The sequence below is a fragment of the Phyllobates terribilis genome, unplaced genomic scaffold (genome assembly GCF_046119375.1).
Source record: "Phyllobates terribilis strain yellow unplaced genomic scaffold, ASM4611937v1 Scaffold_5__5_contigs__length_657084704, whole genome shotgun sequence".
NCBI lineage: Eukaryota > Metazoa > Chordata > Amphibia > Anura > Dendrobatidae > Phyllobates > Phyllobates terribilis.
The window spans coordinates 164111041-164183129 of record NW_027362765.1 but is presented as its reverse complement, the minus strand read 5'-3'; the positions used below and the strand labels follow the sequence as shown (position 1 = coordinate 164183129).

At 43.1% G+C, this 72089-nt stretch overlaps 1 protein-coding gene across 4 annotated transcripts; it reads right to left on the bottom strand.

Annotated features, from left to right (window-relative positions):
- Positions 1-35549: 35549 nt before the first annotated feature.
- Positions 35550-69443, bottom strand: LOC141270996 (keratin, type I cytoskeletal 13-like). Of its 4 annotated transcripts, none has more exons than XM_073681095.1 (9): positions 69242-69443; positions 68535-68811; positions 56360-56442; positions 52662-52818; positions 49379-49543; positions 45838-45963; positions 44541-44761; positions 37800-37852; positions 35551-35841 (listed from the first exon to the last, which is right to left on the bottom strand). In XM_073681095.1, exons 2-9 carry the CDS (start codon positions 68739-68741, stop codon positions 35735-35737), a joined length of 1119 nt encoding a protein of 372 aa, XP_073537196.1. In that variant the 5' UTR covers positions 68742-68811; positions 69242-69443; the 3' UTR covers positions 35551-35734. The 4 variants fall into 4 exon arrangements, with proteins under 4 accessions (XP_073537193.1, XP_073537196.1, XP_073537197.1 ...); XM_073681096.1 differs by lacking the exon at positions 69242-69443 and adding an exon at positions 69019-69100; XM_073681092.1 differs by lacking the exon at positions 69242-69443 and having other exon boundaries at positions 35550-35841; positions 68535-68923.
- Between the last annotated feature and the right edge of the window lie 2646 nt (positions 69444-72089).

Here is a 72089-nt window from a genome sequence, read left to right as displayed (position 1 = left end):
CTTGAACGCGGTTGGTACGGATAAGTGGTGCCTGGCAATTCAAGAAGGCATAGAAAAAGGTTTAAGAGTGTGGAGGGACACAAATATTTGAGGCGTCAGAATATTTGTGCTTATGGCATCGGGGGATCCTCGAAGTTGGTGTTCATGGTTAATGGTGGATCAGTGGGGGGGGGACCTCGGGAAGTTCTGGATCCCCCTACATGGTATTCAGCGATTTCAGGTGGTTGATCCCATGGGGAATGGATCAGAGGACCCGTGATTTGGGCATGTTTCATTGGCCAGGCTGTTTGAATTGGTGCCTCTGAGCTGGTGCTTAGCGGCTAGAGGTAATACGCAATCTGGCCTGAGACATAAGGACACAATTGGTTTCTTGGTTTAAAATAGTTTGGGGCTTCGAGGATCACCCCTTTAGGATATGCTTTATAATGTTTGTATTTATATGTTAATAAACGGCTGCTGTGGCCAATTTAATCCAATATATAATGTGTGGCGTGATTATTTGAAAAGGGGTCAGTTAGCTATGGGTGAGTTATATTGAACCCCATGACTCGCAGATACCCGCTGTCATGTAAAGTGTATGTGTGCAGCGTATTGTACAGCGTATGTGTGCAGCGTATTGTACAGCGTATGTGTGCAGCGTATTGTACAGCGTATGTGTGCAGCGCATTGTACAGCGTATGTGTGCAGCGCATTGTACAGCGTATGTGTGCAGCGCATTGTACAGCGTATGTGTGCAGCGCATTGTACAGCGTATGTGTGCAGCGCATTGTACAGCGTATGTGTGCAGCGCACTGTACAGCGTATGTGTGCAGCGCACTGTACAGCGTATGTGTGCAGCGCACTGTACAGCGTATGTGTGCAGCGCATTGTACAGCGTATGTGTGCAGCGCATTGTACAGCGTATGTGTGCAGCGCATTGTACACTGTATGTGTGCAGCGCATTGTACAGCGTATGTGTGCAGCGCATTGTACAGTGTATGTGTGCAGCGTATGTGTTCAGCGCATGTGTACAGCGTATGTGTGCAGTGTATGTGTACAGCGTATGTGTGCAGCGCATTGTACAGTGTATGTGTGCAGCGCATGTGTAAAGCGTATGTGTGCAGCGCATTGTACAGTGTATGTGTGCAGCGCATTGTACAGCGTATGTGTGCAGCGCATTGTACAGCGTATGTGTGCAGCGCATTGTACAGCGTATGTGTGCAGCGCATGTGTAAAGCGCATGTGTGCAGCGCATTGTACAGCGTATGTGTGCCGCGCATTGTACAGCGTATGTGTGCAGCGCATTGTACAGCGTATGTGTGCAGCGCATTGTACAGCGTATGTGTGCAGCGCATGTGTAAAGCGCATGTGTGCAGCGCATTGTACAGCGTATGTGTGCCGCGCATTGTACAGCGTATGTGTGCAGCGCATTGTACAGCGTATGTGTGCAGCGCATTGTACAGCGTATGTGTGCAGCGCATTGTACAGCGTATGTGTGCAGCGCATTGTACAGCGTATGTGTGCAGCGCATTGTACAGCGTATGTGTGCAGCGCATTGTACAGCGTATGTGTGCAGCGCATTGTACAGTGTATGTGTGCAGCGCATTGTACAGCGTATGTGTGCAGCGCATTGTACAGCGTATGTGTGCAGCGCATTGTACAGCGTATGTGTGCAGCGCATTGTACAGCGTATGTGTGCAGCGCATTGTACAGCGTATGTGTGCAGCGCATTGTACAGGGGATGTGTGCAGCGCATTGTACAGTGTATGTGTGCAGCGCACTGTACAGTGTATGTGTGTAGCGCATTGTACAGCGTATGTGTGCAGCGCATTGTACAGCGTATGTATGTGTGCAGCGCATGTGTAAAGCGTATGTGTGCAGCGCATTGTACAGTGTATGTGTGCAGCGCATTGTACAGTGTATGTGTGCAGCGCATTGTACAGCGTATGTGTGCAGCGCATTGTACAGTGTATGTGTGCAGCGCATTGTACAGTGTATGTGTGCAGCGCATTGCACAGTGTATGCGTGCAGCGCATTGTACAGTGTATGTGTGCAGCGCATTGTACACTGTATGTGTGCAGCGCATTGTACAGCGTATGTGTGCAGCGCATTGTACAGCGTATGTGTGCAGCGCATTGTACAGTGTATGTGTGCAGCGCATTGTACAGCGTATGTGTGCAGCGCATTGTACAGTGTATGTGTGCAGCGCATTGTACAGTGTATGTGTGCAGCGCATGTGTAAAGCGTATATGTGCAGCGCATTGTACAGCGTATGTGTGCAGCGCGTTGTACAGTGTATGTGTGCAGCGCATTGTACAGCGTATGTGTGCAGCGCATTGTACAGTGTATGTGTGCAGCGCATTGTACAGTGTATGTGTGCAGCGCATGTGTAAAGCGTATATGTGCAGCGCATTGTACAGCGTATGTGTGCAGCGCGTTGTACAGTGTATGTGTGCAGCGCATGTTTAAAGCGTATGTGTGCAGCGCATGTGTAAAGCGTATGTGTGCAGCGCATTGTACAGTGTATGTGTGCAGCGCATTGTACAGCGCATGTGTGCAGCACATTGTACAGCGTATGTGTGCAGCGCATTGTACAGCGTATGTGTGCAGCGCATTGTACAGCGTATGTGTGCAGCGCATTGTACAGTGTATGTGTGCAGCGCATGTGTAAAGCGTATATGTGCAGCGCATTGTACAGCGTATGTGTGCAGCGCGTTGTACAGTGTATGTGTGCAGCGCATTGTACAGCGTATGTGTGGAGCGCATTGTACAGCGTATGTGTGCAGCGCATTGTACAGCGTATGTGTGCAGCGCATTGTACAGTGTATGTGTGCAGCGCATGTGTAAAGCGTATATGTGCAGCGCATTGTACAGCGTATGTGTGCAGCGCGTTGTACAGTGTATGTGTGCAGCACATTGTACAGCGTATGTGTGCAGCGCATTGTACAGTGTATGTGTGCAGCGCATTGTACAGTGTATGTGTGCAGCGCATGTGTAAAGCGTATATGTGCAGCGCATTGTACAGCGTATGTGTGCAGCGCGTTGTACAGTGTATGTGTGCAGCGCATGTTTAAAGCGTATGTGTGCAGCGCATGTGTAAAGCGTATGTGTGCAGCGCATTGTACAGTGTATGTGTGCAGCGCATTGTACAGCGCATGTGTGCAGCGCATGTGTAAAGCGCATGTGTGCAGCGCATTGTACAGCGTATGTGTGCAGCGCATTGTACAGCGTATGTGTGCAGCGCATTGTACAGTGTATGTGTGCAGCACATTGTACAGTGTATGTGTGCAGCGCATTGTACAGTGTATGTGTGCAGCACATTGTACAGTGTATGTGTGCAGCGCATGTGTAAAGCGTATGTGTGCAGCGCGTTGTACAGTGTATGTGTGCAGCGCGTTGTACAGTGTATGTGTGCAGCGCATTGTACAGTGTATGTGTGCAGCGCATTGTACAGTGTATGTGTGCAGCGCATTGCACAGTGTATGTGTGCAGCGCATTGCACAGTGTATGTGTGCAGCGCATTGTACAGCGTATGTGTGCAGCGCATTGCACAGTGTATGTGTGCAGCGCATTGTACAGTGTATGTGTGCAGCGCATTGTACAGCGTATGTGTGCAGCGCATTGTACAGCGTATGTGTGCAGCGCATTGCACAGTGTATGTGTGCAGCGCATTGTACAGTGTATGTGTGCAGCGCGTTGTACAGCGTATGTGTGCAGCGCATTGCACAGTGTATGTGTGCAGCGCATTGTACAGTGTATGTGTGCAGCGCGTTGTACAGCGTATGTGTGCAGCGCATTGCACAGTGTATGTGTGCAGCGCATTGTACAGTGTATGTGTGCAGCGCGTTGTACAGCGTATGTGTGCAGCGCATTGCACAGTGTATGTGTGCAGCGCATTGTACAGGGTATGTGTGCAGCGCATTGTACAGCGTATGTGTGCAGCGCATTGTACAGTGTATGTGTGCAGCGCATGTGTAAAGCGTATATGTGCAGCGCATTGTACAGCGTATGTGTGCAGCGCGTTGTACAGTGTATGTGTGCAGCGCATTGTACAGCGTATGTGTGGAGCGCATTGTACAGCGTATGTGTGCAGCGCATTGTACAGCGTATGTGTGCAGCGCATTGTACAGTGTATGTGTGCAGCGCATGTGTAAAGCGTATATGTGCAGCGCATTGTACAGCGTATGTGTGCAGCGCGTTGTACAGTGTATGTGTGCAGCACATTGTACAGCGTATGTGTGCAGCGCATTGTACAGTGTATGTGTGCAGCGCATTGTACAGTGTATGTGTGCAGCGCATGTGTAAAGCGTATATGTGCAGCGCATTGTACAGCGTATGTGTGCAGCGCGTTGTACAGTGTATGTGTGCAGCGCATGTTTAAAGCGTATGTGTGCAGCGCATGTGTAAAGCGTATGTGTGCAGCGCATTGTACAGTGTATGTGTGCAGCGCATTGTACAGCGCATGTGTGCAGCGCATGTGTAAAGCGCATGTGTGCAGCGCATTGTACAGCGTATGTGTGCAGCGCATTGTACAGCGTATGTGTGCAGCGCATTGTACAGTGTATGTGTGCAGCACATTGTACAGTGTATGTGTGCAGCGCATTGTACAGTGTATGTGTGCAGCACATTGTACAGTGTATGTGTGCAGCGCATGTGTAAAGCGTATGTGTGCAGCGCGTTGTACAGTGTATGTGTGCAGCGCGTTGTACAGTGTATGTGTGCAGCGCATTGTACAGTGTATGTGTGCAGCGCATTGTACAGTGTATGTGTGCAGCGCATTGCACAGTGTATGTGTGCAGCGCATTGCACAGTGTATGTGTGCAGCGCATTGTACAGCGTATGTGTGCAGCGCATTGCACAGTGTATGTGTGCAGCGCATTGTACAGTGTATGTGTGCAGCGCATTGTACAGCGTATGTGTGCAGCGCATTGTACAGCGTATGTGTGCAGCGCATTGCACAGTGTATGTGTGCAGCGCATTGTACAGTGTATGTGTGCAGCGCGTTGTACAGCGTATGTGTGCAGCGCATTGCACAGTGTATGTGTGCAGCGCATTGTACAGTGTATGTGTGCAGCGCGTTGTACAGCGTATGTGTGCAGCGCATTGCACAGTGTATGTGTGCAGCGCATTGTACAGTGTATGTGTGCAGCGCGTTGTACAGCGTATGTGTGCAGCGCATTGCACAGTGTATGTGTGCAGCGCATTGTACAGGGTATGTGTGCAGCGCATTGTACAGCGCGTTGTACAGTGTATGTGTGCAGCGCATTGTACACTGTATGTGTGCAGCGCATTGTACAGTGTATGTGTGCAGCGCATTGTACAGCGTATGTGTGCAGCGCATTGTACAGCGTATGTGTGCAGCGCATTGCACAGTGTATGTGTGCAGCGCATTGTACAGTGTATGTGTGCAGCGCGTTGTACAGCGTATGTGTGCAGCGCATTGCACAGTGTATGTGTGCAGCGCATTGTACAGTGTATGTGTGCAGCGCGTTGTACAGCGTATGTGTGCAGCGCATTGCACAGTGTATGTGTGCAGCGCATTGTACAGTGTATGTGTGCAGCGCGTTGTACAGCGTATGTGTGCAGCGCGTTGTACAGCGTATGTGTGCAGCGCATTGTACAGCGTATGTGTGCAGCGCATTGTACAGCGTATGTGTGCAGCGCATTGTACAGTGTATGTGTGCAGCGCATTGTACAGTGTATGTGTGCAGCGCATTGTACAGCGTATGTGTGCAGCGCATTGTACAGTGTATGTGTGCAGCGCATTGTACAGTGTATGTGTGCAGCGCGTTGTACAGCGTATGTGTGCAGCGCATTGTACAGTGTATGTGTGCAGCGCATTGTACAGTGTATGTGTGCAGCGCATTGTACAGCGTATGTGTGCAGCGCAGGCTGTCAATCAATGTGCTGAAGAATGATTAAAGCTGCACTCATTGTATAGTAAGCGGTGACTGTAGCCGCTCCCTGCACCGCCTCTATGTCTGAAAGTGAACGGCTCCCGGGAGGATATAAGTTCATTTTCCCTCAGCAGCCAAATGTTCAGTAAAGCGGCCAGGCAGCATTTTAACACTATGTAACACTATGTACCTGTGTATTAACCCTATATCTGCAGGTGAATCGCGGTTCCCTGTAAACATCCATACATAAGGCCGCTGTGTTGCCCATAGCAACCAGAGCTCAGCTCCCATTTTAAACATACTATGAAAAAACAAAGGCCGAGCTCTGAAAGCTGTTATTTTTGGTCAGCTTTTAAAAACAATGTCTGATCTGGTGTCTTTGTTATGCGGTCTTGCAAATGTCTGATGTGGTCTCCAAAATGCTATCATGGATGATCACCATGCAAATATCTTTACCCATACAATAATCTGACGAATTCCTTCCGAGAAATCATCCGACCACTTTACCACTAGGATGATATAGGTTACCATGGATTTTTGACCTTTAGCTATAAAATGGTAAATCATCTACTGGTGTTGCTAAGTAACAGGTGTAAATACTGCGAAACTCTGATATACGTTTGATCTGATGACAGGGTCTGATATAGGAGAAACGAACTTCTATATATAGCAGTGTGTAGCATTATTAGGAGGTGAATCTGAGCAGTTATTAGCATCCTAGTGATATACGCTTAATAGAGCGCACAATTGTCACCAGGAAATGCACCTGACATATATGACAATCCACGGCCGTCACCAGGAAATGCACCTGACATATAGGACAATCCCTGTCTGTCACCAGGAAATGCACCTGACATATAGGACAATCCCTGTCCGTCACCAGGAAATGCACCTGACATATAGGACAATCCCTGTCCGTCACCAGGAAATGCACCTGACATATAGGACAATCCCTGTCCGTCACCAGGAAATGCACCTGACATATAGGACAATCCCTGTCCGTCACCAGGAAATGCACCTGACATATAGGACAATCCCTGTCCGTCACCAGGAAATGCACCTGACATATAGGACAATCCCTGTCCGTCACCAGGAAATGCACCTGACATATAGGACAATCCCTGTCCGTCACCAGGAAATGCACCTGATATATAGGACAATCCCTGTCCGTCACCAGGAAATGCACCTGACATATAGGACAATCCCTGTCCGTCACCAGGAAATGCACCTGACATATAGGACAATCCCTGTCCGTCACCAGGAAATGCACCTGACATATAGGACAATCCCTGTCCGTCACCAGGAAATGCACCTGACATATAGGACAATTCCTGTCCGTCACCAGGAAATGCACCTGACATATAGGACAATCCCTGTCCGTCACCAGGAAATGCACCTGACATATAGGACAATCCCTGTCCGTCACCAGGAAATGCACCTGACATATAAGACAATCCCTGTCCGTCACCAGGAAATGCACCTGACATATAGGACAATCCCTGTCCATCACCAGGAAATGCACCTGACATATAGGACAATCCCTGTCCGTCACCAGGAAATGCACCTGACATATAGGACAATTCTTGTCTGTCACCAGGAAATGCACCTGACATATAGGACAATCCCTGTCTGTCACCAGGAAATGCACCTGACATATAGGACAATCCATGTCTGTCACCAGGAAATGCACCTAACATAGAGAACAATCCCTGTCCGTCACCAGGAAATGCACCTGACATATAGGACAATCCCTGTCCGTCACCAGGAAATGCACCTGACATATAGGACAATCCCTGTCCGTCACCAGGAAATGCACCTGACATATAGGGCAATCCCTGTCCGTCACCAGGAAATGCACCTGACATATAGGACAATCCACGGCCGTCACCAGGAAATGCACCTGACATATAGGACAATCCCTGTCCGTCACCAGGAGATGCACCTGACATATAGGACAATCCCTGTCCGTCACCAGGAAATGCACCTGACATATAGGACAATCCCTGTCCGTCACCAGGAAATGCACCTGACATATAGGACAATCCCTGTCCGTCACCAGGAAATGCACCTGACATATAGGACAATCCCTGTCCGTCACCAGGAAATGCACCTGACATATAGGACAATCCCTGTCCGTCACCAGGAAATGCACCTGACATATAGGACAATCCCTGTCCGTCACCAGGAAATGCACCTGACATATAGGACAATCCCTGTCCGTCACCAGGAAATGCACCTGACATATAGGACAATCCCTGTCCGTCACCAGGAAATGCACCTGACATATAGGACAATCCCTGTCCGTCACCAGGAAATGCACCTGACATATAGGACAATCCCTGTCCGCCACCAGGAAATGCACCTGACATATAGGACAATCCCTGTCCGTCACCAGGAAATGCACCTGACATATAGGACAATCCCTGTCCGTCACCAGGAAATGCACCTGACATATAGGACAATCCCTGTCCGTCACCAGGAAATGCACCTGACATATAGGACAATCCCTGTCCGTCACCAGGAAATGCACCTGACATATAGGACAATCCCTGTCCGTCACCAGGAAATGCACCTGACATATAGGACAATCCCTGTCTGTCACCAGGAAATGCACCTGACATATAGGGCAATCCCTGTCCGTCACCAGGAAATGCACCTGACATATAGGACAATCCCTGTCCGTCACCAGGAAATGCACCTGACATATAGGACAATCCTTGTCTGTCACCAGGAAATGCACCTGACATATAGGACAATCCCTGTCTGTCACCAGGAAATGCACCTGACATATAGGACAATCCATGTCTGTCACCAGGAAATGCACCTAACATAGAGAACAATCCCTGTCTGTCACCAGGAAATGCACCTGACATATAGGGCAATCCCTGTCCGTCACCAGGAAATGCACCTGACATATAGGACTATCCATGTCCGTCACCAGGAAATGCACCTGACATATAAGACAATCCACGTCTGTCACCAGGAAATGCATCTAGCATATATGGGCAACACGGTGGCTCAGTGGTTAGCACTGCAGCCTTGCAGCGCTGGGTTCCTGGGTTCAAATCCTTCCATGGACAACATCTGCAAGGAGTTTGTATGTTTTGTGTTTGCGTGGGTTTCCTCTGGGTCCTCCGGTTTCCTGCCACACTCCAAAGACATACTGATAGGGACTTTAGATTGTGAGCCCCAATGGGGACAGTGCTGATATTGTCTGTGAAGCGATGTGGAATTAATGGCGCTATATAAGTAAGTAAAATAAATCAAGAAATATAGAACAAGCCCTGTCCGTCACCAGGAAATGCACCTGACATATAGAACAATCCACGTCTGTCACTAGGAAATGCATCTAGCATATAGGATGAGTAGAGGCGTAGCTAGTGGTTCAGCTCAGGGAGGGTGCGAAACATCTGAGTGGGCCCCTAACCAGGTAACCGTGGGTATAACTATGGTGGTGAACCCTGATCGTGGGTATAGAGGATCCTCAGGAGATGAAAGCTCTGAAAATTAATCTCGACTCAAAGACCAACACTGATATTATCATAGTGGTAAATACCAGTGCTGATATTATTATACCATACTGATATTATTATAGTGGTAGATACCAGTGCTTATATTATTATACCATACTGATATTATTATAGTGGTAGATACCAGTGCTGCAGAACATATAAGTAATCACAGTACAGGTATATACTGTATAGTAACTTACAGCTGATGTTCTTTCTTGTGGAGTCATTCATTTTCCTGTCTTTTCCATCTGGCCCACCCAGACCGACATGACGACTTCTCTAGCCAGGACTTGTCTGTAGAGATTACAATGAAAACACATTTGACTTCTTACATTTCCAGTGGTGGGCCCACAGCTCCCATATACACAGAACCACCGTCAGTACATAAATGCAGCACCAGAACCACTATTGGTAAATGAATGCAGTGCCAGAACCAGTAGATGAATACAGCACTAGAACCACACTTTTCCTCCTCTGCACACTGCTTACAAGATACTGTGTCTTCACATTAACATCCCTCATATACAATAAAAGTCCCTATACGTTTTGGCTCTATAAGGTGCTTACCTTTTCCACTTCAGCAACAGTGATGGTGGCAGCAGGGTAACGGTGGCAGCAGGGTGACGGCCACAGATCAGTTATGGATTGGTACATTTGTACACGATCAGAACCACGGTCAGTACATGAATCCATTAACATATGCACTGTCAGTACATGAATCCAACTTCTCCATACTGTGCCCCCACTTCTCCATATTGTCCCCAAAGCTCTCACCTCTCCATACTGTCCCGCCACACTCCCATCTCTACATACTGTTCCCCCACTTCCCCATACTGTGCCCCCACTTCTCCATATTGTTCCCCATTCTCTCAGCTCTCCATACTGTCCTCCCATGCTCCCATCTCTACTTCCACTACTTCTCCATACAATCTCCTCACACTCCTACTTCTACATATGGACCCACACTCTTGCAATTCCCCATTCTGTACACCCATTTCTCCATATTGTCTACTACGCTCCCATCTCTCTATACTGTCCCCCCACTTCTTCATATTTTACACCCACTTCTCCATATGGTCCACCCACGCTCCCATTTCTCCATATGGTACCCCCACCTCTCCATAATTTCCCCCTCTTCACCATATAGTCCCCCCATACCACCATATAGTCCCCCCATACCTCCATATGGTCCCCCCACTCCTCTATACAGTCCCACCGCACTCCCTCTTCTCCATATGGCCCTCAGACGCTCCCAATTCTCCATCCTGTTCCCCCATACCCATATTGTCACCTACGGCTCCCACCTCTCCATACTGTTCCCCGACTTCTTCATGATGAACACCCATTTCCCCATACGGCCCCCCACCTCTCAATAATGTCCCCACTTCTCCAAATGGTCCCCCCACTCCTCCATATTGTTCCCATGCTTCCTCCTCTCCTTACTTTCCCAACACTTTTCTATATGGTCATCCCCCTTGCTGCTCCCTCTCACAATTTTCCCCACTGCCTCATTATGTGAAAGCACAACACGTCCTTTGCTGCTCTGCGGCTCAGTGATCGCTGCAGAGTGATGAGGTCAGCTGTGTGTGACCTCTTCACTCTACTGCACATTGGGGTGGGGAGATGATGAGAGCTCCCCTACGTGCCCTCGCTGCAGTGTTGCTCAGATGTATTCAGTCTAAGAGATGTGAATATAGCTGAGCACAGGGAGAAGGGAGCCGGCGGCGAGTCGCTTGCTGTGCAGCCCTGGCTTAACTATATCGGAGCGCTGTGCACTCCGATATAGTTACGCATACAATAGCTCCGGGTGGGCGCCCCGTGGTGGGCATGGATTCTCAAAACTCCCCCAGTAGCTACGCTACGGAGAAAGAGCGTATCCACTAGACATTATGGGCTGGACATTCTACAAGTGTGGCTGGCGATGATCTATGATATGACATATGGCAGTGTAATGTGTTGGAGCACTAAGATGTCAGTGGTCACATATACAGTGTCCTAAGAAGTATGATCACCAACCTCATACACATCCATCCACCATCAGGAGCATTTCTTGTAGACCTCCCAGCAGGGTTGCCAACTTAACTTATTATTTTTTCTGTACAGCTTACCAAAACATCATGGACAGACAATATTTTTTATGGACACATTGGAAAACCATAATAAATCGTTATGATTATCAGTGATACATGTCTACAGCCCATAATTCTGATATGAAGACATCAGCTTCATTCACTGGAAACCGATGATAATTGCAGTCAAAATAATCTGCATAAGTTTCTTCAGCTTCAAAAAAATCATGGACACCTTATTTCGTTTATGGACAGGGCAAAAATGTGCCCAATTTTTTTCGAACTGTTCTGGAATTTCAGGATAGTTGGCAACCCTGCCTCCCAGTCTCAGAAACGTAACCAAGCTTTCACACGGGTAGGAGAAGACCTTGCAGCACTCAGCACTAATCTATGGACCATGCTATATCACTATGGTTGTTTCATACATAGTCCAAGAATGTCTTAAGGATGTGTCCTCCGGAACTATTAGTCTTCTCATTTCTTTAATTGGGAACCAGGCTTTTATTCTTTATTTGCAGTCAATTTTTGAAATTAAAATTACTTCCTAGGATCATTGACCTCTACCAAGGGATAACAGCGCCACCTGCTGTTGTATCACTGTACACGCTCCAAGACGTGTCTTCTGTATATGCGCCACCCAGTGGTCATATATAATAATAATAATAATTTTATCTCTTTATCTCTATACAGCTAGATATTTATGTATATAGATATATAAGATGCTGCAAAGTAAGAATGCTTTTAAAAATAGAAATCTTAATTTATTTTGATCAATAAAGTATAATATATATGTATGTATTCTAAATCAAATTAATATTTGGTGTGACTGCTGTCTGTTTGCCTTCCAAACAGAGAAATATTATCAATTCTTCTAGGTACACTTGCTCACAGATTTGAAGGAACTCGCAAAGAGGTTGTTCCAAACATCTTTGAGAAGTAACTACAGATCTTCTAAAGATGTAGGCCTGCGCAAAACCTTCTGTCTTTTCATGTGATCCCAGACAGTCCCAATGTTGAGATCAGGGCCCTGTGGGGGCCATATCATCACTTCCAAGACTCCTTGTTCTTCTTTTCAGTGAAGATAGTATTTAATGACATTGGCTGTATGTTTGGGGTAGTTTTTCTGCAGCAGAATATGTTTGGAGCCAATCAGACGCCTCCCAGATGGCTTGGCTTGATGGATAAGTATCTACCTGTACTTCTCAGCATTGAAAACACCATAAATCTTGGCAATATCCCCGACCTCGTCTGTTGAAATGCAGCCCCAAATAACCTCCACCATGCTTCACTGATGTTTGTAGACAGCAGCCCTTTGCAAAGAAGCTACCTGCTGTTACAGCCAAATATTTCACATTTTGACTCATCAATCCAGAGCACTTGCTGCCTTGTTTCTACTCTCCAGTTCCTGTGTTTTTGCGCAGTGTTGTGTAGCCTTGTTTCCATGTCAGATTCTTCCATGAAAACCACTTGTGACCAGGCTTAACCAAACAGAAGGTGGGTGCAGCTGGGTTCCACTAGTTACTGCTAGTTCTTAGCTGATGGCTTTGCTAGACATTTTCCACTTTCAAAGGGAAGTAAGCAGGATGTGTCTTTCATCATAAGCTTTTTTGGCCGGTCATTGCACCTGCAACCATCAAAGTTGCCCTTTTTTGCTTCTTAAAAAGAAAGTCTGCCTTGAAATGGGAATTTTCTGGGATAGACCTTACTGATGCAATATTACCTTGTGTCTTGTGGATGTGCTCAGCCTTGTCATGTTGTATGACCTTTGACATGAAACTGTCTTCCAAAACCTCACCTTTGCAGCAGAGTTTGGCTATTCCTAACCCAGTTTTAGGTCTCCTTCACAGCTGTTTCCTGTTTCAGTTAATGACTGATTTTCAACCTACATATGAAAATGATGTTATGTACCTGTGTATATGATGTATACCTGTTTGGTGTAATTGATTACCCATTCACCAGACTATAATCCTACAAAATTCCTGACTTTGTAGAAGTATACCTAGAAGAATTGATGCTGTTTTGAAGGCAAAGGGCGATCACACCAAATATTGATGTTACTTAGATTTATCTCTTTCGTTCATCCATTTTGCATTTTGCTAATTGCTAAAATATATAGGCATATACACATATAGAAAGAGATATTACATCTTTCTTTCTCTGCATTCATTTCTTTGATAAATATTTCTAGACATAGAATCCATTATGTACAAACTTGTACCCTTACTGCAGTTTTAGGTGTCTAGACTTGCGTCAACTAACGGAAGGAGCTAAAGGAAATGGACGGGAGACATAGACATAGGGGTCAAATAATTAAGATTGATGTTTCATACGCCAATCTTAATGAAGGGCTCACTGGAGTATGATGCGCCATATGCATTAAGAAGTGCTTGGAACTTAATGAATTTGGCGCCTGCACTCATTGACGTGCGCCTTGCCAGAAATGCTACTTTAGTCAGGAACTGGAATAGTATCTCTAGTGAAACAAACAGTTTTTTGTTGCAAAAGCTTTCATGAATCGTGACCATACTTTATGTAGCAACATGCCAGGTCAAAAGAACAAACAACCCAGAACTTCGATTATAATCTTCCTCAACTCAATTACAATACAGTAGAAAACTAATTATGGAACAAAAAAAGTGATTCTTTATATATCAATATTCATGCAATGTTTCTGCTCCCGAATGGAGTCTGTTTTAAACACAGAATGATAAGTAAATATTAGATAGCTACACACAGGCTTGGACTGGCCCACAGGAGAACAGGAGAATCCTCTGGTGGGCCCCTGTGCAGGAGTGGGCCACCACCCTCTTATATCAGCTGTACTGAATCACTATATACCGACAAAGGCAGCAGCTTATTCATCTAACAATCTACCCAGTTCATTGTTATAGAAATTTGTGATTGAGGATAATGTCACATTTGTATGTAGCTGAAAAAGTGGGGTCCTGGAGTTGATTACTGGTGGGCCCTTGACACCCCAGTCTAACGCTGAATATACAGATATGATACATGTTTGAGAGAAACAGAGATAAAAGTCTTACTAGAATTCTAGGTGTCATTTTCTGCTACTACCACCAGATGGAGACAAAGGCAAAGGTAATTTATTGATCAGCTCACATTCTGTAGAGTGGTTCTGGTTGTTGGTATCTCCAACTGAAGAGGGCAGGTTGATTATCATTAGAGGATTATGGAGGTGCTCAGCTTAGAGTGTATGACATGATCAAGCAGTGGAACTCACCAATAAAAGTCCTTTATGTGTATTCAACATTTAGGCCACGGCCCCACTGTTAATATTTGGTCAGTATTCGGTCAGTATTTTTTCTCAGGAGTGGGAGCCAAAACCAGGTGAGGAACAATCAGAGAAAATGTATAATAGAAACAAGTCACCAATTCTGCATTTATCACCCACTCCTGGTTTTGGCTCCCACTCCTGAGAAAAAATACTGACTGAATACTGACCAAATACTGATAGTGGGGTTGTGGCCTTAGTTTAAAAACTGCAGTGTGCGCAAAGTAGTTATTTTGTGTAGGAATACACTTCCTTGGATCTCCTTCTTCAATATTCAATGTTCACATTTTCTTAGAAGTTTGTCTTTGATTCTGTAGTTTATGTGGGAGAAATAGTGATGTACAAGGAGTGATTTATTTTGTTAAAATAAGAAACATTGTTGTAAGTCACTGGGGTCTGCTAGTTGCTGATGGAGTTCCTGAAGGTGTCTGATATCCAGAAAATATTGCATGCTAGGAGGAAAAACAGTGGGGTAGCACAAATGCCACTCCTGGTTTGGTTTGAACCCAGACTCTAACTGCTGCATAGCACAGTGGTAGCCACAGGGCTACATTCTGTCATCATGCTTTCATTTTCACATTCAGCAATATATATACAGTGGGTACGGAAAGTATTCAGACCTCTTTAAATTTTTCACTCTGTTTCATTGCAGCCATTTGGTAAATTCTAAAAAGTTCATTTTTTTTTCTCATTAAAGTACACTCTGCACCCCATCTTGTCTGAAAAAAAACAGAAATGTAGAAATTTTTGCAAATTTATTAAAAAAGAAAAACTGAAATATCACATGGTCATAAGTATTCAAACCCTTTGCTCAGACACTCATATTTAAGTCACATGCTGTCCATTTCCTTGTGATCCTCCTTGAGATGGTTCTACTTCTTCATTGGAGTCCAGCTGTGTTTAATTAAACTGATAGGACTTGATTTGGAAAGGCACATACCTGTCTATATAAGACCTCACAGCTCACAGTGCATGTCAGACCAAATGAGAATCATGAGCTCAAAGGAACTGCCCAAGGAGCTCAGAGACAGAATTGTGGCAAGGCACAGATCTGGCCAAGATTACAAAAGAATTTCTGCATTACTCAAGGTTCCTAAGAGCACAGTGGCCTCCATAATCCTTAAATGGAAGAAGTTTGGGACCACCAGAAGTCTTCCTAGACCTGGCTGTCCAGACAAACTAAGCAATCATGGGGGAAGAGCCTTGGTGAGAGAAGTAAAGAAGAACCTCAAGATCACTGTGGCTGAGCTCCAGAGATGCAGTAGGGAGATGGGAGAAAGTTCCACAAAGTCAACTATCACTGTAGCCCTCCACCAGTCGGGCCTTTATGGCAGAGTGGCCCGATGGAAGCCTCTCCTCAGTGCAAGACATATGAAAGCCCGCATAGAGTTTGCTCAAAAATAGATTAAGTCCCTCTCCACATCTCACCCTCACTCCAATCGATTTTACAGAAAACATTCCCCTTCACCTGGTCGCCCGAAGGCTTTACGTATTTAGGTATTTACATCACCTCCATGTCGCATATAGTTAGGAGAAATTGCAATATCATTTCTGCGGCTATTCGGAAAGAACTTGACTCTCTTGGCTCCGTTTCTCTCTCTTGGATTGCCAGAATCCAGATAATAAAAATGACTGTCCTGCCCAAGCTAGTCTACAAGCTGCTTACATTTTCCTTGTGTGGATATCTCGTTATTCCAACGTCTAATTTTCCGCTTTATTTGGCAATCTAGACCGTGCCGTGTTTCCTCCCGCATTATGGTTCTTCCATATTTGGAGGGAGGTCTGGGGGTGCCGGATGTTAAAGCCTACCACAGAGCTGCATTACTAGAAGCTGCCAAATTGTGGTGGACTTCGGACACTACTCATTTGTGGACACAAATAGAGTCGTCATTTGCTCCAGCCGGCTCCACCAGACTACTGTTGGAAATGGGCCTGTTGAAGGTGCTCCCTGCTTCCTGGCCATTGTCCACAATATCGGCTCTAGTGAATGTGTGGTCCAAACATGGTACGGTTCTCTTTGCCTTTTTATACAAACACATTTCTCTAACAACACTTGAAAACATGATACCACATCTTTCACTATTCCGATGGAAAGCCACTGGTATCCACACTCTAAAACACCTCTATGACACAAGGGGCCTAGTGCAATTCTCCACACTGACGTCTGTTTACTCCTTACCCCACTCTTGTTTTTACCAATATTTACAAATTCGACACCTATTACTGACCTGTAGACTCCCATTAGATGACGGGCTGCCCATCGATGACAGACTTCATCGCTTCTTTAAACCTGAGTACCCTGATCAACACGGAGTTTCCATTTTCTATAGAGCTCTTCTTGTTCCAAATGATCAAACAAAACTTTCATACATGACAATCTGGGAACTCCGTCTCTCTTTTACTACTTCATTGGCTGATTGGCGCAGAGCAGCGTCCCACACTGCGAAATTCTCTGCATGTATTAATCATTTGGAACAAACTAAGAAATTACAACTCAATTGGTACATATCCCCACTCCGTCTGTCTCAATTCAATCCTTCGGTTTCCTCATTGTGCTGGAAGGGATGTTCACTTACTGGTTCGCTTGAGCATGTCTGGTGGTTCTGCCCTCGGATACAGGCATTTTGGCTTACTGTTGAGAGCATTCTGCATACTGTACTGCATATCCCAATAACTCTGACCGGCCAACTCGCACTACTGGGAATTGGTCTGACTGACATTCCAAGGCCCTTACGTCCTATTACAGCTAATATTCTTACCGCGGCACGGCAATGCATTGCAAAACACTGGAGACTATCCTCTTGCCCCGCTCAATCGGAACTGGTGACTAAGATTAACACCCATTTCCAGTATGAACTCATCTTAGCGCACGATATTTCCAGGAAAAATAAAGTGCTGACCTGGTGGGACCCGTGGATCACCTCTGGGTTGAACTCTGTTACCCTCCCACATTGACTTCTAGTATGACTGTCTTATGGACCACCTTGGTTAACGATCACTGTTCGCTTTCAGGCACCTTTAAACTCTTATATATGTTCTACTCTCGGGCACCTTTTCATTGATGACTCCTACCCCTCCCGCCCCCCCTTCCCCTCTTTCCCAGGTGCACTTGTTCCCTCTTCCTAAATCCTACCCCTCCTCTCTTTTTATTGTAGATAGTTTACTGTTTATATTTGCGGTTATCGCCGTTGCCTTTTCGGCGATACCACTGTTTGTATTGTACTTCATAACTTAATAAAAACTTATTGGTTAAAAAAAAAATAGATGAAGGACTCCCAGACTATGAGAAATAAGATTCTCTGGTCTGATGAGATGAAGATAGAACATTTTGGTGATAATTCTAAGCAGTATGTGTGGAGAAAACCAGGCACTGCTCATCACCTGCCCAATACAATCCCAACAGTGAAACATGGTGGTGGCAGCATCATGCTATGGGGGTGTTTTTCAGCTGCAGGGATAGGACGACTGGTTGCAATTGAAGGAAACATGAATGCGGCCAAGGACAGAGATATCCTAGATGAAAACCTCTTCCAGAGTGCTCTGGATCTCAGACTTGGCCGAAGGTTCACCTTCCAATAGCTGCTTTTTTCTTGCCATAATACAAATTCTAACAGTCTATTCAGTAGGACTATCAGCTGTGTATCCACCTGACTTCTGCACAACACAACTGATGGTCCCAGCCCCATTTATAAGGCAAGAAATCCCACTTATTAAACCTGACAGGGCACACCTGTGAAGTGAAAACCAATTCCGGTGACTACCTCTTGAAGCTCATCAAGAGAATGCCAAGAGTGTGCAAAGCAGTCATCAAAGCAAAAGGTGGCTACTTTGAAGAACCTAGAATATAAGACATATTTTCAGTAGTTTCACACTTTTTTGTTAAGTATATAATTCCACATGTGTTAATTCATAGTTTTGATGCCTTCAGTGTGAATGTACAATTTTCATAGTCATGAAAATACAGATAAATCTTTAAATGAGGTGTGTCCAAACTTTTGGTCTGTACTGTATATATAAACATTTGCAGCTCGTTTTACTTCATTTTTCTTTATTTTTTTTCTCCAGAAATCTGACAACCCCTTTAATAAATCCCCATTTACCCTAGGTCTTATAAATTAACTCCATGTAAATTGCCTCTTGCAGTAAGTCAATCTGCTTCAAATGGGAATGTCTTCTGCTGAACCTTAAAGGGGTATACTCAAATTATTAAATTGCTTTAATTAGTTAGACAATATGAAAATAAGCAAGATTGCTATTGACTTCCTTCCTTTTTACTGTAAATTCCCTTATAATGAGCACTTTTATCTTCCGTAGTGTACAGCAAGACTCCAAAGAGATTAGCAACCAGTGCTTGTCCAGACCCTGGCAGAATGTGCGCTAGTTACATTCCGGGAAAAGAGCTGTTCTTATCACTCTTGAAAAATTACAATCCAGGCAACCAGCATCAGGGACCGCTCTCACTGTTCGGGTCTGTGTGCTTGTTCAAATGCCTTGTTATCCCTATGTGTAAATACAGTGATAACAGTGCAGACTCAGAATAAAACACTGATAGCTGAATTTGTAATGTTTCCTTCGGGTGAATGTGATTTGGAAACCATGATCACCAGTGAAACACAATATCTTCCTCTCTGGACACAGATCTACCTCTCTGGACCCGATATCTCCTCCCTACTAACCAAAATCCCACAATGTCTGTCCGCCATCTCATCCTTCTTCTCTGCCAGATTTCTAAAACTCAACATGGATAAAACAGAGTTCATCATCTTTCCACCCTCTCATTCATATCCCCCATCTGATCTATCCATCAACGTCAATGGCTGTTCACTCTCCCCAGTCCCACAAGCTCGCTGCCTTGGGGTAACCCTGGACTCTGATCTCTCCTTCAAACCATATATCCAAGCCCTTTCCACTTCCTGCCGACTCCAACTCAAAAACATCTCCCGGATCCGTGCATTCCTCAGCAAAGACTCTGCAAAAACACTAGTGCATGCCCTCATCATCTCCCGCCTTGACTACTGCAACCTCCTGCTCTGTGGCCTCCCTTCCAACACTCTTGCACCCCTCCAATCTATCCTAAACTCTGCTGCTCGACTAATACACCTGTCCCCCCACTATTCCCCAGCCTCTCCCCTCTGTCAATCCCTTCACTGGCTCCCCATTGCCCAGAGACTCCAGTTCAAAACCCTAACCATGGCATACAAAGCCATCCACAACCTGTCTCCTCCATACATCTGTGACCTAGTCTCCCGGTACTTACCTGCACGCAACCTCCGATCCTCACAAGATCTCCTTCTCTACTCCCCTCTTATCTCCTCTTCCCACAATCGCATACAAGATTTCTCCCATGCATCCCCCCTACTCTGGAACTCTCTACCCCAACACATCAGACTCTCGCCTACCATGGAAGCCTTCAAAAGAAACCTGAAGACCTACCTCTTCCGACAAGCCTACAACCTGCAGTAACCACCGCTCCACCACATTACTGCATGACCTCCTCTACCCTCACCTACTGTATCCTCACACATCCCTTGTAGACTGTGAGCCCTCGCGGGCAGGATCCTCTCTCCTCCTGTACCAGTCGCTGATTCGTTTTGTTAAGATTATTGTAAGTGTTTTTGCTATGTATATCCCTATCACATGTAAAGCGCCATGGAATAAATGGCGCTATAATAATAAATAATAATAATAATCTTCCCTCACACTATTAGTACTGATCCCTTGGAGGTCGGTGACAATAGCCTGAGATGTAGTGGAGGGGACGAATAAGGAAGCGGGAGAGGCCATTATAGTTAACAACAGAAAGTCCTTTACTAGTATTTGATAGTTTTCAGATAGATGGTTAGACATGGTAGTAGTTTATATTTTTTTTCCAATATGATCTCACAATCATTAGGTTAAATATGAGCAGAATCCTTGTGTGCTACTTCCTGCACACCAGCTACAGCAGCCATCTTTCCAGTTGGTCCTATGAGGCAAGACATAGAATTCCTTCTTTAAATCTTCCACACTAGGTCGGCAATTTGCAATCCACCATTGTATGAGAGTGACCTTAGCGAGCCCACAGCAGTCTCAGGACTACCAGTAACTCTGCTCCACTGTTGTCCTCAACTGTGTTCCCGTTTGGGCCTCTCCCAGCTTCCCACTAAGCTGTGCTCCCTTCCAGGATAAAGCTTCTGCTACTTATTCTGGATTCCTTTTCTGATAGACTCTGTTTTCAGCCTAGGTGATGCTCACTGTGCTATAACTACAGGCACTCTGGTCTACTAGGCCTCAACAGCCCTCTATTTTTTCCCAGGAGTGGGAGCCAAAACCAGGAGTGGGTGATAAATGCAGAATTGGTGACTTGTTTCTATTATACCTTTTCTCTGATTGTTCCTCTCCTGGTTTGGGCTCCTACTCCTGGGAAAAAATACTGACCGAATACTGATCAAATACTGATAGTGGGGCTGTGGCCTTATACTACAGTTCTGCTACTCACCAGAGCTGTCACTAAAGAAGGAGAGCCCGCCAGAAAGTGAAAGAGACTGAAAAACTGTGTGCTACTTAAGAGATGACATGAAAATAACCCTGTAAGTGACAATCCTCATTTGCCATAACAATCTTCTCTGATTATTGTTTTTTTCTGCTATTGTTTTTTTATACATTTTTCCCTTTATTTGATGTGATATTGGTGCAAAATTGAATCAGAGTTGTTTACATATGTTTTTTCAGGCTTCCTGTGAAAGCCTATAGAGAATGAAATGCTTAAAAAACACCTTACAAAGTTCAACAACGTCAATAAACAAAAAGTGGGTAAGAGTTTTCATGGTATTGCGTCTACTTTCCTTGGACAGTTAAACTGAGCAAATTTTCTGCACAAAAAAATGCAGTATTTACGCTATGTGGGAACATGGCTCTAGGGTCAGAGCTTGGGCCCAAACGTACTCTGGTGGACTGGACTGACTAGAGTTTCAAGGAGGTCAGATGACAAACATTCCTGTAATCTTACTTCTTTGAAGAGTACAGTGAGTCTTTTCAAAACCATTCAGGGCAATGTATTTGAGAGTTGAAGTACTCCTTCAAATATAACATGTGATACAATCAGGTGCCGGGGCCCTGGGCAAGCGGGGGGGGGGCTTACTCACCGTCGAGGACCCCGGCACGCTATAGGGGCCATGAGTCGGGGGAACCCAGTGCCAGCACCTGCGAGTGTGCCTCCTCGCTTGCTCAGGGCCCCGGCATGTGCAATACTTACCTCTCCCCGTTCCTCCGAAGGTCCTGTCTCTTCCACATCTTCTGACTCTGTGATGTCTCAGGGCAGAGGGTGCAATCACGTCACCATTATATATGGAGCATTATATGGGGCCCATTATTCTGTATGGAGCAATATATGGGGTCCATTATTCTGTATGGAGCAATATATGGGGTCCATTATTCTGTATAGAGCATTATATGGGGTCCATTATTCTGTATGGAGCAATATATGGGGTCCATTGTTCTGTATGGAGCAATATATGGGGTCCATTATTTTATATGGAGCAATATATGAGGTCCATTATTCTGTATGGAGCATTATATGGGGTCCATTATTCTGTATGGAGCAATATATGGGGCCCATTATTCTGTATGGAGCAATATATGGGGCCCATTATTCTGTATGGAGCAATATATGGGGTCCATTATTCTGTATGGAGCAATATATGGGGCCCATTATTCTGTATGGAGCATTATATGATGCCCATTATTCTGTATGGAGCAATATATGGGTTCATTATTCTGTATGGAGCAATATATGGGGTCCATTGTTATGTATGGAGCATTATATGAGGCCCATTATTTTGTATGGAGCAATATATGGGGTCCATTATTCTGTATGGAGTAATATATGGGGCTCATTATACTGTATGGGGCAATATATGGGGTCCATTATTCTGAATGGAGCATTGTATGGGGCCCATTATTATGTATGGCGCATTATATGGGGCCCATTATTCTGTATGGAGCATTATATGAGGTCCAATATTCTGTGTGGAGCATTATATGGGGTCCATTATTCTGTATGGAGCATTATATGGGGCCCATTATTCTGTATGGAGCATTATATGGGTCCCATTATTCTGTATGGAGCATTATATGGGGCCCATTATTCTGTATGGAGCATTATATGGGGTTCATTATGCTGTATGAAGCATTATATGGGGCCCATTATTCTGTATGGAACATTATATGGAATCCATTATTCTGTATGAAGCAATACAGTTGAAACCAGAAGTTTACATACACTATATAAAAAGACACATATGCATGATTTTCTCAATATCTGACATGAAATCAGAATACACCTTTCCCGTTTTAGGTCAATTAAGATTACCATAATTTTTAATATTTGCCAAATGCCAGAATAATGAGAGAGAGAATGTTTCAAGGCATTTTTATTACTTACTGCAAAATAAAAAGTTTACATACTCTAAGATTACTAGGCCTTTAAACAATTCTGGACTGCCCATATGATGATGTCATGTGTTTGGAAGCTTCTGTTTTTTTTGGCAACATCTCAGTTAATTAGAGACACACTTGTGGATGTATTTTAATGCACACCTGAAACACACTGCTTCTTTGTGTAGCATCATGGGAAAGTCTAAAGAAATCATCCAAGATATCAGGAAGAGAATTGTGGACTTGCACTGCACAAGTCTGGCTCATCCTCGGGTACAATTTCAAGATACCTGAAGGTGCCTCGTTCATCTGTACAAACAATTCTACGCAAGTACAAACAAGATGGGATTGTCCAGCCATCATACCGTTCAGGAAGGAGACAGGTTCTATGTCCCAGAAATGAACGTGCTTTGGTCCGACATGTGCATATCAACCCAAGGACAAAAGCAAAAGAGCTTGTGAAGATGATGGCGGAAGCTGGTAAGATTGTGTCAATATCCACAGTGAAACGAGTACTGCATCAACATGGGCTGAAAGGCAACTCTGCCAGGAAGAAGCCATTACTTCAAAAGAAACATAAAAAAGCCAGATTAATGTTTGCAAATGCACACAGTATCAAAGACATTAATTTATGGAGACATGTCCTGTGGTCTGATGAAACTAAAATTTTACTTTTTGGGGAGAATTACCATTGTTACGTTTGGAAGAAAAAGGGAGAAGCTTGGAAGCCTAAGAACACCATCCCAACTGTGAAACACGGGGGTGGCAGCATCATGTTATGGGGTTGTTTTGCTGCAGGAGGGACTGGTGCACTTCACAAAATAGATGACATCATGAAAAAAGAAGATTATGTGACAATACTGAAGCAACATCTCAAGACATCAGCCAGGATGTTAAATCTTGGGTAGAAATGGGTCTTCCAAATGGACAGTGACCCGAAGCATACTGCCAAATTATGGTAATCCTAATTGGCCTAAAATGGGAAAGATTTATTCTGATTTAACGTCAGATATGAAAAACATGCATATGTGTCTTTTTATATAATATTTGTAAACTTCAACTGTATATGGGGCTCATTATACTGTATGGAGGACTATGTGATGCCCATAATACTGTATGGAGGACTATGTGGTGCCCATAATACTGAATGGAGGACTATACTGTCCGGTCTAAAATGAAAACCTTGGAGTCCCCCCAGGACACGCACTGTGCGCTGCGAGGATTCGCCGGTTTCCGAGCTATTGTAGAATTCACAATAAATATCACTCGTAATGTAAGAAGCGAGTGAAATCTTTGGCAGTGTACTATACCTATATTTCTCTGCCATATCTGTGCATCATGAATCGTGGTATGTGTTAAAGGGGCCCACTGAGTCTCTTTCGCCCAGGGCCCACAAAAACCTGGAGCCGGCTCTGGATACAATGGTGACAGAGTGGAGTCTAGAGTCCTCACTCAGGGATGGCAGAAGGACTGATGCACACAAGAAAAAGTGCAGAATAACTTTACTCACAAAAAAGCAAATAACTTGATGGTTTTAAAATTATTTAAAGGGAACCTGTTATGTTCCAAAATGCTATTTACCTGCAGATATAGGGTTATTCTGTAGGTAAATAGCATTGAAATCCTGCTTGGCTGCCTTATTACAGCATCGGCTGCAGGGCGAAGATGAACTCATGCCATCCCTGTAGCTCAGGGGTGGGGAACCTTAGGCCCGAGGGCCATTTACGGCCTGCAGTGATATTTTCTCCGGCCCCCGGACAGATTTCTGGGGACCACAATGCTTGAGCTGGCAGCTGTGTTTTGATGGCCACCAGCCTTTTAATGTCTTGGTGCTCTGTGAGCATACGCACGCAGTGTTCACTACTGAATGCTGAGGCGTGTGCAATGAAAGATTACGTCCTGACACCTGTGTCAAGACTTACTTTGTGGGCGGAGTTAGCGCGTGATTTGTATGGCCCCCAAAGGATGGGTTAAATATCCAAATGGCCCATGGCAGAAAGAAGGTTCCCCACCCCTGCTGTAGCTGATCACTTCAAGTCATCAAAGCACTGAAGGGATCACTGTACCCTCAGCGGGCAGTAATCACTCCCATGAACTTTAATTGACAGCGTGCTTTGCACACACACACACATGTTGTGGTGCAGTCTGTTAATCAAAGTGCCGAGGTGTGATTACTGCATGCTGAGAGTATAGTGATCAGTAACTGTCACAATTCCCACCCTAATGACTGGAAGCAAGTGGCTTCAGGGAGGATATAAATTCATCTTCTCCCTTTAGCTGTTTCTTTAGTTTGGCAGCCAGGCATGATTTTCATACTATTTACCTGCAGAATAACCCTATACAGTGCTGCTCACCATTATTGGCACCCCTTAATTTTTTTCATAGACTGTACAATATCTTCAGAAATAAATGGAAATGTACCAAAGTTATATCCTCAGGATTTTTTAATTAGTGGTCCAAAGAAATACAACAATAAAATATTTAAATTGCAACAGGGAAGTTGAAAAACAAAAAAGAAACAGAATAAACAGCATGTGCAGCAATAAAGGCACCCCTAATTAATACTTGGTTGCACACCCTTTGGCATTGCAAACAGCGTCCAAACGTTTCTTGTAGCCATCTATAAGCTTCTTGCACTTCTCAGATGGAATTTTCTCCCACTCTTCCTTTGTGTGTTCAAGCTCTTGAATGTTTGCAGGGTTCTTTTTCCCAATGGCAGATTTCAGTTCACTCCAAAGATTTTCAATGGGTTTGAGGTCAGGACTCATTGCTGGTCATTTTAAAACAGTCCATTTTTTTCTTTTTCAACCATTCCTGTGTACTTTTGGATGTGTGCTTTGGCTCATTGTCATGCTGGAGGACCCACGATCTTCAATTCAAACCAAGTTTTCTTATACTGAGTAGGTCATTTTGCTCTAAAATCTCTTGATAATTCTCTGATTTCATGATTCCTGTGATATGGTCAAGGCCTCTAGCACTAGATGCAGCAAAGCAACCCGACAGTATTATGTCAATTTCCCTCTTTCCCTCACGTCCAAGGAGGTTCTTGATGATTTCATGCTTGGCAAACTTCTTAATAACATTGCGCACTGTTGAAACTGAGATACCAAGGTTTTTGGAGTTGGCCTTATACCCTTTGGAAGTCTTGTGTTTGCTAATAATAGCAGCTCTGATGTCTTCAGACAGCTCCTTTGTCTTCACCATTGTGACAAAGGAACAGGGCCTACCATGTGGCTTTTTAAAACACTGAAGTCATCATTCATTGGCTAATTCATGTCACATGGGCACCGACAATTAATCACAGGTGAATAACTTTTGTGATTTAGCACAGACAAGTCAAAATGTGTTTCCGTCCTAAATTAATATAAAGGGTGCCAATACTGGTGTCACAGCAAGCTATACGTTTTTCTATTTTTCCCTCACGTTTTTTGTTTTAAATTATTGTTTATCATTTGCGCTTTTGTATTTAACACGAGTGCTCTATATACAAAAAACTGTTTTACTTGATTCATTTTTTTCAGGAGATATTCCTCATTATGTACTTAAACTTCATGGGTGCCAATAACAATGAGCAGGACTGTAGCTGCAGGTAAATAGCATTTTTACCAGACCAACCAAGAACTGTTACCAGTATATTAATGGAACCATAACCATTTTGAATTCCCCTGCCCAATTTACCACAAACTTTAAGGACCCTCAAATTGCCTCCACAAGTATGCCTTGAAGACCTCAAGTGATCAAGAACCCCGATAACAACCAATTCACATTCAATTTGTTCATCATTCCATAGTGCCCGCAAATCTGTTTTAATTGCATTAAGTCCTCACAAACCAGGAAACACACTTTCTCTGACACATAAGCCTTGCTTTTCAGGATTTTTCTTTTTTTAGTCAGAAGCAGCATTATTACTTGCATCAGAGCAACTGGAGATAAAATAAATATTATAAAACAGGGCCAAGCATTTACATACAGAAAATATGCCTCCATTTTTCTAAAATATAAATGGGAAATATTACAAATCATCCTAAAAGCCTTAACCACCCCAACAACCCTCCTCCCATTTTTGGGTAAAGGCAAATTAAACCCATACCTGTATCGAACATATTAGTACAAAAGTACAATATATTATTGTAAAGGAGCACCAAACTAAAGAATGAACATTTATCAAAGGAGTAATAAGTTAATAGCACCATTACTAGCCAACACATAACACACCACAGTAGGGCATTTAATCCAATCCCCCCATTGTTTTCCAAATTTTGCAATCGACACCTCTCATAATGTACACTTTTTTCTCCAATAGAATTGTGTTGTTCAAGCATTGCACTATTTCTTCTATTGAAGGCGGAATACTAGCCAACCAGTGTTTAGTAATAGATTTTTTAGTATGGTAAAGTATTTTGACTATGGCTAACTGCACTGGGGATTAACTCCAGTATCCTCTACACAACCAAGGACACAAGATTTAATATTCAGGGGCATTTAGATATTATAGACCTTGCTAATCAAAGTACCAACATTAGCCCACAGCTCATTCAATCGAGAACATGACCAGAACATATGGACAAAGTGTGCATCCTCCCTCCTGCATCTTGAATAGTCATCTATTCTAAGGCCCTTCTTATGTAGAACCTTTGGAGTTGTGTAGACTTGCGTATGAGAAACAGTTGAGATCGCATTTGAGCTGCATTAATTGATGCTTTTCCTGGGGACTCTAGAATAGCTTCCCACTCTTCCAAAGAGATATGACCCACATCCCTCTCCCACTTGGATTTAACTAAAGTCATGGGATCTCCCAAAATGTTAGATAGTAGAGACTTGTATGGTAAAGAACTAATACACTTAGTGGTGTGACAAAGTCACTCGCAAAGTACTGGAGGGGAGATATGTAGCACTGAGATTGTTAGCTCCAGTAATAAAAACATAGGAAACATGTTCCAGCACACAAAGTGATGAGGGGTTAATGAGCCAAGTTTAGTGCTAGGGTGATTAAACACCTGTACAGAGGGAGGAGGTTAGAGGATAAATTCCCAACCTTTTAGAGCATTTGGTGTAGGGTGGGTCTGGAGGCATAAGCTCTGGGGCTGTTTTTGTCATGTGAAAGAAAGCTAAGCCTTGGGTTGTTCGTTCCGTAAGCGGACGGTTACCCATAGCAACAAGGACTGTGCCATACATTATGTTTTGTTTTCTTGTTAGGCCGGGAAGGCAGTGGTTTTTTTGGTAATGTTTCCGTGGTTTATGCAGTTCCCTTAATAAACAGAAGATTTAAAAAGAGACAGTGTTCCTGTGTCTACCTCTCTGTGCAACCAAGTGAGCTGATCTACCTTAGTGGCTTTAGTCTGGACCACATAATGGTATGCCACTTGACGAAATAGAAAGATCAGATATACCGTCCTGAACCATCACTACATTCCTTAATTGTAAAACTTATAGAAGAATTACGCCATACATGTCAAATCTGGCCTGCAGGGTGATTATATTTGACCCACGACACCAGAACCATCACCCCTATGTCGGGCTATTATTCTGTATGGAAGACTTTGTGGGGCCCATAATACTGTATACAAGGCAATGTGGGGTCCATAATACTATAAGGAGGACTATGTGGAGCCTATTATACTGTACAGAGGACTATGTGGAGCCAATTATACTATATGGAAAGCTACGATGGGCCATTATACTATTTGGAGGACTATGTGGTAGATACTACCCAACCCAGCCTCATCTTATCTGCTCAGCACGAATTGGGTAACAATGAGGAGGAGGAGGAGGAACAGGAGCTGATTGCTAGCGCAACAGAGGCTAGTACACAATCCTTCCTCCTGTCTCTCCTATGTGGATGGGCTGAGGAGAGGAATGAGGAGGAAGAGAAGGAGCTGGAGGAGGAGGAGATGGAGAGTCATCATCATGGTGGAGACAGGGAAGTGTTGGCTGTAGGGAGCTTGGCACATATGGCTGACTTTATGTACCGCTGTCTTTCCCATGACCCTCGCGTTCTATTTATCTTGGCCAAAAAAAGAGTACTAGTTGTTCACACTGCTAGAGCCATGCTGTAAGGAGAACTTTGCATCTTTCCTTCCTGAGGCGGAGAGATCTTCTAAAATGGTGCTATACCAGAAGGCCATTGTGGAAAATATGTTGAAAAAATTCCCATTAGACAACGCTAGCGGCAGGGGGAAAGGTTCCTTGTCAAACCAAAGAGGAGAGGTGAGGCAAACACACACCAGAGGCAGGGGTACACTGCCAAAGGCCTGTGCCAATTTCATGACACAGCGTCCAGGGCCTGATGTCCGGGTTTTTTTTGACAAGGAGGGAAAAGTTTTTAAAGATGGTTAAGCAAAACCTGATTGACCAAACCAGCGTACTGCCTAATTCCTCCTCGAGCTTCAACTACGAGGGTCAGTCAATTAGTAATGCCTCCTATTTTTTTTCTCCTTTTAATTGGCAAGAAATTCAAATGCAATTACATAGGTTGAAAACCACAACATTAACGATTAATTTGTCACTTTTCAATATAATCTCCATCCATTTCCACAGTCTTGGTCCACCGTTTAACAAGGGCATGTATTCCAGCATGGTAAAAGCATTCTTGGGACCCACCGTGCACAAACTTTTCTGTATCCCAGTTGTCTAATATTTTTCATCACACTGCCTTTACTGAGGCAGATAATGCCACACAATTCATCTGCAGTCACCCGGCGGTGAGCACGAATGATGTCATCGACTCGCTGAATGTTGCTTGGAGTCACTGCGGTTACTGGCCTGCCACTCCGCATTTTGTCAGCCAACGGTGATGGCCCTTCAGCTGTGTTACAGCGACGAACCCATCGTCTAACAGTACTGACATCCACTGTTGCATCACCGTACACATTTTTCTGTCTCTCATGAACTCGAATGGGCATTTCACCTTCTGCATGCAAGAATTCAATCACAGAACATTGTCTAATACGAACATCGATGTCAGCCATTTTGCAAACGGATACAGTCCGGCCACCTGTTGGTGCAGGAAGTTGCAATTGCTGTGGATTGGAGAAGAAGGTTTGAGGAATTGTGCCAAATTCGAATATTTAACATAACTACCTTATTTAAGGAGAAAAAAAATAGGAGGCATTACTTATTGACTGACCCTCGTATTTAATCTCAAAGCTGGACACCTGGCATGAGCAGTCCCTCTATGCCTTGGAGGTGTTGTGCCACAGCTAAAGTTTGTAGACCGTGTACCGGGATGGTCTCTCTCATAATACAGCGGGCCAAGAACAAAGAACAAGACCAAGCAATTTGTTAAGGAACTACTTTTTACTAACAATGAAAACTGAGTTACCCCGGAAACGCAAAAATGAAACACAGATACATTTCACACACACCTAGCACCTTTCCTCAATAATCTGCTCAGCTCCCAGCACACTGCACACACTGAGCTTCAGGATGCCACAATATTCACCTGCTCCATCAGCTTCCTGCTTCAACTAACTAAAACACCATCAAGTCCACTATAGAGTCCCTTTGAGAGGCAACAGAGACTTCTTGTGGCCGGAGTCCGATAGTGCAACAATGTCCAATCATTCACACCTCACAAGTTCACACACCCAGAGCCAGGACACCCATTTTCATGTAGCATGCTAGGACATGGCAGACGAATACCTTGCCCACTGCTACTGCCCCTCAAAACATTACAGAGCAGATCTGGGACATCATTGGTTGGCAATTGCAAAGGGAGTTGCCAACAGCAGATGTTGATGATTTACCCAAGTGCATTCAGCATTGCAGGACATTCCTCAGACAACCATTAATAACCTAATGTCTTCCAAGGCATGTAAGTGTGAGTACAGTATTTCTGAGTGTGGGGCTCAACTCGATACATTTTTAAAATTAAGATTACATTTTTTCCATCATTTGCATATCATTAAATGTTGAGTTGGATCTAGGTTTTCCAGCAACTGGGGCAAAAATTCAGTTTGGTGCCCCATCCTATGCACAGCTTAAAGAGGTTGTCCCATGAACAAAGTACATTTTAAATAATACATTTTGTAATAACTGTGACTGACCATGCAAAAACATGGTCTGAACATACCACATCTCCTGACCAGAGGAGGATGCAAGAGAGTATAAAGACAGGACAGCATGGGATCGCAGATGCTGCTGTGACGCCTCTACTCAGAGAAGCCCGTGTTTTACCCTGGGTGATGGGGGGACTCGGTGTCGGGCCCTGTGATGGAGAGATGGGATGCAGCCGTGGCCTGGGCCCGACCCGTGCTCAGGGCTGTCACATTAGAAAGAGATGGTGTGGGCTTTTCCGGGTTGAGTGGCTTATTTTAACGACTACGCCACCTGTGGTGCCTGGTGAAGGGTCACCAGCGCCGCTACAGTCCGCTGAGGCCCGGTGTCATGGCGGCCATAGTTCTCACTGCTCCCCACAGGTGGAGCAAGGCCTCAGGGCAGGCAAACAGGAAAGAGAGGGGGTAGCAGTGCGGGGAGTTCGGGCACCGCGTCGCATGGTATGGCACGTAATGAACAGTCCGGAGGCCATAGGGGTGAACTTCCAAGGCTTTTACTCACTTAGAGATGACAGCGGGAAGAAGACTTCCTGCTCCCCGCGGAGTCCTGCGGCCACCAGGGACGGGGGTCCGACTACCTCCGAGGAAGTCCAGTGTTCGGTAGCGACCCTACACCAGAGTGTTCCTGCACTACAGACTTCACCCTTTCCCGTCTGTGCGTGTGTGAATAGGCCAGGTCTCCCTCTGAGCTCCTCTCAGGACTAGGGCATGGGTGGCAATTCCTCTCCATCCGATGCCCGGTGGGATCCTCAGGGCCTAACCGGGCTTTTCCGTCCAGGACATGGAGTACAAGGTCGGGTGTCAGGGGCCGGTAGCCCTCTTGCAGCCGGTATCCCTCTGAATAGATCAGGTAGGCGAGGACTGGTGGCGAGCTCCGCTCCGTCTGCATCCTTCCCGGGACCCATTTGCTAGGGAGCCACACTCTAAAGCTCCGGGCCTTCTTGATCCTGGTCATTGGCCGTACTGAGACATTCTTCATCTACAACCTGCCTCTCGTCCCAAGGCCGGGGTACGAGGGCCGCGCCTCCCTCCCCTGCAGGTCCACACAGGATCCACGCTCAGGGTGGGAGACCACAGTAACACACAGTAATTTGACAGCACCAAAAACCAAGATCAAAGATGGCTTTGAATTAAATATGAAAACTAAAGTGTAACTAACTTGTAAGTCCTCCACCCTCACCCACTAACTGGTTCCTACCACTTTGTGTTCCCCAGTCTCCCTGTAACCAGGGGAGCAGCACCTAGTGCATACTAGCTCCCTCTGGTGGAGAAGTGTGGTGTTGGATGCAAAAGCTTGGGTCACGACTATCACACTGGCCTTACCTCAGAGGAGGAACACCACACTCCATTAGAGAAGTGCAGCATCCCTGTGGCGGTCGAACCCTCAGGGGCGCCACACTGCTTTTGGAGGTAAAACATTTCCCTGCCAGATTAAAAACAGACAGGGAAATGTTTCTCATCTCAGAAAAATCAGAATCTGTGATCCGTTGCTGTAATGTCTGTATACTCTCTTTTGCATCCTCCCCTGGCCAGTAGCTGAGGCATGCTCAGACCATGCCCCTGCATGGTTAGACACAGTCATTTCACAGTACATAGAAGGAACACATTTATAAGATTATCTCAGCACAGGAACATTTTTTTAACACATCCAATTGTGGAACTTATTTTTATGCCATGATCTGTTGATTAAAATTAACTTTGTTCATGGGACAACCTCTTTAAGCTCGTTTGTGATTTGCATTCTTATAGTCTCGTGACGATGAGCTGCTATTCCGAATTCTCTCAATGTTCAGTGAAAAATTACAGCCCTTGCTTCATTGAGAGAATCAGGAAGAGAGTGAAATGATCACTGGAACCAGAAAGCAGAGCCAAATCCTGACAGTGAGCTTATTACATACTGTTAGAATTGGGCATGCTACAGTTCTTAATTTTATAATTAAAGAGGTTTTTCAGGTTTGTGATGAAAGTCTGCAGTCACTGTATGTGACTGCAGACTTCTGAATCCTCATAACTTGACCAATGCAATCTGTCAGGATTCTTCCTTGCCTGTAGTGGGCGGTCATGTGGCCACGAGAATGCAATTTACATAATTCCAGCAACATTCTGACTAGATGTGCACAACCTTGCTCAATACAAGTCAATTAAGTGAGACAGTGCATGACTAGTCGGCACTTAACTGCATGGAAATTGCATGCTTACAATTACAATGCTCCCAATCTCACCGCTTTCACCGGAGAATCCTGACATAGAGTGACTGCAGACTTCCATCATAAACCTGGACAACCTCTTTAATGTTCCTAACATTAATACAAATGTAGTAACCCTTAAATTGTAAGACTGCACAATTCTTTATTAGTATGGCCATGTATTATGTAATCTTACAAGTTATAGATTGTTAGATGTGTACAGGATCAGAACCAATAACAGCATAGGAATACATCACCGGAACTGCAATCAGTACAGAAATGCATCACAAGAACCACCAATAGCGCAGAAATACATCACCAGAACAACCATCCGTACATGAATGCATCACCACAACTACCATCAATACAGAAATACATAATTAGAATCACCATCAGTATGTGAATACATCACCAGAACCACCATCAATACAGAAATACATCACCAGAACCACCATCAGTACAGAAATGCATCACGATAACCACCATCAGTACAGAAATATATCACTAGAACCACCATCAATACATGACTACAGTACCAGAACCACCATCAGTACTTGAATACAGCACCAAGCTTACTATAGTGATCAATTGTAATGTCCGGTCAGCCCTATATACAGTTGTACAATACAATACAATCGTATTGCATGAACCTAACATTCCCAGTATGTCATTAACAATGGTAAGGAGATGCTGGGAGTTGTTGTTATCAGTCATTATCAGACTGCAGACTATACAGGAGCCACAGTACTGATGAGATGTAGTCAGTATCACAAATAAACATTTATATCCAAGTACCTTATAGATGACATCAACTGTTATTGGAGTCATTCTCCTTTTCTTCTCCATCTTGTGCAGACGCCATGATGACTTTTCATGTCCATAGCTCATCTCTGCAGACTTCAGTCTTCTCCGGTCTTCTGCAGCACTTCCTGACATGGTGGCCTAAAAAATAACAGTGTAATTATAATGCTTCTGAATAAAAATATCTGCCCTTTGCTGTGCCCCTGAATAATTGCTCCTCACTGTGCTCGCTGGACAAAATACACACCCTCCACTCATCTCGAACTCCCCCTCCTCGGCATACTGTCCTCTCCTTGTTGTGGCCTCACACTGTCCTCCCATGCTGCCCCTTTTCTATACTGACTCTCATACCCAATTTTTTATACTGTGCCCCCTCGCACTTTTGTCCCTCTGTACTGTCTCCTCACACTGTTCCCCTAGATACTGTCCCCAAACACTTTTCTCCTGCCATACTGTCCTCTCACACTTTCCTCCTACCATACACTTATCTTCGTCTCCTCACACATTTCCTCCTCCCTCCCCACACTATCTCTTCACACATTTACACCCTCCCCATACTGTCTCCTTTCACATCTCCCCCTGCTCCATACTGTCTCCTCATACATTTCCCTCCTCCTTGCTACCCATATTGTCTCTTGGCACATTCCCCACTCCGCTCCCCATACTGTCTCTTCACCCATTCCCTCCCTCCCTCTCCCCATACTGACTCCTCACACATTTCCCTTCCCTCTCGTGCACCCCATACTGTCTCCCAAAACATTCTTCTCCCACCGCTCGCTATACTGTCTCCCATACTGTCACCTCACAATAAATTACAGAAATTATATTACTATAAATCTTCAGTTTCTTCAGTTCCATTGGAGCGTTTACTGTATTGACGTTCACCACATATGCGGTGCAGGAGAGCGATGTCAGCAGCATGATCAAATGACCTGATTACACTTCTGATGCAGTCCTGACCCGGAAGTTCCAGCGATCAGGGTTTCAATTGTACTCTTGCCAGAAAGACGAGAATACAATTGAATACTGGGACCTGGCATTTACACCTCAATAGCCAAATCCTGCCCCGCCTTCCTGCCTAGATACGCCACTGATGTCTATTGATCCTGTGATCTCTATAATTCCACAACTGCTCCTTCTTGGTGTTGCAGTTTCAATGTTGAGTAGTGTAGGTTCTCCAGCATTGATGAAGGTGAATGCAAGCAATTTCCTGAAAAAAGGCAAAATGTGTGTACCATTTTCTATATTAGTTTACCAAGCCCTCTGTCTTCTCAGTATGATCCTGAAGATAATATCTGATAGTGACCAGACGCTAAATAATGATTTAGCACTTCACCGTGTTAAACAGAGTGTGGTTTATTCTTGCATCTTTACAAGTAAAGTTTCAGCTCTTCATTGGAGACATATTTAAGCTATGAGATTTTTAGCAGAAATCTTTTGTATTCCTATCATAATTGCTTGCAAAGATAAATGACAGTTAAATATTAAATCAATAAATTAATTTATTAACCCTTTAGTGCAAGGAACAGGTACTAATTTGACTGGAGAAATTGTGATCCACGTTTTGGGTATCCACTGCCTGGAACTGGTGAGTTTTTGGTGATTACGGACGTTGATTCTGAAACCAAAAACAGAAACACTGAAAACGTCAATGATGCAACTGTGTCCTGATCTGGGCATGGTATTATAACAATGTACATAACAGAGAGGCAATTTTAAACTACTGTCTGATTATATGGTACTTTCTACTTGCGGCCTCCTCCAATGTAACCCTACACTCCTTCTCCATTACTAGGTGATTGAAGTCAATGGGGAAATGGAACTGTGGGAGTGCTCTATACTGAAAATGAAGCCTGAGACTCATTCATACCAGCTTATAGATCCTTATTCATATGTCATTCTGATGTGTGAGAAGAAAGGGTCTGATTTTTCTTTTTTCAGAAACACCACCATCTTTGTCTATAGTTTATGTCTGGCTTTGCAGCTCAACCCAATGCCCAGCGTTGTACTGTTTCTAGAAAAAAAAAAAATCAGACCTTAAAGGAAACCTGTCACATACTCACTAAATGCAGTCTGATCTGTAGGCAGTCTGTTTTAGAGCAGGAAGAGCAGAACAGATTAATATAAAACTTAGGAGTCCTCCATAGTGAAAATATATGAACACCAGAGGCAGCTGAGGGGCCATGGCAGAGATGAAGACCCTACCCACAGTTCTGCACCGATGCACGAACAGCTTATTGCACCCAAACTTCTAATGATGATTAAAGAACAACCAGGCTGAGGATTAATACACTAAATCTATTTATCTATTAAATCAGTAGAACAGCACCTTTATGCCCATACCTTTAATTCAACATGCCTGATCCTGATAACAGGCTCTCTTTAAATGCAGGTTAGAATTAGATAAGAAAAAAATGCATTCTCTTTGTTTCTTCTGTTAAAAAAAACTATTCTTTAATTATCTTCATGCAACATGAAAGCATGTAATATGGTTGACGCGCTTCGGACAATGCAGATTTAAATTATAGACACAATCTTAACTAGCACTATTATTATTTTTATTATTATTATTATTGTTTTTCTCTATAGGTTTTATAGTAATTTACCCTTCCACCCCCATGATTAAAAAATAGGAATGTCACAAGTGGGAATGTTCTCTTTAGTTTTAGTACAGAAAGCCTTTCAGTACATGGCTATGAGTGAGCTCAAACATTGTCCAAAATGCATCAGCGATTTTAGATGTCTATCATGTCGCATGAAAATAAAATAAAGGACAGATTCTTTAAGAACCGGCATTTTCTTGTCTTATTAATCAGATTCATGGACATCCGATGCTAGGCGTCTCCACTGAGCATGGGTCAGGGAGCGCACTCAATAGATTAACTTGTGGCCGGCACTTCCACTGATCAGCTCTTTGCAGCTAATGAGTAGATATCAATGTCATAAGCCTGGACAAGCGCCTTATGTGAATAGTAATAATAAGATTAAAGACCCAGAGGAGGGCAGTGTTACAGACAGGTGAGTATAATTGTTCTTTATTTTTAACCCCTTCTTGTCCCTATGAAGACTCCAGCAAAATGGTGACGGGCTGCCTCCATTTTGCTAGATTTGTACAATGAAATCCTGGAAAATTCAGATTCTAGTAAATCTGAGTTTTTCGCAAAATTTGCAATGAATTTGTTCCGAAAAGATTCACTTATCTCTACTCACAATCTTTGGAAAATCTGCACAATATTTACTTTAACCAATACCTCAACCGAGAATATAGTGGTGTAGTTACAGTGACTCATTTTTCAGTGAAAGGGAAAAGTAAGAAGGAAACAGAAAAAATTAAAAGTTAAAGAGGCTGTCCTGGATTAGAAAAAAGTCATCTGGTATTGCAGTTCTTCCCAATTCACAACTTGGATCTATTCCTTGTTTTAGTACTTCTAATGTAGCTCACATTTAATTACATCTCCACGGGTTACCTAAAATGTTCTTAATTTTTATTATCTGACAACAAATTATGTAAAAAGTTAAACATTTCACATAATCACTATTCTCATCCAATTTTTTATACAGCCTGTCATTGTATTGAAAATAACATAATAAACTTACTTTGCCTGTCGTTTGTAATGTCATAAGGTTGCTCGTGGAGTAAGTCTTCCATCCTACATGAAAAAAAGAGAGTATAAAAATATGTTAGAAGGGAAAAAAAATTAGTTAAAAAAAAATAGAACAATCACAACAAGAAAGAGGTCATCATAGTTTTTAGAAAGATAGTAAAAAGTGTATTGCTCCTAAAACACGCAAGAGAGCCCCTAGGCATGGGGAGGGAGGAGGGGGGACAAATGTACAAATGTATTTCATGCATCTGACCCAGCCCAGCCTATACTTTACAAAACAAATTTACATAATAGACAAAGACAACACAACACAAGTAAACAAAAAATGCAGTTTTAAAATAAAGGTCTTTATTATTAAGAGAAAAATAAATCCATACCTACAGGGCCCTGTGTGAGAAAGTGATTCCCCCCCGCCCCTTAAAACATAAATTAGCTGTGGTTTATCACATCTTTGGGAAGCTGAGTTCAATTTCCCTAGCCCCACACAGGCCTGATTACTGTCACACCTGTTCTCAATCAAGAAATCACTTAAATAAGACCGGCCTGACAAAGTGAAGAAGGCCAAAAGATCCTCAAAAGCTAGAGAACATGATGAGATCCTAACAAATTCAGGAACAAATGAGAAACAAAGTAATTGAGATCTATCAGTCTGGAAAAGTCCCCTGATCTGTAGATCATTGAAAATCTGTGTGTGACATGCAGAAGTAGTGCTGTTGCAGAGTGTGACATGCAGAAGTAGTGCTGTTGCAGAGTGTGACATGCAGAAGTAGTGCTGTTGCAGAGTGTGACATGCAGAAGTAGTGCTGTTGCAGAGTGTGACATGCAGATGTAGTGCTGTTGCTTTAAAAGCATTCAGCAACTATTAGAAGTAACACAAGCACGAGACAGGAAGTGTTGTGCTCCAGAAGCATCCAGCAACTAGAGGGGTTAACACAGTCACAGGAGAAGGGGAGTGTTTTAGCAGAGCCCCAGGGGGATGGTGGGGAAGTTGTGTACTGTCTGTCTGGAGCCGAAGAGAAAGGTGGTGTGTGTGTTCTGCATCTGACAGAAGTGCCCCTGCAAGTGAAAAGGATTCAAGTCAGGAATGAAGCTAAGCACAGGTCAGGTAGAGTTCCTGAACTAGCAGTGCAGAGTATTGTCAAGCAGAAAGATAAGGACTGTAAGAAATGGTGTCACAGGGATCATCTCCCTCAGCAAACCCTTCCCCCCTCCTCCATCTCACTGTGCTGTAAAGAATGCTGTGTTCATTAATGTGGATTTTCATTAGAACTGTGCTGTCCTGTACTACTGGGAAGACTGTGAACTGCTGTGCTGCTAAGGAAACTGTACTGTTTGTCACTGGAGCCTGTTGCTCATAAGACTTAACTTGCACTGGCTGTGCGGCTTCTTATTAAATGCTACTGTTCTACTGTTTATGAGGACTCTTGTCAAGTGTGTCTGGTCAGCAAGTGAAACAATCTACGTGTCTGTGCCTGAGGGCCAATACCCCTGTGTGCCTGAGAGAAGCTGCAGCACATGGTCTATGGTCGCCCTGAGTAACGGTTCCCCCAGGATTCCAAAGAATTCATGTAACCTGTCTCACCCCTATCTGAACCTAGCGGCATGCGTGTAACATGTGGCTAGAACTCAAAATAGGAGTGCATGCAAGACGATCAGGAATCTCACAGAACTGGAAGAATTTTCCAAGAAAGAATGGATGAAAATCCCTCAAACAAGAATTGAAAGACTTTTGGCCGGCTAGAAAAAACGTTTATGAGCCATGATAGTTTCAAAAAGGGGGTGCTACTAGCTACTATCTATGCACGGTGCCCAAACATTTGCATCGGCCCATTTTGCTTTTTGTAATTTTTCAAATGTAAAAAATTACAATATTTTTTTTTGCCTAAAATACAAAGGAAATGTGTCATCTTTAACTTTAGGCCTTTTAGAGATCAACTTGCTTAACTGTTCACAATAACAGCAATTTTTAGAGATCAATTCATCTTCAACTTGCTTAACTGTTCACAATAACAGCAATTTTGACCAGGGGTGACCAAACTTTTACATGCCACTCTATTTTGGTGGCATGGGTAGAAACTGAAAACAAAGTGTGGGTTCTTTTATTAGAATCATTAGCCTCATCCTCTGACTACATCGGAAGCTACAGAGGTGGAAATACCATTAATGCAACCTGTGTAGTCGCACAGGGGCCCCAGAGGTAAGGGGGCTCATCTTCATCTGCAAAGCATGGAGCATTCTGAATTATAATAATTATACTATTGGAAAAGGGCCCATATATTATTCTTGCACAGTGGCCACCTTCTGTCTGAGTCTGCTACTGGACAACATTACCACTTGTACTGACCTAATGACAGATCTGCATGGGGATTTCTTTCCGAGTCCCCATCATGCCACACTAGTGTAAACACACACACATTTATATGCATATAAATTGGGCACAATAAAATAAAATGTGCACATACTAATACATTATACCCAGCATTTATACATTACACATGCATATGCATACTACACCCATGCACACAAGCTTACAAAAGATACACAAGTACACATAATACATACTGTACATATACACAAGGACTTTTTTTGTGATGCATTTTTCACACTATTTGATTTATTTTGTTTATTCATTTATAGATCCAACAGCCATACCTTTCTTATAATGTAAGGTTCACTATATGATGTCTTGTTTTATTGTGAAACATGAAACAAGATGTAATTTTGATGTGCTCTATTGCCAAACAAATATACACAGCGTTACAATTGTATTAACATTTTTACATTTTTATTAATGTAGTGGAGAAACAGTCATTGTATCTCTATGTGCCAGTGCAATATGCATGTAAAGAAGTAGAATACAATTTAGCTCTTTAGGCAGAAAAAACATCTCCACTTCTCAGCAGGACAACCTGTGGCTTACAGCTAAAGCTAAAGACACAGACGGCACTTCTTGAACTGGCCACGTTGTACATGCAATGACTAAACCACATTTCTTGCTGAATATGGTTCTTCTTTATCACATCTTCCAACCACATGATCATGGCATACCTTTCTATTTCATTGCATGCCTAGAGTATTTGGTGAAATATCTCCTAGCCTCAGCATCAGACATGTCCAGGGTAGGGCACGTTTGAGTCTGATGCTTAGTCATGCTCGGTAACAATATTTTTTAATGGAATTATCAGGTGCGTATTTAGGGAGGGCAGGCAGGGCATTTTCCCAAGATGCAGAAGGCATAGGGGCGCCATCAGGCCGTCTGATGCAGCGGTCTAAGGTGTCTCCCTGGGGGCTGCATTTTTCCACCCCCTGAAGTGGGAGTCGGCCTTTCTCTGAGTCGTTTGTCAAGCTGACAGCCAGCTTAGAAAAGGTGCAGCATGCCGGCTCCCAGTGATCAATTGTACTCACTTCTTTTAGGTGCGAGTACAATTGAAGCACTGACTTCGGCCCTTCCGGGGCAGGGTGCCGTGAGCTGCTTGATTAGGTCATGTGATCACACTGTTGACATCACTCCTCAGCGCCGCATAGATGGGAGAAGTTTGGTGTGGTAACTGCTCCAAATGAGCTGAAGACATCGAAAATTTATTGTAATTAAGGGAAGGAGGAAGAAATTTGAGTACACAGTATGGGGAGGGAGGTTGGGGGGAATGAATGTGGACACAGTATGGGGAGCAAAGGGAGATTTGTGTGTGACAGCTCCGGAAGATGGAGGCCTGGAGACAACGGAGGCCTGCGGCCTACAGACACCAGCACATTGAGACTAAGACATGATTTTTCTGCTAAGTGCCAGAGTATCATGAAGCAGCAGCTCGCCCACGACTACCGCCTTTCGACACGTTACATCTGTACTGATGGATGTTATACAGATGTATTTCTATACTGCTGGTGGTTCTCATAATGAATTTCTGTACTGCTGTGGGTTCTGATGATGAATTTCTGTACTGCTGTTGGTTCTGGTATTGTATTTCTGTACTGATGAAGATTGTGATGCTGTGTTTCTGCTCTGATGGGGGTTCTAGTGATGTATTTATGTACTGCTCATGGTTCTGGTGATGGATTCTTGTGCTGTTATTGGTTCTGATCCTGTACGCATGTAACAATTCATAACTTGTAAGATTACGTGATACATGGCTATGTTAATAAAGTGTTGTGCCATCTGACAAGTTAAGGGTTACTATGTGTCTATTTATGTTAGGAACTGTAAAGGGACAGCCGTGGCGGTCACGTAGATCCCACAGCTGCCACCAGTTTGTCATGGATAACAGCCGGGGGGGTTGCGTAAATCCCATTGCTGCCACCAGTTTATCAGGGGAATGCAACTCCACTGCCTCCAGTCCTCAGGACAATTATGCAATTGATATATAATTCCACATGTGTTAATTCATAGTTTTGATGCCTTCAGTGTGAATGTACAATTTTCATAGTCATGAAAATACAGAAAAATCTTTAAATGAGAAGGTGTGTCCAAACTTTTGGTCTGTACTGTACCTCCAATTCCAATGCATGGAATATATAAGAACTACTAGCTGCCACCACCAATCGTTTATACAGGCTGATTGGACACCCATTTCAGGTAGGGTATATCTTCAGGGGTGCGGTTTACAGAGCAAAAGGAACAGAGCTATTCAGTTTTATATTTCTAATCCGGAAAGGTAGGTAATGTTTATAAAAAAATATACAAAGAGATATAAAATGGGAACAAACAATACGATATATACACAATTACATGAAATAAAAGATATAACAAAAGAAAATAACTAAATCTGATGTCAAAGAAATGGCTCAGAGCTTAGCGGAGGGAGGTATTCCTTCAGAAAATGGACAGAACCCACAGCTAGCTGTACCTTTCAGGACTGACAAAATACACAAACCTAAATTCTGCTTTTTATTAGATCCAGGTTATGCCCAGAAACCTCCCCTTGGTCAGCTCATGTGGGGGCTGGTTATGGGATGTATTAGGCATTTTAGAATTTTATGAAATCCCCAACCTACAGGATATCTTTACAACTGGATGTCCCTGTTGGTAGATATTGTCGGCATATTTCTTATCACAACTTTACCTGTCTATAGGAACCAAAACAAATAAAGGTCTGACCTTTATTAATTTGGAGGGGTTAGAATAGCGTTATGGTGATGCGAATGAATGTGTTATGTTTGTCCCTTCGCTACGACACCAAAAATATATCACCCATAAATTTTGGATCAATGCAAACCTCAATATTCATCAATGACCACTGGTTCCAAAACGTCTCAGAACCGTGCTTTGATCAGAGATGCCTCCCCATCTCTGCATAAATAAATAAATCTGGTGTATGTTTCTCGGAGCAAATATCCTCTTGTAATTACCTGGTTACTGCAGTAGGACCCTAGTTCAATGGAGGTTGACATGTCAGTCCTCTCTCACTTTTCCAGTTACAATTCGCTTCTCTCTTTCCCAGCAACAATTAATCCCATATGTTCAATGTAAGGGTGAAAGGGTGATATGTCCCCTCTCCGGAGATGTCTGTATAGATTTTTAATTTTTATATAGGACAGGAGCATTAAAGAGGTTGTCCAAGTTTCTGATGAGTTTGTAGTCACTCCATGTGACTAAAGACTTCTGAATACTCACTGTGAGCACTGCACACTGTCAGGATTTTCTGCCGTTGGCGGTGAGAGTGGAAGGTCATGAAACCGAATGTATGTGATTTGTATATATAAATCGCATACTTGTGCTCACATGACCATCCACTCTTGCCAATGGCAAGGGAGAATGCTAAAAGTGGGCAGTGCGTGCGCTGTGAGAATTCAGAAGCCTTTAGTTACCTAAAGTGACTGCAGACTTTCATCTCAAACTTGGACAAGCCCTTTAAAGGGAATCTGTCACCACATTTGACCTATCTAAACTATTAACTTGGGCATACAGGTTATAGACTGCTGAGAAAAGTCCTCTCTGTATGCCTCATATCAGATGCCTTGTTGTGGATAAATCATCTTTTATCTCTTTATATTAATGACCTCTTCCAGGCTCTGGGAAAGACGCTGTCTGGATGATAACTCTGCCTCCAGAGATTATTGAAGGGGGGGTTACCCGTGTGATGTGTGATGGCCGCTCTCTGCTCTCCTGATCTCACTGCAGAGCTGTGTGTGATTATACCTGACACATCTGTAGGTTCCTCTCAGCCTCCAGCTCACAGGCAGACAGGGTTGTAATATTTTTACAATACAGCAGAGCTCAGAGAGCTGCAAAAAATGTGTTTGCAAGAAGACAAATTCCATTTCTCCTGTTCTGTGTTAGTTACTTGTCTCACACTGGTAACTCCCCCTTCATGTAAAATAATCTCTGGAGGTGGAGTTTTCTTCAAAGTAACATCCACCCCATAGCCTGGAAGAGGTCATTTATATAAAGTGCTAAGAGATGATTTCTCAACAACAAGGCATCTGATATGAGACATACAGGTATCCCTCTTAGGCCATGGCCCCACTATCAGTATTCGGTCAGTATTTTTTCTCAGGAGTGGGAGACAAAACCAGGAGTGGGTGATAAATGCAGAATTGGTGACTTGTTTCTATTATACCTTTTCTCTGATTGTTCCTCACCTGGTTTTGGCTCCCACTCCTGAGAAAAAATACTAACCGAATACTGACCAAATACTGACAATGGGGCCCCGGCCTTACGAAACATCTCACCACAACAGATGGGCTAGAGTAAAAAAAATATAGGTACACCTAAATTCGAATTTTGCCATTGTCCTACCTGTTCTCCTCCTGATCCATCAACAGAGCATACGTCCGTATTTCCATTTCAAGGAGATCTTTCAGGTAGCACAATAACCTACTGTCAGATGCCAATCTATCAGCTTCAGTTTTCAGCATAGACAACTCATCTTCTTTCTTCGCCACCATTTCCTGGATATTCTGCAGCTGGTTATCATAGCCGGATATAGTCTCATACAGAGCTCCCTCCTGAGCAGAGGTCTACAATAAATATAAAAGGAAATTATTACAAAGAGTCTAATCTGAAGTTTAGGAAAATGCTTCCTCCTCCAATTCCTTGAACATTGTAAATGCATTTGGACATTACATAATACTGTTATAGCATGAATGACATATATTGCAAATGAAAAGATAATTTTCATAGGTTACATAGTTAATAAGGTTAAAAAAAGACAGCGCTCCATCATGCCAATCCGAACTAATTACTTACTAGGCTCTTACATGTGAAGTGAAAGTGTGAACATCTTCATCAACACTTTCTACTACTGAAATTCAGTATTCAGTACATTATGTGGAACCTCATGACCAATCCTACCCCATTGGTAAACTGGTGCCCCATTGGTAAACTTGGAATAGGGTCTTACTATGTTATACCCATCTTTATCAGCATGTGAGTTCAGGACATAAAATGTGTGTAATTGATTCTCTGCCATGTTACTTTGGTTCACTTCTTTGGTCTCTCTTGCCCCTTCCACCATCCAGTCATAACTAACTAGTTGGTTGCTGTAGCTGATGGACCCCAGCATCCCTGACTATTCTCATGCTATAGACATCCCAAACAAATTCCAGCACTGGCACTTAGCCCCCCTGTTTGATTGATAAAGGAGGCAGAGGCTCTGTTGTGTGACATCACTTCTGCTCTCTTCTAGAAACAGTGGCGGAGCCATCTGAGAAAGGCGAAGATGTATCAAGGACTGCAAGTGCACTGATACTCCAACCAGTGCACTTGCAGTCTTTATTTGCACATTGATAAAACACAAATTTCGTTGTAAGAAAGTGCCGGATTACAATGGAATAGGTATCCTTGGAAATGTGGTCCCCTGCCCTATCCTATAATATGTTAAGTTTTCTAGGGAAATTCTTACTCACAGGTTCCCTTTAATACTCACTAAAGAACCTTTAATATTTTCAGTAGAGCTTAGTTTGTCATTTAAGCTATGGTATCAGAATGTGTTAATATTTCAACGTAGAGAAAAACAGGCACACAATAAATGTTCCTGTGCTATAGCTATAACACTGGTTTGAGTTCTCCTTTATTGCTTTAGTAGGCATCTCACCAAGCTTAGAAGAACTTCATGCTCAACTTCCAGTTCCTGGGCAGTCCTTCTCAACATGGACAATTGTTTTCTGTACTTCACAAGAGACTCATTTGTTTGAATATTTTGATGGGTGGTTTCTAGGTTCTTCAAGAGGAACAGAAACAGAAATATAGCAAATTTATCAGATTGTATTTCTGTATAAGGATTGTGTATGCAGTTTTGCAGGGTCAAAAAGAGAACCCTTGCCTCATATACCATCATCAGCTATAAACTGCATAGTAATCTGTTAAATTTCTATTAATCCCTTCGTTTCACAGCCAGTTTTTTGCATTTTTAATTTTGCGCTATTTGTCATGCTGCACAAATAAAGAGTTAACTTTATTCTGCAGGTCAGTACAAATATGGCGATACCAAATTTATATAGTTTTCTTTATGTTTCATTATATTGTCCAGTAAATACACACTTGTAAAAAAAAAAAACACTTATTTTTGGGTCGTCATATTCTGAGAGCCATAAACATTATACGTCAGCATAGCTTTCTTAGGGCATTTTTTGGAGTGACAAACTGTCATTTTTATTGGTGCATGCATTTTCTGATCACTTTTTATTAAACCCTTAGGGAGACAAAATGGACAAACAAATTTCATTTATTTTAAACAACGTTTACTGTTGGGTATAATTGTCATAAAAAAAAAAATTTCTATGAGTTGATACAATCACGACAATACCAAATTTATATAAGTTTTTATGCTATCCACTTTTCCACATAAAAAATTACTTTTGAAAAAATAATATTTTTTTGGGTCACCATATTATGATTTACATAACTTTTTTTTTATTTTCAATACAGGTTGTGTTTTATAATTTTCAATGGTACCCTTTTTGAGTTTATAGGACTTTTTAGATCACTTTTAAATTCAATTTTATGTAGGAGGCATGAACAAAAAACAATACATTTAAAATAGTTTGTTTTTTTTATGCATTTGTTTATAGAGTTCACCATACAGTATAATTGACATGTTAAATGTATACCGTGTGTCGATATAATTACGATGATACCAAATTTATATAGTTTTTTTTTATGTTTTACTACTTTTACCCAAGAAAATCACTAAAGAAAAACTTTTTTTTTTGTTAGTTGTCATATTGTGAGAACCCCAACTTCTTCATTTTTATGGATACAAACCTGTACGAGGCTTGTTTTTTGCATAATGAGCAATCATGAGCATTATCACTTTTTATTTAATTTTTTTGTGAGGCAAGATGATCAGAAACAGCATTATTTGCATAGTTTTTCATGTTTTATTTTTACAGCATTCACCATGCGCAACAAATAGAAAGAGGGTTTTATAGTATGGTCGTTAAGAACATGGCAATGCCAATTGTGTGTTGTTTTTGTGAGGATTTTGTTTTATCTGTTACATTGATAATACACGTAGTACATATACAATACAGTCAGTGCATTATCTAACCTGCCGATAGTTAGCCTGTTAGGCCTCACCTTAGTGGGATCTGATTAGCTGAGGGACATGGCAGAAGATGGAGCTGATTATTAGGCATCCTTGTTGCCTTAACAACCATCAGCACCCTGTGATCTCACTGCGGGAGTACCAACGGGCTGACAGAGGAAGCAATCTCATTTTATTAAGCTCCTCACTTGCCATTGTTACTACTGACAGTGGCATGGAAGGAGTTCAAGCCCTGGGATCGGAGATTTGCTCAGTCTCAGAACACAGCAGACAATGAGCTGTGTATAACAGCCGAACTGGCGCCTGCTGCGGATGGTACGAGAAAAACTCCTGAGCCAATGACATCAATCAGACGTAACTATATGTCAGATTACAGGGAATCACCTGCAATCTTGACGTAAAGTTACGCCATTCTGCAGGGAGTATTTACTTACCCTAAAACACCACCACAGGGGAATCAAAGAGGCCCTCCCATTAGGTTTTTTTTTTCACTAAATCTGTGTATACTTCTATGTAGTGTAGTGTGCCTGTGTTAATATGCTCCCCTAACGCCATCTTCTCTGGTATCTAGCGCTGTTCCACTCCTCTTCTGAGTGACGTGACAATTGTAAAAGAGAGCTTAGAGTTATCCAGAGGGTCTGAAGAGCAGTGACGTTACTCAGAAGGGGAATAGAACAGCACTGGATCTGGAAGAAGATGGTGGTAAGTGAGTAAAACATACCCTACATGAAAATAAACACAGATTTACTGATTAAAAACTCCATCTTTATTAAAAAAAAATTATCTTCCGTCCGACGTAGTCCAATGGAGTCTTCTTCTTTAGCTCAGCTATATCTCTGGTAGAGATTCTCTACCAGAGGTGTAGCTGAGCTGTGCGGCCATGGGAAAGTTGATGTGAGTTCATGCAGTCAAGCATGAACTCACATGAACCCTCTGAGGGCACCGCGGCTACTTCAAATGAACAGCTGATCAGCATCAGCTGATACCTCAGCTGTTCATTTGAAATAACCGGCGGGAAAGCTGGCAGTGAAAAGACTTCACCGCCAGCTTTCCCGTTCGGTGCTGTGCTCCCCGCTCCCTGATGTACTCTCCCCACTCCCTCGCCACCTCCCATCCCGATCCTAAGTTAGGACCGGGCGGGGAGCAAAGCACCATGGAGTGGGGAGCGTACATCAGGGAGCTGGGAGTGCAGCACAGAACGGGAAAGCCGGCGGTGAAGTCTTTTCACTGCTGGCTTCCCCGCCCAGGTCCTTCGCTTCCCGCTCCCTGGTGATGCACTCCCAGCTCCCTGAGCGGAGGATTGGGATGGGAGGCTGTGGGGAAGCCAGTATGGGGCTGAATGATTGTTTAAAAGCTGGCGGCTTTTTACCGCCAGCTTTTAAACAATCATGCACCCATTTCAGCCTTTTCCTCAGCCCCCAGACCGCTTTATAGGCTCCAGCAGACAAGGCCTACTCGCATTTCCCATTGACTTACATTGTACTCGTTACTCCTAGCAAGTAATCACAAGGAAACTCAGTGAGTAACGAGTAGCCTGAGTACTGTACTATTCGGCGAGTACCGAATAGTAACGAGCATACTCACTCATTCCTAAGTGTATAACATGACCGGGTGCTATCCAATGTTTTATCATATAGCACTCGGACCAATGTTATACTATAGGTCAGTGCAGGTCTGCAATTTTTTTTTCTCATGCCGATTCAATCCATGAAAGTGCATCTGATAATCGGATCATGTGCACCATTAGAAGTCTGTAAGTGCGTGTGAAACATCAAACTGCACTTGGATGTCATCTGTGTGCAGTCCGATGTACGTGCACAGAGACCAGAGAGAAGATGGAGAAATTAAGTTCTCCGTCTTCTCCGCACATTCTCACATGCAAGAGAATCGGATCACTCTCAGATGACACTTGGATCATACTCTAATAGAGTAGCTGAGTCTTCCAAAGCGAAAGATGATTTTTATTCATACTCTCAAACTAATAGATGAGGGGCACTCTTTATTAACTATGAATATTGTAAAAAGTGTAATCAAAAGTGGGGTCTCTAAACCCAGAAATGCCTTTTAACATTACCATAATTTCTCTTACCTTTTGGTCAAACCAAGCTTCATAACTCCTCTGGTGATGATCTGCTATTTCTTTATACTGTTGTCTCAGTTTATCCAGGTCATTGGTGAGTTGTGTTGCCTCCAATGTGTCGACCTCAACATTAACTTTACACCTCAACTTTTGCTGAAGAAGATGTTCTCGCTCCTAAAGGGAATACATTTTTTGTCACGTGATTTTATAGTTTTCTGGGGATTCAATGCACAACATGGGAATAGATCAGAATATCTGGGCAGACAGGTCATTCCAAAAATGAATGTGAACTGGTCCAAGGCTGAAAAAATCCAATTCCAGGAAAACGTGTTGGACCACGTATGTCCATTTCTGTCAATCTTTCCAAATTAAAAATTAATTTTTCAAGAGAGAGTTGAGGAAAAATAATACTATGTCTAATTTACTATTCTAGAAGAATAGAAAACTCTGAGGCATTATAAACCCTTTACAAAGTTCAAGACAATATATTGTAATGATTGGCATATACTCTGTAGACATGCGTGTGCCTCAGGGTAAAGAACGCTCATATTGGTGAGGCGTTGTGCCTTAAAGGTCCAGTCTTTCCCCTACATGACCTGTTCATCATAACTCTAGAGCAATAATCACACCCCCTTGTATTCTAACAATACAGTTGCTCTGGAAAACGGAGTCCTGAACTTGTTTTTATGCAAATTGCCTCTTCAGAGAAAAAGAGGACTTGTATGCTATAGCGCCACCTATTGGAAGTAGCAATCCTACAAGTCACAATCAACCCTTTAACGAGTCGTGCAATATGACTTAGGATAAAAGCCAAATCAGAATCTCAATTTGCAGACACAGTGTTTCGGGCTTTTGGCCCTCGTCAGTGCAAAGCATGAGAACTGATTTGGCTAGGTGAGAGGCTCTGGACTGAGGTCTAAGGGGTAACGTTTCTCCTTGTGGAGAGTGACATAGCAGCTCTGGCACGTCAAGGTAAGGAGGCTTATTCGCCATGCAATGCTCCTCTGGGAAATGTAATATGCAAATTGCCTCTTCAGAGAAAAAGAGGACTTGTACTCTATAGCGCCAACTATTGGAAGTAGCAATCCTACAAGTCACAATCAACCCTTTAACGAGTCGTGCAATATGACTTAGGATAAAAGCCAAATCAGAATCTCAATTTGCAGACACGGTGTTTCGGGCTTTTGGCCCTCATCAGTGCAAAGCATGAGAACTGATTTGGCTAGGTGAGAGGCTCTGGACTGAGGTCTAAGGGGTAACGTTTCTCCTTGTGGAGAGTGACATAGCAGCTCTGGCACGTCAAGGTAAGGAGGCTTATTCGCCATGCAATGCTCCTCTGGGAAATGTAATATGCAAATTGCCTCTTCAGAGAAAAAGAGGACTTGTACTCTATAGCGCCAACTATTGGAAGTAGCAATCCTACAAGTCTCAATCAACCCTTTAACGAGTCGTGCAATATGACTTAGGATAAAAGCCAAAATCTCAATTTGCAGACACAGTGAAGTCAATGAGTTTGTGGGGAAAAACAGGCAGCACACGGATGTCAACCTTGTTGTATTTTAGGACTGTCCATTTTCTATTTTATTGGGTAATTGGTAGGACAAGCTTTTAAAGTTTTTCTTTTGCAAGAAAACCAGATGGAACACTTATGGCAAAAAAAAGGAACATGGACCAAAAAACTGATGAAATCCAGATAAATAAAAAATTAGCAAAATTGATTCTTTTTTCTCGTATGCAAAAATCAAAAAAGAAAAATGGATTTATTAATTAGGCCTTAATTGAAAGAAGTCAAATGAAAGAATAATAAATAATCAAAACATTTGCATATTTCATTCCACTTAGGTCAGTGATTTTCTTGTACGACAAAATTGGTCTCCGTTTCACCAGTGTTTTTTTTTTTTATCAGTTTCATCAGAGTTTTGTCAACGTGTCAGTTTTTCCCATTACGAGTTTTTCTCAGAATAAAAACAAACCGAAAAAGTTTCTCTTCCTTCACCTGTCTAGCAGTCTGGGGAAAATGGGCAGCACTCGAATGGCGTCAGAGTGCTGTCCAATGTTTTTCACAGTCACATATACTTGCATTGCTGACTTTGATCTGACACTCAGATCAAAATAGAACATTTGGATGAAATTGGCAATTTTTAGGAAATGTCTGGTTCATTCCATGAAAAATCACAGATGTGCGATCGGACCCATTTACAAATCAAAGGTACAATTGTTATCCGTGAAACATACAAATAGCGCTTGCGTGCAAAAAAACAGATGTCTGAATGAGGCCTCAGTGTGTAAGACCCGTTGTGTGTATAAAGTAACTCAAAGTGGATATTAAAGACTTTTGAAGGAGCATTCCTATCCTAAACCTTTATGGCATATCCATAAGATATGCCCCATAAGCTCGACCTTCCGGATGCTCGCCTCTGATTTCTGGCCACTGCATACCTCATTAATTTGAATGGGAATGTGGTTATACCTGTGCATTGTCAACTTCACTGAAATTGATTGGTGTTATGGAAATGGCTGAAAAAGTATCCGAGCTGTGTCATGTAAAAAGCCCGGCGAAAAATGCTCACCTTCTTCCCGATATGTGAGGATCCCAGAAGTATGGCCGTATGGACGGGTCAGATGTGTTCTGATAGGGTATAAATGCTAGAAGATATTTATTGTATAAATGCTTTAAGGGATTGTCCAGACCTATTTTCTATTAACAAGGCCCAGCATAGTCAAAAAAACAAAAAATGTATGCCCAAGTACCAATTCCATGCCACTCCACCTACCAATCTCCGGCTCATCTACATTTTCTTTTCCGGTTTCTGTCATGTTCTGATCAAAGCATGCGACCACATCAGCCAATGACTGGCCACAGCAGAGATGCATTGGTCACCACTGTAGGAAGTGATTGTCTGAAGTGGTCATTTGCACATTCTTACCAGAAGAGGAAGCATGGAAACCAGCAAGGAGCAGCATTTTAGAGGAGCAACAGGAAATCAGTACATGAGTAAGGTAAAAAAAAAAAATAATAAAAACGTTGCATAGTGTTTATTCATAAGATTCAGATTTTGTTACTGATCCACGTGTAATCCGCAAAAAAATCCACAATAAATAGAATTTGGCACAGATTTTGAATTATCCACTGAATTCATAGAGAAAAATCTAAAACAAATCTGCAACCGATTTGCAACATAAAATGGCATTCTACAAATTAATTTTGTTCATGATCCAGGAGAATTAGGATGGATATTGCGGCATGTAAAAGGTAGAAGTAAATACTGATATGAGGTGTAGCTTACAGTACCTCTGTGTGGTCTTTATTAAGGTGTTCTAGCTCATTACTTAAGATCTGGACCTCTGCTTCCAGACAACGTTTCTGCATATCCAGATCATCACTGGTGGTCTTTAATTTTTTCATATCAGCTTCTATTGTCAGACGTGTGGCCAGTTCAGCATCATACCTGAAGGTTTAATTTAAAAAAAACAGCTGAAAACTAAAACACTCACTAAAATATTTATTGTACTCAAAAATCTGCATTAAATGTGATGAAAAATACATTAAAAATTGACCAATGACCATAATTGTACCATTCTGTGTATACAGCTCCCATGCATAATTATTAGTGATGAGCAAGCACTAAAATGCTCGGGTGCTCGAAGCTCGGGTCGGCAATTTATCAGCGGCATACACCAGCACCAGACAATTTAGAACAGACAGAATAGAGCATCACACATAGATTAGATAGATAGAAACATGTCAGTCACATATATAAGAAGTACAGTGGCAGTGTTGATTACTGTACTTGTCATCTAGTGTTAAAATAAAGGATTTATAAAAAAAAAAAAAAATTGGCGTAGGTTTCCCCGTAATTTTAGTCTCTAGCGGAGGTTAAGCAGATGGCTGGGGCAGATGTTTGAATCCTGGGAATGGGGTAATACCCACGGAGCTTCCCAGGCTACTAATATCAGCCCCCAGCTGAATACCTAGCCTTTACTAGCTATTAAAATGGGGGACCCCCCCAAAAAATGACGTGACGTCCCCCCTATTTTAATATCTAGCAAAGGCTAGGCAGACAGCTGGGGGCTGATATTAATAGCCCAGGAAGGGTGCCATGAATATTGGCCCCCTCCCAGGCTAGAAACACCAGCCGTCAGCAGCCCCAGAAATGGCGCATCCATAGGGGGCTGGGGTTGATGTCAGCTTATAATGCCAGCTGACATCAAGCCCAGGTTAGTAATGGAGAGGTGTCTATAAGACACCCCCATTACTAACCCCATGGTCAAAGTTAAAAAAAAACACAAACACCCAGAATAAAGTCCTTTAATTGAAATAAACACACAATTCTTTAATGTTCTAAATTAAACCATACTTACCATCACGCCCATTACAGCTGAAGCCAACGATCTCCTGCAATAAAAATAAAATAATAAACCAACCTCATCCTTACCTTTCCATGGTTCCCAGGACAGCTTCAGCTCTACTTCATTCACATGACAGGCTGGATCGCAGCCGAAAGCTGCCATCCAGCTTGCCATGCCGCAGACACTGAGAAGCGCAGGCATGCTTGCGCTCCTCAGTGTCTGGCTGTGAAGGCATCCAGATGAGCGAGGTTCATGTCCAATGAACTCAGCTCACCTCATGCACGTCACTGACAGCGTGGGAGAATTCTCCTGCGCATGCGGTGAGCGTGAGAGAATTCTCCTGAGCATGCGGTGAGCGCAGGAGAATTCTCCCACGCTGTTAGTGACGTGCATGAGGTGAGCCCATGTCCAATGAACTCAGCTCACCTCATGCACGTCATTGACAGCGTGGGAGAATTCTCCTGTGCTCAGCGCTTGAGCAGGGGAATTCTCCCACGCTGATCGCAGCTGAGCGCTGCCATCCAGCATGCCATCCTTCATAGACACTGCAGAGCGCAGGCATGCTTGCGCTCTGCAGTGTCTCTGAAGGATGACAAGCTGGATGGCAGCGCTCAGCTGCTTTCCAACCTGTCATCAGAATGCCATCCCAGCGTGGGAGAATTCTCCTGCTCAATCGCTGAGCGCAGGAGAATTCTCCCACGCTGGGATGACATGTCCAATGAACTCAGTTCACCTCATGAACGTCACTGACAGCGTGGGAGAATTCTCCTGTGCTCAGCGCTTGAGCAGGAGAATTCTCCCACGCTGGGATGGCATTGAGATGACAGGCTGGATCGCAGCTGAATGCTGCCATCCAGCTTGTCATCCTTCATAGACACTGCAGAGCACAAGCATGCCTGCGCTTCTCAGTGTCTATGGATGCGCCATTTCTGGGTCGGCTGACGGCTGGTGTTTCTAGCCTGGGAGGGGGCCAATATTCATGGCACCCTTCCTGGGCTATTAATTACAGCCCCCAGCTGTCTGCCTAGCCTTTGCTAGCTATTAAAATAGGGGGGACCCCACGTCATTTTTTTGGGTCCCCCATTTTAATAGCTGGTAAAGGCTAGGTATTCAGCTGGGGGCTGATATTAGTAGCCTGGGAAGCTCCGTGGGTATTACCCCCTTCCCAGGCTTCAAACATCTGCCCCAGCTGTCTGCTTAACCTCCGCTAGAGACTAAAATTACGGGGAACTATACGCCAATTTTTTTTTTTTATAAATCCTTTATTTTAACACTAAATGACAAGTACAGTAACCAACACTGTCACTCTACTTCTTATATATGTGAATGACATGTTTCTATCTATCTAATCTATGTGTGATGCTCTATTCTTTCTGTTCTAAATTGTCGGGTACCGATGTAAGCCGCTGATGAATTACCGGCCAGCTTTTTTAAAGAGACGGGTGCATGAAAACACTATTATTTTTTTTTTAATAAATCCTTTATTTTAACACTAAATAACAAGTACAGTAACCAACACTGTCACTGTACTTATATATGTGACTGACATGTTTCTATCTATCTAATCTATGTGTGAAGCTCTATTCTTTCTGCTCTACATTGTCGGGTACCGGTGTATGCCGCTGCTGAATTGCCGGCTTTTCATGTTTCACTGTGAACACTGTTCCCAACGATTTGGGCAATCACTGTAATGCCACAACCACCATGGCTGTGGCATTACAGTGAGTGGAAGACAATCCCTGCATGATTGGTGCTCTAAATAGCGCCAGACATGCAGGACGAGGACCCGAGCTCCCGCCCAAGCATCTTGAAAGTACTCGGCGAGCTCCGAGCATCTCGAGTACTGAGATGCTCGGGCAAGTACCGAGCAGTGGCGAGCATGCTCGCTCATCACTAATAATTATAATTCTCCAGGGTTATAGGCTACAGCAGATTCTGTTTGCAGTGAAATCATGTAGTCATCATATAGATAATGTAGTCATTTCTTAAAGAGGTTGTCCGGCCTTGGGATTCAAATCTGCAATTACTCTATCTGGCGCCAGAAGCGGGGGTCATGTGACTGTAAGTATGTGCTTTGCATACTTCAGGCAGCATTTCGACTAGACGTGTCCAGCCTCACCCAATTCACTTGTATTAAGCGAGGCTGCACATGTCTAGTCAGCACATGACAACATGTATGTAATCTGCATAATTATGGTCACGCTCCCACCCATTCCTGGAGCCAACACCGGAGACATCTCAGTGTGTGCGCTGTGAGGATTCACAAGTCTGCAGTCATATAGAGTGACTACAGACTTATACCCCGAGACTGGACAACCGCTTCCTATTTTACTGCAAACAAGCTAGGATCCATAGTGATCCATTTATAGGCTTCTGTAATATTGATTGTTTGCCATGTAAAAATGAGGTAATGTCTATGTATGAGAAACTTAGCTCATGTCTGATCGATGTAATAAAAGTCATTCACCAACAATCTCATTAATTAGAAAGAAAATAATAAAAACAAAACAAGAACAATAACAAAGAGAACTATTCATTATCTCCAAGTCTGAACTTGGAGAGTGCAGACGATATAGCGCACAGCCAGAGATGTAACTGATGCCCTTGAGAAAAAAGTATGAGAAGACAATGGACACTCACTTCGCTTTTAAGCCATCCACTCTTAGTTTTGTGTTGTCAATGTCCAAGTGGAGCCCAGAGTTTGTCAGCTTCACGCTGTTTATCTTCAAAAAACAAAAAAGGTATAATAAATTACAGAATACAAATATTATAAATCTTGTCACATCTTAAGTATCTTAAATACTGAACCACAAAGGGCAATGAGACCTTTTGACTTCAGACCTTGACCCAAACAAAAAACCAATCTGTAAGCAAACCAATGTAAAGTTTTAAAATTGTCTTCATTGGCCATTGAATAAGAATAAACCACTTAATTTGAGTTTCCTCTGCATTTGACCACAATAAATGTCCTCTCCTTTTTGCCAGGCCACCAAGAATGATGGGCATGTAAAGAGTAAGTTATGGAAATTGTAGGAACAGCTACCACTCAGTAATATTCCTTTATAAACTCCTGTTGCTAAAACATACAGTATATTGCTCCTTAGAAGCTTGAACAAATATATAGACCTCCTTATGCATTGGCCAATAGGGTGTATCTGTTCTATAACTTAATTCCTCCACTGACGTCATTCCCTGGATCATCAATATACACCTCAGGGGCTACAACCTGCTATCTCAAAAATTTGCTTAAATGGGTTGTGCAGGACTTTAATATTGATGGCTCATCTTTAGGTCCTACACCCGGCAACCCTATGGATCAGCTGTTAGCAGGTCCAACTGTAGTGGGAAATAAACAGTGTACATAGGCGAAACACCATAGCTCAATACACTCTATATTGAGCATTCTTTGGTACTGTAGCTCAGTTCCCATTCACTTCAATAGGAAATGAGCTGCTATATCCGAGAACAGACACTTCATGGTGTAAGGAACTATTCTGGTTCCGGAGCACCATTTACATTGGTCCACTGCAACTAATTTGTGCGGGTGCTGGCTGTTGAGGTGCCTGATATTAATTATCTATTCTGAGGATAGGCCTGAATATAAAATTTATGAAGAACGCTTTAACATTTTCTCATCAGTGAGATATAAATGGTTGCTTTACTAGGGACCCATCACCTATTTGTCTTCTGGCAAACTTGCAGGCTGTGTATGGACATTGGTGTCTCATCTCTGTGTGGGTTTGAAGCATCTTCATCCAGAAAGATTTTACATATAAATGTTAGAATTCATGTAAAAACTTAGCATTGCATTGGAGGTAATATTTCTTTTAAAGTGAACACCCACCTTTAAAAATTATTTTTTTGCAAAGGTCCAGTGTATCTAAAAGAAAAAATATTGCAACTTTTTGAATTGTCTTGGTAAAAATATATTATTTTCTGGTTACATCCCCAAAGCAGACCTATGTGTGTTCATAGTTACAGACTGCAAATAAACCTGTAGTCTGATCCTACAGTCAGATGACTTTTCATCTGTTTCTTATTTGTTAGCTTAAAGGGGTCCTCTTATGAAGATGTGGCGCCCTGCTGTGCATTGGTGCCACAGAACCCAGAAGGGTGCATGGATGGACTTCTCCACAAGAGGCTCTCACTACATTCACACACCTCCACCCTACCACCTCAGACCAGCAGAGGGAGCCTGTTAGGGATATATACTGGGAGGGTGGAGCCAGGCAGCTCAGTCAGAGTTTAGTGTCAGTTCTGTGAGAAGTCAGAAGAGAGTTGAGAGAGTTCCTACTCAGACACAGAGAGGGACAGAGCTGAGTTGTTGAGCAGAGAGCGTGCTGACGCTCAGAGAGCAGCGAAGAGGCAGCACACTGGCTGCTGTGCTTAGGTGAGCCAAGGCCTACAGCACGAGTGAAGGCCTAGTGAGGGCGTTGAGTGTGGCCGAAGGCGAGAGGAGAAGGAAGAAGTAACGAGGGGGCAGAGGAGCATACCAGGCTCACCCCGAGATATATACCGGACACCGGGTCCGCGCCTACGGGGTCCCTTTATACCCAGTAGGGACCACCGGAACCCCTGGAGGACTACAGGTCCCATGTTTACCAAACGCTGACTACAATACCAGGGCTAGGAGTCATGGAGGCCCCAGCGACCAGGGAGAGTGATCTCCAAGAGAAGGCCCTACCACCAGGTCAGCAGGTGCAAGGGAAAGAGACAGTAACCAAGCTAGGCCTAGCTCCAGGCAGGTCAGAAGCTTAGCGAGTAAAGCCACGGATCAGGAGGCCCTATACCCGCTCACTGGGGAGAGTCCAAAAGTGCGCCCTTCGACTGGAGTACCCTGGACCGTGCCTGCATCATCACCAGTAAAGGTACTGAAGCTTACCCCCATGTGAGTGTCCGTCTTTCCTCCGGGACTGTCCTGCCGTCTCTCACCAGCATCCACCCCTCACCCCTACATTGCCTGGAGCTAGCTCTACCTGTGGAGAGCCACACCATCCCTGCTGCCGTAACACCAGCTCCAGAGGACTGCTCCACACCGGCGGCACCCCTTTAGCCGCAATCCACAGGTGGCGTCACGAACACTTTCCAAATCCCCTATAAATAATCCCCCCTTTTGAGTGACCGCCCTGGGCCACGGACCGGGTCAGCCACCGTGATATCCACCAGCAACAAGAGGCCCGGCTGCCGAGTACCCCACGGCCCTGGGGGCGCGTCAAAGACATTCCTTGTCCATATATCCTATTCACATACAGAGGCAGTCCCTGCGTGGAATCCTCCCATATTAGCAAGAAGGGAGGGAGAGCTATCCAAGTGGCTCCTCTTCTGGTGAACTCGAGCAGCTTTATTACATGGATGTCCATTCACCACATTGATCACTGTGTAATACTACATGCACCATGTAGCGGACTTTGCAGTTGACTCAGGCAGGTGCTTGGTCAAGGCTATTACCAGCCAAATCAATTTTCTGGGGTGTCCAGAGTCAGTATTTTGAAAAATTAAGTCTCAGATAAGGCAACCCCCTTTAACTTACAATTAGTAGTTTAGCAGGATCTAGGAAACATGAAAGGAATACAACTACATTACAGGATCAGACATGACACAGTTTGTTTGCCGTCAGCAACTACAGAGATGCATAAAGCTGGCTATGCACACTAACTGGCAGTCGGACGGACAATGACCTGGCCAATCGTCCGGCCAACAGCCATCTCGGTTGTCTCTCCCATACTCAGGAGCGCTCGCTCAGCTGTTCTCTAAGAGAAAGTTGCCAACAGACATCTCTGCCAGACATTTATCTCCATCAGAAAAATGCGATCGGCAGTACGAAATCAGACATATCTGAACAACATCTCCCCCAACCATCAATAGGCCTACACTAGAATGTCAGCCGAACCCGTGGATATCAGATAACATTAGTCTAATATGTATGGCGGCCTTTAGTCTGCATAGGAACTGTCAGAGGCGACCACTGCTGGATGAGGGCCAACAGATGCCAACAGCTACAGTATTTCAGCAGAGGACAAACATTTAGCTGAAATATATTGCGGCGCAGAGACCCGCCAGGTCCCTGCACTGCATTCCACACTGTCGGCCAATAAGAGGCTGACAGCTGATGTCGGCAAGCATGTCACTGTCGACGAATGGCAGTGACGTCATGCGCTGTCTGACGCTTGCACGCTGAAGTCAGCTGCCTGCTCCTGGGACAGCTATAGAAGAGAACACTGCGTGTCATGGGAGTGGAGGAAGGTGAGTAGAATTGTTTTTTTCATATTTATTGGAGAAGAGACGCAGAATAGGGACATTATTATGGGAAGAAGCCCGGGGTGAGTGACATACAGTGCTGGCCAAAAGTATTGGCACCCCTGCAATTCTGTCAGATAATACTCAGTTTCTTCCTGAAAATGATTGCAATCACAAATTCTTTGGTATTATTCTCTTCATTTAATTTGTCTTCAATGAAACAAATACAAAAAGAATTGTCCTAAAGCCAAATTGGATATAATTCCACACCAAACCTAAAAAAGGGGGTGGACAAAAGTATTGGCACCCTTTGAAAAATCATGTGATGATTCTCTAATTCGTGTAATTAACAGCACCTGTAACTTACCTGTGGCACCTAACAGGTGCTGACAATAACTAAATCACCCTTGCAGCCAGTTAACATAGATTAAAGTTGACTCAACCTCTGTCCTGTGTCCTTGTGTGTACCACATTGAGCATGGAGAAAAGAAAGAAGACCAAAGAACTTTCTGAGGACTTGAGAAACCAAATTGTGAGGAAGCATGAGCAATCTCAAGGCTACAAGTCCATCTCCAAAGACCTGAATATTCCTGTGTCTTCCGTGCGCAGTGTCATCAAGAAGTTTAAAGCCCATGGCTCTGTGGCTAACCTCCCTAGATGTGGACGGACAAGAAAAATTGACAAGAGATTTCAACGCAAGATTGGGCGGATGGTGGATAAAGAACCTCGACTAACATCCAAACAAGTTCAAGCTGCCCTGCAGTCCGAGGGTACAACAGTGTCAACCCGTACTATCCGTCGGCGTCTGAATGAAAAGGGACTGTATGGTAGGATACCCAGGAAGACCCCACTTCTTACCCCGAGACATAAAAAAGCCAGGCTGGAGTTTGCCAAAACTTACCTGAGAAAGCCTAAAACGTTTTGGAAGAATGTTCTCTGGTCAGATGAGACAAAAGTAGAGCTTTTTGGGAAAAAGCATCAACATAGAGTGTACAGGAAAAAAAAAGAGGCATTCAAAGAAAAGAACACGGTCCCTACAGTCAAACATGGCGGAGGTTCCCTGATGTTCTGGGGTTGCTTTGCTGCCTCTGGCACTGAACTGCTTGACCGTGTGCATGGCATTATGAAGTCTGAAGACTACCAACAAATTTTGCAGCATAATGTAGGGCCCAGTGTGAGAAAGCTGGGTCTCCCTCAGAGGTCATGGGTCTTCCAGCAGGACAATGACCCAAAACACACTTCCAAAAGCACTATAAAATGGTTTGAGAGAAAGCACTGGAGACTTCTAAGGTGGCCAGCAATGAGTCCAGACCTGAATCCCATAGAACACCTGTGGAGAGATCTCAAAATGGCAGTTTGGAGAAGACACCCTTCAAATATCAGGGACCTGGAGCAGTTTGCCAAAGAAGAATGGTCTACAATTCCAGCAGAGCATTGTAAGAAACTCATTGATGGTTACCGGAAGCGGTTGTTCGCAGTTATTTTGGCTAAAGGTTGTGCAACCAAGTATTAGGCTGAGGGTGCCAGTACTTTTGTCTGGCCCTTTTTTGGAGTTTTGTGTGAAATGATCAATGATTTGATTTTTGCTTCATTCTCTTTTGTGTTTTTTCCTTGCAAGCAAATTAAATGAAGATAATAATACCAAAAAATTTGTGATTGCAATCATTTTCAGGAAGAAACTGAGTATTATCTGACAGAATTCGAGGGGTGCCAATACTTTTGGCCAGCACTGTATGTTACTAGAAGAGGTTCAGGATGGGGTGCATTATACCAGGATGGGGGACATATATTACTGGAAGAAGCCCAGGATGGAGGACTTTATACCAGGATGAGGGACATATATTCTTGAAAGGGGCCAAGCATGGGGTGCATTATAAATCTTACAAACATGCAGGTGTGTGACCAGGTCCAAATTTTGCACTGGGGCCATCGGACTCTAGTTACGGCACTGGAAACTGTATACACAAAACAGCAGATTTTTTTAAGACTTCAAAAAGTTGCTGCTTTTCCTTTATTTTAGATACACTGAAGAAATACAAATACGAGTATGCAAGATGGAAATACACTTTAAATGATTTATAACTGCAAACCTTACATGGTGTTCACACTGAAATGAGTGGGTGTCTATACAGTACAAAGATGCTGGTGGTCCTGCAGCCCAATACCTGCTGTCTCTCTTATATTGGAAACACAGAGAAGTCAGGTCACCCAGTGCGATGGTAGATGCACGACCAGGTTCAGTCCATTTTCAAATCCAAGGAGTTAAAAAAGCAAGCATCGATGAATAAAAACACCGTCCCTGATTCAGCAAAGCAATTATGCCAGAATTCTGGTGTAAGTTGCTTGGAAAAGTTGCTAAATTTTTGCCAAATGCAGAGTTTTGCAAACATTTTGCCACTTTTGAAAAGTTCATGCCATCTTTGCACAGCTACGCCAAAATGGGTAGAGCTGTTACAAAATGAGGGAGTGCCAAGGGCGTGATGTCACAGCTCATCTAATTAATGACGTTCTGTGTCATTCTTTATGCTAGAAATCTTCCTGACTGGAGTAAGATATCATCCGAGTGTGGCCCGATTTTTTTCGTAGACCTATAGACGCACATTGCTGATTTTGATCCAACCCTTGAATTAAAATCGGACTATTAGTATCGGAGGGGGAGACAATAAAACTTTCACACTCCTTATCTATGAACTGCTCCAATATTTACTGCCACAACTTTCTCCCCCCTCCCATACTAATAGTTCAGCATCATGTCACTTGTCTCATCTATTGCATTATTCTTGTCCCCTGTTGTGTATAAATATGTGACTGAGTAGTCTCGAAAGCTTGTTACCATCTTTTCAGTTAGCCGTTAAAAGGTATCAGCCACTGAGGACTCTCAAATATTAATATTTTTCTATCTACTGGATAACACAGTACAAAGATATATATATTTCCTGTACTTTATGTGCTGACACTCACTGCGTCTTGTCTGGTAGCAATAATAGTATGAAATTGTGATGTCACTGAAAGGCTATATCCACCTTCTCAGTCATGTATTTTTATTGTTCCAGTGCTTCCAAAATGAAAAATAAAGCAACTCTGATAATAGTGTTGATGAAAAATCTCCAGTCATTTCTCGTTTACAGCTCCTATGCAGAACAGTGTGTCTCCATAGTTACAGACCACAAACAAACCTGATGCAGTCTGCTCCAGCAGTTATGGTGCCTGCTATCTGCCAACATACGTTTGACAGGTTGTATGATGTATGTCTGTTTGTAGTCTACACTATTTGCAAAGCTGGTTATGAGTCAGGGTTGTTGTTAGCTTATGGCATGGGGGAGTGTGGGGCTTATGCCTGGGATTTTGCCAGGTACCCCAGATCTCTATCAAACTCCACTTTCAATATTATCCATGTCCTCATAGCGCAGATAACTGGGTGCAGAATACTGTAATAGACATCACATACTAGGACTAAAGCAGCCAATGAATATGGAAAAGAAGCAGCAAGCGGTCACTGATAAGAACAATGCCTGGAGTGTGTATCCCACCACTCAGAAATAGGTGGGACCACAATATAAGCATCAGGATTAGCACCATAGGAATGTGTGCGTAGTGTCATTCCCCACTTCAGGGTCCACGCCATGAGTTACAGCGAGCAGCAGTTACAGAGAGAGCACCTCAAAAAAACATATTTCGGGCAGCACAGTAACTCAGTGGTTAGCACAATTGCAGCACTGGGGTCCTAAGTTGAAATCCCACCAGGGACGACATCTGCAAGGAGTTTGTATGTATGGGTTTCTATGGTTTTCCTCTTGGTACTCTGATTACTGATAAGGAATTTCGATTGAGAGCCCTATTCGAGACAGTGACTGATGTCAACATGTGTAAAGCACTTCGGAGTATGTTGTGTTGTACTATATAAGCAATATATAGGTAGGATGTATGTCTCTTTGTGTACCAATCAGGGCAGTGGAGTCGGGGTCGTGGAATCAGAGTTGGAGCCTATTTTGGTGGAGTCGGTATAAAATGGACCAACTCCGACTCCTAAAATATATAATAAATTTTGTACAGTAGTTCAATGCAGTTTGTGGGGAATATTTTTTCATAAGAATTTGGGAAAGTTCTGAAATGTCCTATAAATGTCTGCCCTATTCCTGATCTAAGGGTCTAGACTTTTAGCTGAGATGAATCTGTGCTACAGTAAATTTATCACTTAAACATGAGTCATGTATGAGGGAGTCGGAGTTGTGGAGTCGGTGTCATGGAAATTGAGGAGTTGGAGTCGGAGTTGGAAGTTCGGCTTACTGACTCCACAGACCTGATTACAAATATGATGCCAGGATAGGATATCACTCCATATACTCAGTGAAGAAAGAATCCAGCACCTGTCGAGTTGCAGAAAAATAATATCAGATTTATTAGCAAAGCAATCCAAAAACAGTGACGTTTCGGTCAAAACGACCTTCTTCAGACAGATTGCATATGGTTCACTGCATTATTATGTGGGCACTATACTGAGGGCAATGTGGGAGCACTGTGCTTGAGTGCCACTGAAGGTGCTCTACCGGCACTCTGCTTGACACTATGGCTAAACTCTTATTGGCTTTTGGCTTATGACTCTGATTTGACTTATTTTTTTCGGCAATATCTTATTCTGGGTATTGTGTGATTCATTAATTACTGTTAGGGCCATGATCTATGCACTGTTATTTTCTGGGGCACTATGTATGGCACAAATGACTTTGAAGGGCATTGTCTCTATTACTTTTGGTAGGCACATAGTGTGTGGCACTTTTGGGGGCTAGTATGTGGGCACTATTACTGACTGAGGACAAAACCTACTTAGCATATTTTTTATAGGGGGTGGCACCAATGCAGATGGGGAGTTTATGTTCATAAGGTAAAGCAGATGATGGAAAAGGGAGGCACTTAAGATGTCGTAAGCAACGATCATTGCAAAAATGAGACGTGGCTGGAAGTGACACAAGTGTGGAAACAAGGTGTGTAGTACTGTGCAGTCATATTGAAAAAATAAGATTTCTTGCCTCCTTTTTAGCACTTCAGAAATAACTATAGTGGTACGGAAAGTATTCAGACCCCTTAAAATGTTTCACTCTTTGTTTTATTGCAGCCATTTGGTAAATTCTAAAAAGTTCATTTTTTTGTCATTAGTACTTTAATGAGAAAACAAATTAACTTTTTTTACTCTGCACCCCATCTTGACTGAAAAAAAACAAAAATATATAATTTATTAAAAAAGAAAAACTGAAATATCACATGGTCATAAGTATTCAGACCCTTTGCTCAGACACTCATATGTAAGTCACATGCTGTTAATTTCCTTGTGATCCTCCTTGAGATGGTTCTACTTCTTCATTGGAGTCCAGCTGTGTTTAATTAAAATGATAGGACTTGATTTGGAAAGGCACACACCTGTCTATATAAGACCTCACAGCTCACAGTGCATGTCAGACCAAATGAGAATCATGAGCTCAAAGGAACTGCCCAAGGAGCTCAGAGACAGAACTGTGACAAGGCACAGATCTGGTCAAGGTTACAAAATTATTTCTGCATTACTCAAGGTTCCTAAAAGCACAGTGGCCTCCATAATCCTTAAATGGAAGAAGTTTGGGACCACCAGAAGTCTTCCTAGACCTGGCCCTCCAGCCAAACTGAACAATCGTGGGAGAAGAGCCTTGGTGAGAGAGGTAAAGAAGAACCCCAAGATCTGAGCTCCAGAGATGCAGTAGGGAGATGGGAGAAAGTTCCACAAAGTCAACTATCACTGCAGCCCTCCGCCCGTCGGGCCTTTATGGCAGAGTGTCCTGACGGAAGCCTCTCCTCAGTGCAAGACATATGAAAGCCCGCATAGAGTTTGCTCAAAAACACATGAAGGTCTCCCAGACTATGAGAAATAAGATTCTCTGGTCTGATGAGACAAAGATAGAACTTTTTGGTGATAATTCTAAGCGGTATGTGTGGAGAAAACCAGGCACTGCTCATGACCTGCCCAATACAATCCCAACAGTGAAACATGGTGGTGGCAGCATCATGGTATGGGGGTGTTTTTCAGCTGCAGGGACAGGATGACTAGTTGCAAATAAAGGAAACATAAATGCGGCCAAGTACAGAGAAATCCTGGATGAAAACCTCTTCCAGAGTGCTCTGGACATCAGACTTGGCCAAATGTTCTCCTTCCAACAAGACAATGACCCTAAGCACACAGCTAAAATAACAAAGAAGAGGCTTCAGAACAACACTGTGACCATTCTTGACTGGCCCAACCAGAGCCCTGACCTAAACCCAATTGAGCATCTCTGGAGAGACCTGAAAATGGCTGTCCACCAACGTTCACCATCAAACCTGACGGAACTGGAGAGGATCTGCAAGGAACAATGGCAGAGGATTCCCAAATCCAGGTGTGAAAAACTTGTTGCATCATTCCCAAGAAGACTCATGGCTGTACTAGTTCAAAAGAGTGCTTCTACTCAGTACTGAGCAAAGGGTCTGAATACTTATGACCATGTGATATTTCTGTTTTTCTTTTTTAATACATTTACAAAAACTTCTACATTTCTGTTTTTTTAAGTCAAGATGGGGTGTAGAGTGTACTTTAATGAGAAAAAAAAATTAACTTTTCAGATTTTACCAAATGGCTGCAATGAAACAAAGAGTGAAAAATTTAAAGGGGCCTGAATACTTTCCGTACCCACTGTATATGAGGTGTTAAAGGGCATCTATCAGTAGGAGCAACCCTCCTTAGCCGTCTATATTGGCATTCAGGTAATCCGAAGCTGCATTATATGATACCTTGATATCTGCGATCCAATGTTTTATTTCAGAGTGACTGTAAGTCTGCAAATCGCATATGAGCAGTCACATGATGACTGCCGTTATTAAAGTGAACCTGTCAGCTGATACATACTGTGCACGGATTGGGCAGAATGTATCAGGCACTGAATGTATTAATTCAGCCAAGCATATTTCACTCTGAAACGCTGCAGCGTTTCAGAGAAAAGCATAATTTCAAGGCCGCCGGGGGCTAAGACTGCGCTATAGTGTAGTTGGACAGGCTGCACGCATAGGCAGAAACCTGTCAATCCAGGGCAGCAGGTGGGGAGAAGCTGTATAGTCTATATACAGTAGGCTTTTAAAGTATGTTCTTCTCTGAAATGTTGCAGCGTTTATGGCTTATGCTTTCGATATACCACAAATGTCTCGGATGCGTATACTCCTTAAGCATTACTCCACTCGTCCTATGCTTCCCCTGTCCCTAACTCTTGTAACAAACACATCTACTGCCTGTATGTCATGCCCGCCCTAGTTCAGTGGTAAACCACAGGCTTCAAAACAGCTGCCCTTCTATTGTTTTCCTGATATTGAAAAGCAGTTCCGCACATCACACCTAGAAGCAACACAATGGTGCCCCTCATTAGTGGTAAAACACTTTCAACAGGTTAATGCTATTTTTTAATAAAGCTTAGTTCATACAATCTCTTTGATCTCCGATGTTGGAAATATTTTTGACTCCCGAAAACAAACATTATTTTTTCCTCCTCCATGATTTTCACGGGTTTGAGAATTCCCACAACAATTTGTATTAAATCTTTACAAGTTGAGTATCTCACATATACTTTGCTTTGCTGTTTTATTCTGATTTTATGTCTCTTTCTCTATTTCATAAATAATTGCTTGAAAAATCTACTGGTTGCTCTTCGAAACGGACTGTTTATCTCTATTCTGCTGCTGGACGTATGACCAACGGTATCATCTTGGAGTCCGTGCACTCGGCAAAGTATGGCGGCATACAAAGTTCTAAAGTTCTTGTTAGTGACCTATGGCCACTTTTATTATTGCTGTATTGTGCCACCTAAAAACACTATATTCTCTCCTTATAAGCAAAGCTTCTAATGAGAATACCTCCATAATAAAACATATAAGGGAAGGTGACACATTTTTTCATCTAAATTCTTCCAAATTGTAAGGTAAGTGTATATCATAAAATGTGTGCTTAATATTGTAAGCCTGAACCTATTCTTGAGGGTCAGAGAACCTCTATGAAAAGATGACTTCTGGGTGTGAATTCATTTATTAAAAAAGTATCCACTCTCATGGCTCGAAAGCAGGGCTGGATTGTACAACTGGTCAAAACTGAATAGGGTGTCAGTCTACCAGGTAAATGGGGCATTTAGAACCTGCTTCCATGACCCCACACCTATATAATTCTCTTTTGATATCACGATATGGTAAACCATAAGTGGTCCTTCAGTAGAACATACCACAAATAGAACAAGCCAACCTAAAGATTTTATAACATCCTATAATTCTATCCTGATCTGAGTTGAATAGTTGTGCAGCTTTTTGGCACAGGGTTTGGTAATGACAATGATGTTACATAAAGGTCACTTCATATGGATAATGCATTTGACAAAATAAGATTAAGGTATACTGGTCCTTCTTCAGTCTCCCTCATTGACTCACATATGCATTTAACCCTGGAGGACAGGAGGCTATTAGGGCCCACCATGCAATAAAAATTGACATGATATTGAATACCTTGCGATGGATAAAAGATGAAGAACCTGTGACATCTCACCTGATTTTCGAGTTCAGCAATGGTCTTCCAATGGCGACTGTTGTCTCGGCATACCACCCGTTTTTCAGACACCTGTTGGATCTGTAGTTCAAGTCTGTTGTTGGACTCTTCCAATGTCTTTACTTTTTCAAGATATGTAGCCAGACGACTGTTCAAACCTATCAAGACATCTTTCTGGTTTGGATTGCAGACTTTTCTGCTTGCCATGGTATCCACATGGCTCAGCCTACATCCGTTATCTTGGAGTTTTCGTCTCAATCCTAAAGCATCAACTCGTCTGAAAGACATAGGGTAAGACGTAAGATTAGAAGATTTCCCACATGTCATGAGTGCAGACCTACTACCGTAGGGCATGGTGACTATTTAATGTGTGATTAACCAGCTCCCATAGTAACCTGAAATAAGGAAGTCTCGTGGCTTTACTTTAACTGCATGTTATTGGCTTAGCCAGTGAACCATGTCTCGCGGCTCAGATTTCACTCACCTTGGGTTCCAAATAATCTCTTCCCTGCTATTTATTTTCCTTAATTTGACTTGCGGGATCGGCAGCTCTGCAGTACAAGATTACTTGCAGAACAATTTTACTTTGGCTTGGCAGAAAATTCTTAAGGGGGTTGTGAGGAATTCCTGAAATGCCAGTGGCTACAGAGATAGAAAATATAGTACCTGATATACATACACATACTCAAGGGGTTAAACCGACTCACCAGAAGAAGTATAGGAAGACGTTCCCTTGGGTCAAGTCATGTTGACTCTGGACCAGGAGGTATAAAGAATAATGGAGCCTATTCTTGTGTTCTGTGTAGCCGGATTGTCTCACCTGTGCCTCTACTCATGTGGTACGAAATACCTTCAGACTGTGAGAACTAACAGGACAGGAATGACTGGGAAGCAGTCCAGGGTTCCTGCTTTTCTTGAGTGCATGGCTTATTATTTACAGAGTATAGTAGCTACTGTACTATTTCGATGTGAGATTTTCTTTCTCTACTGTTTGTAGACATTGAAAGAGCATAATAATGAGCAAATAAGCAGCCGTTCAGTCTTGTACAAACATTATCATCTGACACTTATACAGAGATGAGCGGTGCTGCGCTGGTGCCCTCTTGAAGAGGACCTGTCATCTGATGAAAAATGGCCAGGTTCTGCTCTGATTTTATTCCTGCTGCTCCCCTGAATATTCTGTTTTTGTGGTTTTTTTTTTTATCTAGCACACAGTTCCAGATTCATGGGCCTTTTTATTTAGTGCAAATTTTTATGGCCATACCAATCGAGCATGGCTAACAGCATTCTCTGACCGGTCATGGGATTAACTTGCCCTGACCTACGTAATGATAGAATAATTGATGGATAGTTAATGTTCATATCAAAGAGCAAGCTAACAGTCTATTGGGAGCACTGTCAGAGGCAACCAATGACACCAAAAGTGCGGTCATCGGAGACAGTGGTCTTACCAGGGCCGGCTACAGGTTTTCGTGGGCCCTGGGTGAAAGAGTCTCAGTGGGTCCCTTTAACACATATCACAATTCATGATGCACAGATACGGCAGAGAAATATAGATATAGTACAATGCAAAGATTTCACTTCTTACAATACATGAATGATATCTATTGTAAATTCTACAATAGCTCAGAAACCGGTGAATCCTCACAGTGCACAGTGCATGACCTGGGGGGATTCATAAGTCTGCAGTCACACAAAGTGTAGTCCTCCATACAGTATAATGGACCCCATATAATGCTCCATACAGAGTAATGGACCCTATATAATGCTCCATGCTGAATACTGGACCCCATATAATGCTCCATACAGAATAATGAACTCCATATAATGCTCCATATATAATGGCCCCATATATATTGCTTCACATATAATGGGCCCCATATAATGCTCCATATATAACAGGCCCGACATAATGCTACTTATATAATGAGCCCCACATAATGCTGCATATATAACAGGCCCCACATAATTCTGCATATACAATGGGCCCCCACATAATACTCCATATATAATGGGCCCCCACATAATACTCCATATATAATGGGCCCCATACAATGCTCCATATATAATGGGCCCAATATAATGCTCCATATATAATGAGCCCCACATAATGCTCCATACAGAAAAATGGGCCCCATAGAATGCGCCATACAGAATAATGGACCCCATATATTGCTCCATACAGAATAATGGACCCCATATATTGCTCCATACAGAATGAGCCCCATATATTGCTCCATACAGAATAATGGACCCCATAGAATGCTCCATACAGAATAATGGGCCCCATATATTGCTCCATACAGAATAATGGGCCCCATAGAACGCTCCATACAGAATAATGGACCCTATATATTGCTCCATACAGAATAACAGGCCCCATATATTGCTCCATACAGAATAATGGGCCCCATAGAATGCTCCATACAGAATAATGGACCCCATATATTGCTCCATACAAAGTAATGGACCCTATATAATGCTCCATGCAGAATACTGGACCCCATGTATGGCTCCATACAGAATAATGGGCCTCATATATTGCTCCATGCAGAATGAGCCCCATATAATGCTCCATACAGAATAATGGACTCCATATAATGCTCCATATATAATGGGCCACATATATTGCTCCACATATAATGGGCCCCACATAATGCTCCATATATAATAGGCCCCATATATTGCTCCACATATAATGGGCCCTACATAATGCTCCACATATAATGGGCCCCGCATAATGCTCCTTATATAATGGGCCCTATGCAAGCCCCATTTGTGTGCATATATAATACTACACAGCCACCCCCTCCATGAATTGGTAGGTTAGTGAGTGGCTTTTTGCATCAGTATTTTGCACTTGTGCCCGCCTTTATCATGGGGGTCTACTGCATCCTGCTAATGCACTGATAATCTGACCTGGTGTTGGTAAGGCTTTATCTTTTTCTGTGATGTTTTTTGAAAATTTTGTCCCATGTTTGCCATATATAATGGACCCCATATAATGCTCCATTCATTAAGGAAAAAAAATGTAATTCTCACCTCTCCTCGCTGGCGGCTGCTCCGGACTCCTCAGCGTCGCCGTCTTCCCGGCTCTCTGCACTGTGACTCTCAGAGCAGAGGATGCGCTGTAGTGACGTCACCGCGCCCTCTGCCCTGACACATCACAGTGTCAGAAAACACGGAAGAAGCCGGACCTGCGGAGGAATGAGGAGAGGTAAGTATAGCAAGTACCGGGGCCCTAAGCAAGCGGGGGGGGGGGGGAGCGTGCCACTTGCCCGGGTGTGCCGGGTGCTGACGCCGCCCCTGGATCGCTCTTACAATACATTGATACTAGGCAAATACTCAAATTACAAATGATTGCAATCCGATTTCCACGGACTGACACAATGGAGAAGATTGAGAATTGTTTTTCTCCATCTAGTCCTCATACGAGAGAATCGGATCACACTCTGATCAGAGTTTGATCAGTGTCATTTGCATAATCGGTCCAATCCTCTCTAATGAGAGAATACATGATCGTCTGCACCTGCCCTTAAAGGGGTTGTCCCATTT

Excerpts from the sequence above, each read along its gene's own strand:
- LOC141270996 (XM_073681092.1), bottom strand. The coding sequence starts at position 68,888 with ATGCCCTACGGTAGTAGGTCTGCACTCATGACATGTGGGAAATCTTCT. Across the intron at positions 49,544-52,661 it reads TTAATAAAGACCACACAGAG|GAGCGAGAACATCTTCTTCA; the intron begins GTACTGTAAGCT and ends TATTCCCTTTAG. Across the intron at positions 35,842-37,799 it reads CATTACAAACGACAGGCAAA|TGTTTCTGTTTTTGGTTTCA; the intron begins GTAAGTTTATTA and ends TGACGTTTTCAG.